At 40.0% G+C, this 72,089-nt stretch overlaps 1 protein-coding gene and 1 pseudogene across 2 annotated transcripts; one reads left to right on the top strand and one right to left on the bottom strand.

Annotated features, from left to right (window-relative positions):
• Positions 1 to 38,186: 38,186 nt before the first annotated feature.
• LOC145115389 (BTB/POZ domain-containing protein At1g55760-like) lies at positions 38,187 to 40,322 on the top strand. Of its 2 annotated transcripts, none has more exons than XM_079051677.1 (4): positions 38,187 to 38,671; positions 38,959 to 39,116; positions 39,236 to 39,351; positions 39,651 to 40,322. In XM_079051677.1, the coding sequence occupies exons 1-4, from the start codon at positions 38,556 to 38,558 to the stop codon at positions 40,269 to 40,271; spliced, it is 1,011 nt and encodes a 336-aa protein (XP_078907803.1). In that variant the 5' UTR covers positions 38,187 to 38,555; the 3' UTR covers positions 40,272 to 40,322. The 2 variants fall into 2 exon arrangements, with proteins under 2 accessions (XP_078907803.1, XP_078907802.1); XM_079051676.1 differs by having other exon boundaries at positions 38,188 to 38,671; positions 39,233 to 39,351.
• A 5,395-nt stretch (positions 40,323 to 45,717) lies between these two features.
• LOC145116613 (uncharacterized) lies at positions 45,718 to 65,220 on the bottom strand (annotated as a pseudogene).
• Positions 65,221 to 72,089: the final 6,869 nt, after the last annotated feature.

The raw sequence follows: 72,089 nt of genomic DNA, 5'->3' as shown, positions 1-72,089 counted from the left end.
TTCAGGCGTTGCAGTGTTATGACGTTTGTCACTCCAGACCTGCCGGTCTAACTGTAGCTAACAGTTTAGGTGCGGGATTGTCAATCCCATATAGATCTATACACAAGTATCACACTCTCCCTACAAGAGATTATGGTTTATAATACAGGACTTGAAATGCGTACTTGAGAGTACGGTAAAGCCGGATGTCTCACAAAACTTAGTATCAATAGATTTACGGAATGAAAAGTCCACATTTCTTGTAAACGAAAGTGTTTCCTTTTTTTCAGTGTTTATGTAAAGAGGTCATGAATAATTCGTAAACTATACCCATTATAGTTTTTCAAAAGTGTGGTCCATTTGGTGATAAAAAAGTCGATGTAATACCAACTTTGCATGTAAAGTGTAACGTTGGTATTAATGCTTGTTTAACATTTATGAACAAAATGTAGGTAAAGTTTTGGAAACCATATGTAACGATGCGTATTTTAACATAAGTTTTATCTCGTGTTTCACTTGTATTTCCCCCCCTAAAACATGAAAAAGATGTGAAAATGTAGGGGTATGAACTTACCTGGAAAGTGTGGTGATTTGAAGAAAACGAGATTTTCTCGGGCAGCACTCCGACCGGAAAGTGGTGAATTTTTCATGATTCTCAGGGCTTCGAACTTCCGTCAGAGCTTGGATATGAAACAGGGATGTCGGGATACTCTCGAGAGAGTAGAAGTATGAAGTTTGGGAGAGAATATGGTAAATGAGCAAGTAAAAGTCGGAAGTCTCGCATGCTATTTATAGGAGGGCTACCAGGCTTCGTACGCTGGGCGTACTCCGAAGTACGCGGGGCGTACCTCGTACGCTGGGCGTACCCTCGTACGCGGGGCGTACGTCAGCGATGACGTCTCCGGTCGCCGGTCTTTGGATGGGACGGTAGTAGAGGGTGTAGGGGCGACGTGGCCGATCAGAGGTCGTGCATTGGGTACGCTGGGTGTACTCCGAAGTACGCGGGGCGTCATCCTTCGGATAAGCCTCGAAGTGTGTGCCCAAATCTTTGAAAATCCGTAACTTTTGCATACGAGCTCCGTTTTCGACGTTCTTTATATCCACCTGTAGGTGAGAACATACTCTACAACTTTCATTTAGACTCCGTCGGCAAATGTTGACTTTTTTTTTAATTATATTTTGTTTAATAGGCCGGGACAGGATAAATCCGTTAAAAATTCATAACTTCTTCATCTGATGTCCGTTTTCGTCTGTCTTTTTACCATTGTACTACTAATGTTGAGATCTTCAATTCTGGTTTAGGTTGCGTCAGCTAAAAATCGTTCGATCTTTATTTCAAATTTTTAGTTGTCTACTACTGTTATGAAACTTAGAAAAATCATAACTTCCTCATACGAAGTCAGATTTGGACGTTATTTTTATGTACGCTCATGGTTTGTTATCATCTACGACTTTCGTTTAGATACTTAAGGCTAAAAATTATTTTATTGAAATTTCACTTTTTACGCTTAACAGTGTCTTACCGGTTGGGTCGCGGATTTTCGTTTGGTCATAACTTCTTCGTTATAACTCGGATTTGGGTGTTCTTTATATTTCTGAAAACCTTGAAACTATATCTAACATTTTATGTATCCCAATTAAGACTTTAGAACACTTCATTTTTTACGCTATTTTTATTGATTCCAAAATAGCTTATAATATTTGACTTTTGAACATTACATTGACTTGAAATATCGGATTGTCACAGTGTCTCAGTGGAGCCCTCCGATCCCATAACTCGGATGGACCCTCCGGTCCTAACTCAGTAAGCTAAGAATAATACACAGCATAAATCACAAAGACATAATGCAGGATATCACAATACTCAATATAAGCACATAAGACCCTCCGGTCACACAAGGGTCACCACTCTAGGTAAGTATAGTGAGAAGACTCACCTCGTAAGCAAGCAAGGAAACTGAATACCCCTCGAACAGTCTAACCCCCGCCTACATGTAATACGCATCTCTAATTAACACTTAAAGATCACAACTCTAAATAAACTCATGATAGTCCCTCTTTAACTCCTAGGATGGGTAAAAGACCATTTTACCCCTCCATGGTCCCCGTAATCCCTGCCTTGACCAAACCCTAAAGTCAACAGAAGTCAACACTCGAGTCAACTGTCCATGTTGACCTTACTCGCTGAGTGCACCTATGTGACTCGCCGAGTCCCCATTGTTCCTCAGAACATCGCGAAAACCCAACTTAACTCGTCGAGTTGTCCCATCAACTCGCCGAGATACCCTTGTCCAGACTCATCAAGGAAAAACCTAGCCGACTCGTCGAGTCAGCTCATTGACTCGGCGAGTCCATTCAGTCTGAATTCCCATTCAGACGTTTTAAGGCATATCCACCACTCCAAACTCTAGATCTAGTCTCCTAAGGCTCGAATCTCATGTAAAGCTTCGATATTTACGTCCATGCATGGCATATTTGCTCCATTGTGCCAATAGAAGCTCCAACAAGGGTTAGATGCACAAGATCTTGTCTCTAGCTCAATAAAGTTCGTGTCTTTGGACTCACAAGACCTCCCACAATCCAGATCTGAGGTTTCAATGTCAAATCATGTTCAAGGGACTCAATGACACAAAAGGATGGGGGAAACTCCTAGAAACTCCCTAAACCAAGATCTCATAAGGAAATGATCAAGTTAGCATCTTTTTACCTCCAACTGAAGCAAAACATTGATGAACCTCTAGATCCATAGCCTCCTCTTGATCCAAGCTTTGATGCTCTCCACTTCTCCTTCAAAAGTGCACTAATAATCACAAGATTAGCTTCTCTCTCACTTTGCAGCTCAAGTGGACGATTAGGGTTTCTCGCAAGGATGTAAGGCGGCTGGTGAGGCGGAAATAAGGGCTTAAGGCCCTTTTAATAGGACACAAACCTGGGGATTTAGGGTTTCCTCACACAGCGCCAACTCGGCGAGTCAGCTCTCAGACTCGTCGAGTTGATCATTAAACCCACGTGACCAAACCAACCCTACTCAACGAGTCGGGCACACAACTCATTGAGTAACTCACTCAATCCCAAAATAAATATATAAATATTATACCTGATAGTCGGGATTTTACACGGAGGTCGATCGATACTGGTATGGTAACTATTGTTGTATGAAAACTCTGCCAATGGGAGGTATGTATCCCAACTACCTCCAAAATCCAACATGCATGCCCGTAGTATATCCTCGAGCGTCTGGATCGTCCTTTCGCTTTGTCCATCTGTTTGGGGGTGGTATGTCGTGCTAAAATGTAATTGAGTACCCAGTTTTTCATGGAACTTCTTCCAGAATCTAGATGTAAATCGAACATCTCTGTCAGAGATTACTGACACTGGTACCCCGTGTCTAGCCACCACCTCTCGTACATAAATATCCGCCAACTTCTCAGCGGAGATGCTCTCGGAGATTGGAATAAAGTGGGCACTCTTCGTCAACCTGTCCACAATCACCCATATGGTATCCACGCCCCTCGATGTCCTCGGTAACTTCGTGATGAGATCCATGGTGATCTCCTCCCACTTCCACAAAGGAATGGGTAACGGCTAAACCTTACCATACGGCCGCTGGTGTTCGGTCTTGACCTTCCGGCAAGTCAAGCACCTCTCCACAAACCAGGCGATATCCCGCTTCATATAGGGCCATCAGTAACTTAGTCTCAAGTCCCTATACATTTTTGTAGCTCCCGTATGTATTGAGAACTTGGACTTGTACGCCTCTTCCAATATCTTCTGTCTCACTCCCCCGGTGACCGGTACCCAGATCCGGTCAGACTGTGTCGATAGCCCCCGACCATCCCGGACAAACAAGGGAAATTTCCCCCGAATACGCTCTATCTTCCATTTTTCTTTCGTCAAACCCTCCACTTGAGCCTTCTTTGTCACACCCCAAAACCAAGAACGGCGGAAACGTTCGGGGGCGGAGGACGTCATGTACAGTATCACAACAATGAATAGTAGTAAGCAAGCAACAACATCATCCATTGCATTAATAATATAATTTTAATACAAGTGTGTTCTAACAAGTTTAATAGACACCCAAATATAAATCAAAATGAAAGATGAGTCTTGAACGAGCTCCATCTTCTCTAAACCCTGCATCGGTACCTGTCTACTGCTGAACTGAGGATACAAGTTATTTTGAAAGAGAGAATCAGCTTAAAGTTGGTGAGATCATAAGTATTTTAGTGTCTGTATTTGTACGAAAGTGCTTGTAAGTATGTGATGTGTAAGTATGTAAAACTTTGTGAATGTTTGAAAAGGGTTGAATCTCCTAGAAAACCCTATGTTTCCTACTAAAAGTAGCCTTCTACCAAGGCATCTAGTGTCTGTGTGTATGTCTCTTGTAAGAGTATGTATTTTCCCAAATCCGACTATCATTTATCAAAAATATAGTTTTTACATTACTGTATATTGTGTGAAGATCACAAGTAAATGAAATGGGAAAATGAAATAGTACTGTAGTATTGTATTAAATAACTACTGCTGTACTAACTACCTTAAACCAATTGTAATTTAAAGTACCATGTGATCGGCCTGTATCCTGCTACCGACTATAATACGCGACAATGTAAGATGTCGGAGAAAATGACGTTTGGCACCCGTAGACTTGCAACTCCCACTGTAGCGAGCAGCAAGGTGTAGGATAGTCAATCCAATATAGATCTATACACAAACTCATACGCTCCCCATTTAAGGATATTCTGGATACATGAATGGTCACGACAGGTAGTGCCATGCCCCATTACATGGCTCACATAACTAAAATCGTATTCTTATATATGTACTGTATGTACTAGCTGTATTGTATGTTTTCTCTCTGTCTAGTATGTGTGTTCTCTTGTAAAATGTACTGTGTGTACTAGCTGTATTGTAATGTATAGTATGTACTAACTGTATTGTAATGTATAGTATGTACTAACTGTATTGTAACGTATAGTATGTACCAACTGTATTGACTCATATATGAACTGACTCATTTGTATGTTTCATTGTTCTAGTAATAGTAATAGTAACTTCCTAAACTACGCCTATTGTAGCTTACTAGTAATGATGTTTAACTGTATGAGCATGTGTGTATACTCTTGCTACCCAAAGGTATTGAACTGAATGAAATAAGGAACCTTTACATCTATATACATATACATAATATATAACTAGGATTCAAACGACCTTCAGACAAATAACCGATACCCTAAGTCCACAACCAAACGAGGAACAGGAGGTAAGGTGAGTTATCAGTTCTAATTCCTTTCAATCCTACTTGTATAACTATATCTATAAAGATATACATTTAACTGGATAAAAGTGTAAAAGAGTTTAAGTAAAAGTATTTGACATGTAAAAGAGTTTGTAAAACAGTTTGAAGTAAAACAGTTTGGTAAAACAGTTTGAAAAGTAAGAAATCCACTTGTTTGGTAGTTATTAATCACATGTGATTGATATAATAACTATAATAGATCAACTTGTATCCCCCCCATAAAAGCATTTAAAAACATTTAAAAGGTTAATTAAGGGGTATGAACTCACCTGTAGTGAGTGGTTTGGATGAACGGAATGTATAGGATGCTAGGTGTCAAGTGAAGACTTGTACACACACAATGATCCTAGTTAACACATAATAACACATATATGTATCCAATTAGTCTTTAAACAACTAATTAACAAAGTTAAGACATCCTAGGACATGTAAAACACCTTATTTAAGTGTTATAACTGCTAAGGATTGCATCTAAGTGTTGTAGGACATTGCTATTGAGTTTAGGGTTCAAGGGTAAACTCCCTTGGAGTTTACGGTTTTGTGACCATAACTCATTGAGTTTACAGTCGTAAACCCATGAGTTTACGGCCATAAACTCATGGTACTTTTACCATGTTGAGTTTTGAAGCTTTACAAGTCCTAAGAAGCATTCCTACTTCAAGTCTAAGCCTTTGGAAGAGATTAGGGCACCATTTCACTCCTTTGTGGAGTTTACGGTCCTTGGACCACTTTTCCTTGGGTTTACGGCCGTAAACCCAAATGGTTTATGGTCTTTTTGATGTTTTCAAGTACTAAGCACATCAAGGAAGGGGTCTAGGCTAGTTTCCTAGGCTTGGTAAGGGACTAGGGCCACTTTGGCCCCTTTGTTAGGGTTTACGGTCCAAGGTGTTCTTGGACCATAAACACCTTTGATCTTGTGTTCCATGGTGTTTTCTAGATGATTATGAAGTGTAACAAGCCTTATAACAAGCCAAGGTAAGAGTACGTACTATGTTGAAGCTTGAAAGGGTGTTAAAAGTCCAAGAACACTAGTGTGTGTTCTTGGTGTTCTTGGTGAAACTTGAAGATCTACACATATGGAATGATTTCACGGATGGAATCATGTAAGGTCACTAGATTAAGGTAGATATCAACTTATTAGGGCTAGAAACACTTACAAAGTTGAAGATCAAGAAGAAAAGTTGGATGATACTTGAGAGGATTTGAGTTTGGATCTTGAAAATGTGAAAAAGTGGTAAATAATGACTAAGTGTCATATTTATACCCCCTTTTTGGGTTTACGGCCGTAAACACCTTTGTTTAGGCCGTAAACTCCAAACTCTTGGAGTTTTGGGACATTATTGTTGCACAATAAACTCTAGGGCGTCCCCTCTCCTATTATCTCCTGAAGTACTAACTTAAAAACACTCAAACTTATTCCAAAAAGCTTGAAAGTTAGCAGAAACTGTTATGGTTTCTATTGAATTGAATGGTTGTACAGAATAGAAATTTCGGGTTGTCACATCATCCCCCCGTTAGAAAGAATTTCGTCCCGAAATTAGAGTTTAAGCAAGTAAGTAGTTAAAAATAACTAAGTAAAAAGACGAGGATATTTCAGTTTCATCTGATCCTCTCGTTCCCAAGTGAATTCCGGTCCTCGCTTAGCGTTCCAGCGAACCTTCACTATCGGGATACGGCTTTGTTTCGTTTGCTTGACCTCCCGGTCCATGATCTCTACAGGTTCTTCCACGAAGTTGAGGCTCTCGTTGATCTCGATCTCGTCGAGTGGGATTACAAGAGTCTCGTCGGACAGACACTTTTTCAAGTTGGAGACGTGGAAAGTAGAATGCACATTACTGAGTTCGCGCGGTAAGTTAAGTTTGTAAGCTACAGGGCCGATTCTGGCAAGAATCTCGAAAGGCCCTATGTACCTTGGATTTAGCTTTCCACGCTTTCCGAAGCGTATCAAGCCCTTCCAGGGTGAGACCTTCAATATAACACGGTCGCCCACCTGGAATTCCAACGGTTTCCTGCGTTTATCAGCGTAGCTTTTCTGTCGGTCTCTAGAGGCTTTCAATCGTTCACGAATCTGAACGATATTCTCTGTCGTTTCCCAAATGATCTCCGGACCCGTGAGAGTGCTTTCAGGAACTCGTCCTTTAGCTAACTGGGTATCACCCACCTCAGCCCAGCACAGAGGGGATCTGCACTTTCGGCCATAGAGGGCCTCGAATGGAGCAGCCTTTATGCTCGTGTGATAACTGTTGTTGTAGGAAAATTCGACAAAGGGTAGATGAGTATCCCATGCTTTTCTAAAGTCGATCACATAGGCTCGCAACATATCTTCCAAGGTTTGGATAGTCCTCTCACTTTGCCCGTGTGTCTGTGGATGGTAGGCTGTACTCATGTCCAGCCTAGTTCCTAGGGAACTTTGTAGCGACTTCCAGAACCTCGAAGTGAATCTACTATCTCTGTCCGAGATAATGGATATCGGAACATCATGCAGTCGTACAATCTCCCTAATGTAAGTTCTTGTAAGCTTCTCCATCTTGTCTGTTTCTTTGATAGGCAGGAAGTGTGCGGACTTGGTCAATCTATCGACGATGACCCATATGGTATCAAGTCCACCCGTTGTCTTGGGCAACTTGGTTATGAAGTCCATAGTGATCCGCTCCCACTTCTATTCCGGTATCTCCGGCTGTTGTAGTAGACCGGAGGGTTTCTGGTATTCGACCTTGACCTTGGCGCTAGTAAGGCATTTACTCACGAAGGTAGCAATCTCTGCTTTCATGTTAGGCCACCAGTATAACTTTTTAAGATCCAGATACATCTTATCTGAACCTGGGTGGACGGAATAACGAGTGTTGTGCGCCTCGTTCATGACCAAGTCTCTGAAACCACCGAGTTTCGGGGTCCAGATCTGATCCATGAGATAATAAGCTCCGCCACCCTTAACCTCCAAGTTCTTATCTATCCCTCTCAGGGATTCACCCGCCACATTTTCAGGTTTCAAAGCGTCGAGCTGAGCCTCCTTAATTTGTGTGGACAAGTGTGAATGGATAGTAATAGTCAATGATTTGACTCTACGACCAGAATATTCTTTCCGACTTAGGGCGTCAGCTACTACGTTGGCTTTACCCGGATGATAACGAATTTCGCATTCGTAATCACTGAGTAGCTCGACCCACCGTCGTTGTCTCATGTTGAGCTCCTTCTGCTCGAATATATGTTGTAGGCTTTTGTGGTCTGTAAAGATAGTGCTTTTTGTTCCATACAAGTAGTGTCTCCAGATCTTCAGAGCAAACACAACTGCTCCTAGTTCAAGATTGTGTGTGGTGTAGTTGACCTCATGTGTCTTCAGCTGTCTCGAGGCGTAGGCGATGACCTTACCTCGCTGCATCAGAACACATCCGAGCCCTTGATTTGACGCATCGCAATAGACAACGAAGTCTTCTATCCCTTTGGGGAGGGATAGTATTGGTGCGGTGCACAAGGCTCGCTTGAGCATTTGGAATGCTCTTTCCTGCTTCTCTTCCCAGTCAAAGGCCACGCCTTTCTGGGTCAGTGTTATAAGAGGTTTTGCAATGCGGGAGAAGTTCTGAATGAACCTGCGATAGTAGCCAGCGAGGCCTAGAAATTGATGAATTTCTGTAGGCGTCTTCGGTTCTGACCAGCTCTCAATAGCTTTAATTTTGGAAAGGTCCACGTGTATTCCCTCTTCGCTAACCACGTGCCCTAAGAATTCGACTCTTCGGGTCCAAAATTCGCATTTCGAGAACTTCGCATAGAGCTTCTCCGAACGCAGTATTTCTAAGACTAGTCGTAGATGTTGACTATGCTCCTCCTTACTACAAGAATAGATAAGTATGTCATCGATGAAGACGATGACGAACTGATCCAGGTAAGGACGACACACCCTATTCATTAAATCCATGAATACTGCGGGCGCTTTTGTTAATCCGAACGGCATCACTATGAATTCATAGTGCCCATAACGAGTTTGGAAGGCTGTCTTCGGAACATCCTTCCCTAGCACTCGTAGTCGGTGATATCCGGATCTTAAGTCGATTTTTGAAAAGAAATTCGCCCCTTGGAGTTGGTCAAATAAATCGTCAATACGAGGCAAAAGATAACGATTTTTGACGGTCAGTTTGTTGAGCTCCCTGTAGTCGATGCACATACGAAACGATCCGTCTTTCTTCTTGACGAACAAGACTGGAGCTCCCCAGGGTGAGAAGCTTGGTCTTATAAAACCCTTGTTGAGCAGTTCGTTAAGTTGACAGGACAGTTCTTGCATCTCTGCAGGTGCTAGACGATAGGGCGATTTTGCTACTGGGGTAGCCCTTGGAACTAAGTCGATTCTGAACTCGACTTGACGTTATGGAGGTAATCCTCGGAGTTCTTCTGGAAAGATGTCGGGAAAGTCGCATACTACTGGAATGTTCTGAATGTCTTTCGTTTCTTGGCTCACATCGACCACATGAGCAAGGAATGCGCGACATTCCTTTCGCAAGAATTTTTGAGCTTGAATGCTCGAGATGATACGAAGGTTCGTGCCGGGTTTGTCGCCATAACATTTCCCTAGAATGGAGGCACCAGCCCCCATATGTATCTTTTTATCTTCTTCCCCTCCGTGTGAACCATGTTGGGACAGAGGGCCACCAGTTCACAGAATCTGGCGGTATAAGAGACTTTGTCGGAGCCCTTCATGGTTAGGCTCCATAGTTCCTCCTCTAGCTTTTGGATCTCGCCCCTCGGGCAGTACTCTTCGATCATTAGATCTCTCAGGGTTTCCCAGCCCATAGCATTAGCCACCACGAGAGATAGTGACTTGACATGGCTATTCCACCATGTCAGGGCTTTTTCCTCAAAAGTGCAAGCAGCGAACTTGACCTTCCTCCCTTCTGGACAGGAGCATATTTCGAAGACCGATTCGGTCTTCTCGAACCATTGCGAAAGGGCAATGACTCCGCCAGGCCCTCTAAAGGACTTGGGCTTGCAGTTGGTGAAGTCCTTGTAGGAGCACTCTCTCAAGCGCACGGGAATTTCACCATGAGTAGATAGGACAGGGGTTCCTCCTCTAGTGGAACCAGAAGAGTGATATTGAGCCATAGTTGTAGCCACAGCCGGAGCTACAGCAGCATTTAGAGCTGCCGTATCGATTTGAGGAGCAGGTGGTGTCGGTGCGGGATGATCGTGTCTTGTTGATTTACGAGGAGGCATCTTTCAACTATAAGTTTACAAAGATGAAGATATTGATAAGAATTTAATAGGAAAATTGATGAGAATGACTCATGGACTAACTCTCCATAGCCCAACAGCACAATTAGATAGCACGATTGAATGAAGATCTAGTACTAGCAGATGATAGCAATTGGATAATAATTTCCATAAGATTAGATATCTGTCAATATTATTGGTATTACAGATGTAACAAGTTCGGGAAAAATGACCTAGAAGTAGGTCTTACATCAACCAAGATGGAAAATTTTGACAGAACTACGACCTAATCAAGACCTAACAGGTCTAAGATTTACAAAGATAGGAAATTAGACTAGAGTTTTTACACAAACTAGGTTATATCCAAAAGAGAAGTCGATGAGACTATCAGCGACGAGAACTACTAGAGTGAGTTCTTGAATCTGACAGAAGACGTTCTATGTCCCTTACGCGCCTATCAGATCTTGCTTGCTGAGCTCGAAGTTCCCTGACTTCAGCTTGGGTTTCAGCAAGTTCCCTCTGCAGAACTGCATTGCGGACCTAAGTCCTTTCATGAGCAGACTCTAGTTGGCGAATACGGACGGTGTTAACGCCAGAGTTGGCGTCAATCTCCACGACTCGGTCGATAGTCGCTCGACCCTGTACTGTGTTCCGAGCAATCCTACGAACCATGATGGGTAGGACCCTGTCAGCTGAACCTCCCTCGGTGAGGTTGTAGAAGCTTCTATCTTCATTGTAGGGAATGGGTTGACCCTGTTCCTGACTCCATCTATTCAAGATTGTGGCCCACAGAGGTGTGGGTCCTTGAAATGCTGGACGAGGGTTCAGGTTTGGGTCTTGAGCAGCTGGGGGTAGGTTGTTGACTTCCGGCTCTGAGTCAGAACCATCAGAAAAGCCTTCAGCTTCGTGATCATCCAATGGTATTGGGTGATCATCTTCTGGCTCTTCTCCAAGCCATCCAGCATTGCCGTGGTTAGGGTGGTACTAGTCTCCGGGAATATGGAATCCAGCCATGATTTCTACGCGAGAAAAGGGATATAAGAATCTAGTACATAAGTAATTTATAGTAACACAAAATACCCTTATAGTATTTTTAGGTTTATGTTATGTTCTATTGTTCTCATTGTGGTATTGTTGGTAAGTTTTTAGACTTGTTGCAACCTCACAACCACACTTAGGCACATGCTAGTCACTCCTCGGATAATATAGTTGATCAGGCTATATCTTCCCAGTTTTGACTATATGTCTCTAAGTCTACTTGTGCTGCCCAACAATCGTAATACTTTTGTTCTGTCCTAGTGACACTGATTTTAGTATGAATGCAGGCACGTATACTTAATTAAATATTTTAGTATTTAAAAGTATAAACTCTTGGTCAGAGTATTTTAATCCCATTGTATTTATAGTCTGTATATCTTTTATGGGTTGATATACTCAATTCACTATAAACAATGCTCTGATACCAATCTGTCACACCCCAAAACCAAGAACGGCGGAAACGTTCGGGGGCGGAGGACGTCATGTACAGTATCACAACAATGAATAGTAGTAAGCAAGCAACAACATCATCCATTGCATTAATAATATAATTTTTATACAAGTGTGTTCTAACAAGTTTAATAGACACCAAAATATAAATCAAAATGAAAGATGAGTCTTGAAAGAGCTCCATCTTCTCTAAACCCTGCATCGGTACCTGTCTACTGGTGACCTGAGGATACAAGTTATTTTGAAAGAGAGTATCAGCTTAAAGCTGGTGAGATCATAAGTATTTTAGTGTCTGTATTTTTATGAAAGTGCTTGTAAGTATGTGTTGTGTGAGTATGTAAAACTTTGTGAATATTTGAAAAGGGTTGAATCTCCTAGAAAACCCTATGTTTCCTACTAAAAGTAGCCTTATACCAAGGAATCTAGTGTATGTGTGTGTGTCTCTTGTAAGAGTATGTATTTTCCCAAATCCGACTATCATTTATCAAAAATATAGTTTTTACATTACTGTATATTGTGTGAAGATCACAAGTAAATGAAATGGGAAAATGAAATAGTACTGTAGTATTGTATTAAGTAACTACTGCTGTACTAACTACCTTAAACCAATTGTAATTTAAAGTACCATGTGATCGGCCTGTATCCTGCTACAGACTATAGTACGCGACAATGTAAGATGTCGGAGAAAATGACGTTTGGCACCCGTAGACTTGCAAGTCCCACTATAGCGAGCAGCAAGGTGTAGGATAGTCAATCCACTATAGATCTACACACAAACTCATATGCTCCCCATTTAAGGAGATTCTGGATACATGAATGGTCATGACAGGTAGTTCCATGCCCCATTACGTGGCTCACATAACTAAAATCGTATTCTTGTATATGTACTGTATGTACTAGCTGTATTGTATGTTCTCTCTCTGTCTAGTATGTGTGTTCTCTTGTAAAATGTATTGTGTGTACTAGCTGTATTGTAATGTATAGTATGTACTAACTGTATTGTAATGTATAGTATATACTAACTGTATTGTAATGTATAGTATGTACCAACTGTATTGACTCATGTATGAACTGACTCATTTGTATGTTTCATTGTTTTAGTAATAGTAATAGTAACTTCCTAAACTACGCCTATTGTAGCTTACTAGTAATGATGTTTAACTGTATGAGCATGTGTGTATACTCTTGCTACCCAAAGGTATTGAACTGAATGAAATAAGGAACCTTTACATCTATATACATATACATAATATATAACTAGTATTCAAACGACCTTCGGACAAATAACCGATACCCTAAGTCCACAACCAAACGAGGAACAGGAGGTAAGGTGAGTTATCAGTTCTAATTCCTTTCAATCCTACTTGTATAACTATATCTATAAAGATATACATTTAACAGGATAAAAGTGTAAAAGAGTTTAAGTAAAAGTATTTGACATGTAAAAGAGTTTGTAAAACAGTTTGAAGTAAAACAGTTTGGTAAAACAGTTTGAAAAGTAAGAAATCCACTTGTTTGGTAGTTATTAATCACATGTGATTGATATAATAACTATAATAGATCAACTTGTATCCCCCCCCATAAAAGCATTTAAAAACATTTAAAAGGTTAATTAAGGGGTATGAACTCACCTGTAGTGAGTGGTTTGGATGAACGGAATGTATAGGATGCTAGGTGTCAAGTGAAGACTTGTACACACACAATGATCCTAGTTAACATATAATAACACATATATGTATCCAATTAGTCTTTAAACAACTAATTAACAAAGTTAAGACATCCTAGGACATGTAAAACACCTTATTTAAGTGTTATAACTGCTAAGGATTGCATCTAAGTGTTGTAGGACATTGCTATTGAGTTTAGGGTTCAAGGGTAAACTCCCTTGGAGTTTATGGTTTTGTGACCATAACTCATTGAGTTTACAGTCGTAAACCCATGAGTTTACGGCCATAAACTCATGGTACTTTTACCATGTTGAGTTTTGAAGCTTTACAAGTCCTAAGAAGCATTCCTACTTCAAGTCTAAGCCTTTGGAAGAGATTAGGGCACCATTTCACTCCTTTGTGGAGTTTACGGTCCTTGGACCACTTTTCCTTGGGTTTACGGCCGTAAACCCAAATGTTTTATGGTCTTTTTGATGTTTTCAAGTGCTAAGCACATCAAGGAAGGGGTCTAGGCTAGTTTCCTAGGCTTGGTAAGGGACTAGGGCCACTTTGGCCCCTTTGTTAGGGTTTACGGTCCAAGGTGTTCTTGGACCGTAAACACCTTTGATCTTGTGTTCCATGGTGTTTTCTAGATGATTATGAAGTGTAACAAGCCTTATAACAAGCCAAGGTAAGAGTACGTACTATGTTGAAGCTTGAAAGGGTGTTAAAAGTCCAAGAATACTAGTGTGTGTTCTTGGTGTTCTTGGTGAAACTTGAAGATCTACACATATGGAATGATTTCACGGATGGAATCATGTAAGGTCACTAGATTAAGGTAGATATCAACTTATTAGGGCTAGAAACACTTACAAAGTTGAAGATCAAGAAGAAAAGTTGGATGATACTTGAGAGGATTTGAGTTTGGATCTTGAAAATGTGAAAAAGTGGTAAATAATGACTAAGTGTCATATTTATACCCCCTTTTTGGGTTTACGGCCGTAAACACCTTTGTTTAGGCCGTAAACTCCAAACTCTTGGAGTTTTGGGACATTATTGTTGCACAATAAACTCTAGGGCGTCCCCTCTCCTGTTATCTCCTGAAGTACTAACTTAAAAACACTCAAACTTATTCCAAAAAGCTTGGAAGTTAGCAGAAACTGTTCTGGCTTCTATTGAATTGAATGGTTGTACAGAATAGAAATTTCGGGTTGTCACATTCTTGATCATATCTAGCAGTGGAGAGACCACCGTCATCCTCAGAAAAATGTTCCCGATCGAAGAACCCGACGTCTTGCGGCTCAAAGCATCGGCCTCCACGTTGGCCTTCCCCGGATGGTATAAGATCTCGCAGTCATAATCATTTAGCACATCCAACCACCTCCTATGACGCATGTTAAGGTTCTACTGGTCCATCAAATACTTTAAACTCTTATGATTAGTATAAATAGTGCACCGTACTCCATACAAGTAGTGCCTCCTAATCTTGAGGGCAAACACTACTGCCCCTAACTCCAGGTCATGAGTGGGGTAGTTCACCTCATGAGGCTTCAACTGCCTCGAGGCATCACAGTACACTACCAAATCATCCAACCCCTCAGGTAGTACTAGAATCGGAGCCTCGCATAACCTCTGTCTCAGGGTCTCAAAAGCCAACTGCTAATCTGTGCCCCATCAAAATCTCACATTCTTCTTGGTCAAGTGGGTCAAAGGCACGACAATCTTAGAAAAATCCTGGATGAATCTCCGATAGTACCCCACTAAACCCAAGAAGCTACGAATCTCTGATGTGCTCTTCGGTATTTCCCACCGCATTACCGCCTCAACCTTGGCCGAATCAACCAAAATGCCCTCCTGGTTGATGATGTTCCCCAAAAACTGCACCTCACGCAGCCAAAAATCACACTTTGAGAACATGGCATAAAGCCTTTCCGTCATCAGTGTCTCCAACACCTCCTTCCGATGCTGCTCATGTTGCTCCTTGGTCTTAGAATAGACCATGATATCATCAATGAAAACGATCACCGACCGATCCAACATCGGTCTACACACTCTGTTCATGAGGTCCATAAATGCTGCTAGGGCATTGGTGAGACCAAACAGCATCACCAAAAACTCATAGCGCCCATACCGAGTCCTGAAGGCTGTCTTCGGTATATCCTCATCCCGTATCCTCATCTGATGGTACCCCGACCGAAGATCAATCTTGGAAAACCAAGATGCACCCTGCAGCTGATCGAACAAATCATCGATCCTTGGTAGCGGATAACGGTTTTTCACCGTTAGTTTGTTCAGCTCCCGGTAATCAATGCACATCCTGTGGGACTCGTCCTTCTTTTTCACTAACAGGATCGGAGCTCCCCACGGGGAACTGCTCGTACAGATAAACCCTCGGTCTAGCAGCTCTTGAAGCTGCGTAGATAGCTCATGCATCTCTGACGGAGCTAGCCGGTACAGTGCCTTGGCTATCGGAGTGGCTCCCGGTACCAAATCAATGCGAAACTCCTCCTACCTCTCCGGAGGCACTCCAGGTAACTCCTCGAGAAAGACATCCTGAAACTCCTTTACAACCGATACACTGTCCAAATCCCTCAGGGTCTCCACCCTCGTATCCATGATATAAGCCAAAAATCCTGTACAACCCTGCTGCAGAAATCTTCTGGCCCTCTCATCTGAACATAGGGTTGGCCCCCGTGAGGCCCTCTCTCCATGAATAACCAGTTCTCCCCCACTTGGGGTTTAAACCCTCACCAACTAACGCTCGCAATCTATCATTGCCCCGTTGGTTCCCAACCATTCCATCCCGACGAACACCTTCAGCCCTCGCGATGGTATTGGGACTAGACCAACACGAAAACACTACCCAAGCACATTCAGGAGATAGTCCCGGTATACCCTCGCAGAACTCACAGTGCGGTCATCCGCAATCTCGACCTCAAGCGTGGAATCCAGAGTCCCTGACGCATCCCGAAACTTCTTGCTAAGCACAAGAGATACAAACGATCGAGTAGCTCCCGAATCGAACAAAACGTGGGTAGACATACCATTGACCAAAACGGTCCCTATACATAAGCACAATATACACATAAGAAATGCAATAAGTATAGAATAGGAAGATAAAATATGTACCAGCCACAACGTCTGGCGTTGCCCGAGCCTCCACGTTGGTCAACTAAAATGCACGGCTCTTCACCATTGGAGTATCCACCTTAGCAGGGCAGCCCTCGGTGATCCTCATCGTGACGGGTGCAGACGCCGCCACTGCTCCTTCCCCTCCCTGCAACCTTGGACAATCGGCCCGTTTGTGACCGGTCTGGTTGCAGTGAAAACAAATCAAGCCCTTCTTGAGCAATCCCTACTCAGGGCACCCGACTGGCAACATTCATCCCGAGCCCGCTATTCGACAAGCCCCACTGTGCGATTTTCCGCACTTGGCACACTGACCACTGCCATGCTGGCCCCTACTAGAAGAATCTGAGGCCTTAGGATTTTTAGCATGACCTACTGCTGTTTGTGCCTGCTCCGGCTTCCTCTTTGTGCGGAAGTCCAACTCCATCTCCCGCTCACGGGCCTTCTCCACCATCTCATTTAGGGTTTTGAACCCTGTAAAACTCACAAACTCGTGGATATCATCCCTCAGCATGGAATGATACCTAGTCCTCCTCATGTCCTTATTGGTAGAATACTGTGGAATCAACAATGCCCATTCCCGAAACTTGGCGGTGATCTCCGCCACAGTCTCGGTCGTCTGTTAGAGCTCATGAAACTCCCTCACCAGTCATTGCACCTCGATAGGTGGTGCAAACTCCAAGTGAAATCGCCTAACAAACTCGGCCCATGTCATCTCAGCCACACCGGCTGCTCCCACTTGACTCGTCACCTCTCCTCACCAATCCCGGGCCTGATCCCTCAGCGTACCTGAAGCGAACCCCACCTTCTCCGCATCAGCGCATGAACCCGCGCGCTGGGCGTTCTCTATGTCCGCCACCCAGCGCCGGCTAACAACGGGGTCCCTGAACCCAAAAAACTTCGGCGCCCCGCACGCCTTGAACTCCCAAAACAAAGGAGTTCGGGCCCCAACCTGGCCCGCAGTAATCTCAGCTCTGAATGCCCTGAGCCTCTCCTCCGTCATCTCCATCATACCCTCCTTGACCGTACCAAAGATAACCGAGGTAGTGTCAAGGATGCCCCTCGTAATCTCAGCTGCAATAAGCTCACGCAGCCTCTCGTCAATGGGCTCGGTACCATCGCCCGACCCAGATCCAGATCCTGATCCTAATCCCCCTGCTCCAAATCGTGTCTCTACCATACAGCTCTGCAATACAATAAAACATAATGATCAGGATGTCTATAGAGGGGATCCTCCCCCACCGGTCCTCCTTAGAGCTTCCAAGTCTAACATTGGTTCGGGTACAGGTCCTTTGCTTTCAGTAGTACAGGCCCAATACTACCTTCCACACCTACCTATACCTTCCCCAAGGTCCTACCTGATAACTCTAATTAGACCCAAACAAATCATATCTCACAACTACCGCATAGCTCAAATCCTAGGCTAACCTAAGATTCCCTCCATCCATAGCAAAGCAGAACTCAATCATAACATGCTGCCTTATGCATGCAAATTATACACAGAACAGGATCAAATAGACTTTTGAATAATAGACTCTACCCTAAGACCACAACCAGACAAGGAATAGGAAATAAGGCCAAATCAATCATTTTGAGGCTATAAGACCCTAATCGTATACAATTTTGAAAGCATACACATAGCAAGACTCATTCGATTATCATAACTCACATATCAGTATAACATGGCTAACATATTGGGGAACTACTTACTTGGTGCGGCCGATCACGCGCATTGCACTCTCCTCTTTTACAGTTTAAGAAGTTTTTAACTTTTATTTTTGAAAACAATTTTACCATTTCGTTAGTTTGAGTCGTGACACACCCGAGAGTGTGCCTGAATCCCTCAAACCATGGCTCTGATACCAACTTGTAATCCAAAATTTTCAAATAAAATTTTCATTTTTAATTAGCCAAACATTCCCATAAAACATGAAGTAACATTAACCATTGTTTTTAAAATTCATAACATTAACATTTTATTTAAAACATCAGAGTGTCCCATCAAAACAAATGACAGAGAGTACGTGCACGCCACATCATCAAGCCTTGCCCTTGCCATTAGGCTAATAGTACTTGAAACAAATCAACAAACTGTAAGCTAATGCTTAGTGAGTTCCCCAGAGCATACCCCACACACAATCCACATAAACACATATCATATTAGCTACAACAGCTACATATACCACATAAGCCATGCATACAAACATATAAGGATGACATGGGCTCCTCCCAAGGACTTACTCCAGGATGACATGGGCTCCCCCACATGGTCTTACACCTAAGTGCCATGGGCTCCCCCTATGGTCTTTAGCTAGAAAGCCATGGGCTCCCCCACATGGTCTTACATCCAAGTGCCATGAGCTCCTCCCATGGTCTTTACTTGAAAAGCCATGGGCTCCCCCACATGGTCTTAGATCCAAGTGCCATAGGCTCCGCCATGGTCTTCCCTGCAAGTATCACATACATAGCTAGCATAACACAAAGCATAACTAACTATCATACCACATATCTCTACAAGAATGAGTGTACCACATATCATAAAATGGGACGGCCTTGGTACCTTAGACCCATTTGTATGGTGAGGAGACTCACCTCTCGTGAATGTTGAACTGACATGCTAAGATCAGATAAATCCCACGTGTTGCTCCAACTCAACAGCCTATAATCATCATGTAATTGACTTGTCACAATCCCGAATTACCATAATTATCCTCAAAGCCAACCCTAGTCAACCCTGGTCAAATTCAAGGTCAACAGTCAATGTTTTACTCAACTCGTCGAGTGCCTCCAGCAACTCGTCGAGTTACCCGAGTAACTCTTCAACTCGCCGAGTTACCTATGTAACTCGTCGAGTTCCTCAATGTCCAGAAGACCTAACACGCATGCAGACCGAAAACCCCAATCCTTCACACAAATCACTCGGAATCTCAACAACGGGTAAACCCTACTCGACTCGTCGAGTTGTCTAAGTGACTCAACGAGTTCCTTCAGTCCTTTTGTGTTCAGTCCTTTCCAGTGAGATCCAAGGTCCCAAACTTTAGATCCAACTTCTCCTATTGTAGTTACTACGTAAAGTTGCAAACTTTACGTGCATGCAAGGCCTCACAAGGCTAAAACACCAAAACTAAGGTTCCTACAAGGTCTTAATGCATGGAAAGGGCCAAACCTGAATAAAGTGAGCAACTTTATGTCATTGAAGACCAAGAGGGGTCTAGATCTGGAACCATATCCTTCTGATAAGTCCAGATCCGAAGATGAAACCCTTTTGGCACCAAAAGTGACCATTTACATCAAAGAAAAGAGATCTAAGCAACTAAATATCAAGATACTGACTTTATACCTCAATATGGTCACCAATACAGGGTGGATGTCGGATCTACTGCTTCCCTCTTTGCTCCTTCTTCTTCAAGCTCCAAAAATCTTCACAATCTCACCAAAAATCACTCTCAAAAGCTCTCTTTCTATCTCAAGAAGGTGCAAGAGCTCAAACTAGGGTTTCTCTGGCTGTAGGAACGATGGAAGAGTCTGTAAATTAGCCATAAGTTCTTTAAATAGGGTACAAACCCCTAAAAATTAGGGTTTCTCGTTACAGTGCCTACTCGTCGAGCCGGGGCCTTCTGACTCGTCGAGTAGGATCTGAATCCTGCGTCCTCATAAATGACTCTACTGGACGAGTTGGAACTCCACAACTCGTCGAGTCCAAGCACAAAAACCTAGAAATTCGATAAATTAAATGAGACCTGGAATAGGTGTTACATATAGGTCCAGCAAGGTTGCTTCATTGCTGGAACATTATGAGTAAAAAGCTTCTATCTTGCTCATTGATTTCTTAGATCTTGTTATTGGCCATTTTAGGTCCTTTGAGCTTGTGTTTGGGAGTTGAGGGAACTCCAATACATTTTGAGTTATATGTAACACTCTTGGGACTTATTGGACATGGAAAGTTTTGCTTTAGTGCATGTTCATCAAGTTATGATGTAATGATCTATTAGAGTGGCATAATTGTATGATTACCTATATTTGCTGATTATGGTTTATATGTTGCATATGTCGACATATTGGTGGTTGGGTTGAGGCGAGAGGCCAACAAACCCTGTATAGGTGTGTTGAGGTTGTACTACTTTGTGTGGTGGAACAAAAAACCCAGGATGGTTGAGTTGAGGCTGTAAGCCAAGAAATTCTGGATGGTTGAGATGAGGTTGTAAACAATCAAACTCTGGACGGTTTGGTTGAGGCCAAGGGCCAACAAACCCTATTTTCATGTATTGTACTTGTTAGTATTGTGTGGGGTATTTTGGGGGAACTCACTAAGCTTCATGCTTAAAATTTTATTTCATGGTTTCAGGTACATCAGATAATCGGGGCAAGGCGAAGGCATGATCGTACACATCCTCTTGTTGACATTTGTTCTTGAGTCATTTTGATACTCTGATTTTTATGGCTATGATTCAGGAACAGTGTTTTGTATAACTTATTGTTTATGAAAATGGTTGTGAAAAATGAAAATTTTTGCTATAATTTTTGGGCAGTACAAGTTGGTATCAGAGTCCTGGTTTGAGAGAACTGGATGAACACTTGTGTGATTTCAGACGCAAACTAAGAATCTGAAAAATATTTTTCATATTTAACTTTAAAATAACTAAAGGAGAGGATGCGATGTGTACAATCAGTTGGATCCAAGGAAAGTATTCCCCAAGATACCCACACTTGTTCAGTGTATTAATGGTATGATAGATATGCATGTTAGAATTTAGAATAAGGATCTACTTAGGGTTGCATGCTAGAATGCCTGCTTAGGAGAGATGCCTTTTATGCATGATCTATGAACTAGTAGATATATTTGATAGTGAGTAGGCTGAGGATTTTCAGGAGTTGTATGTGAGGATTGCTTGATCTTTATGATGCTTTATTGCAAGGTTGTAAAAATTGTTCGACGGTAGCTCGACGGTCGACAGGTGTTAAGGGATTAATCGGTATTGGCGGGGACTAATCGTGGATTAATCGGGAAGAATAGATTATTAATAAAATATTAAAATTAATCAAATATTAATATATCTTAAGAAAAACAAGTACTTCAAAATTAGAAAATAAGAAATTTTTTTAATTTGAAAATTTGAAAGTATGAAAATATGAACATTTTGGTATAATATTTGAAATTTTGAATATTTGAAAATTTTGGAGTAAAAAAAAGTTGATTTTTTGAATTTATTTGTTAAATTTTTTTTTGACTTTTTTGACTTTTTTTGACTTTTTAGACTTTTGTTGACTTTTGTTGACCAATTAATCCCGCCAAGGCCGATTAATCCCGCCAAACCCGATTAATCCAAAATTTCCGATTAATTCCCTAATCCTCGATGGTTGGAGAACGCCAAGCGATTAATCCACGATTAATCGCCGATTAATCCCGATTTTTGCAACCATGCTTTATTGCATATAGAGTTCTACTGTTCGAATGCGGTTGCTTTGTGCTTTGTAGGACTCATATTGATGTGAGTTAAATATTAAATGAATACATTAAGTTACATGCTGCAAAGGTTAAATAATCTTAGACTGAAGGATTTGGTCCTATTGTGTAGCTCTTGTCTGATTCCAACCGTTATCGGGTTGAGTCTTTTGATCTAAGATTATTTAATTTTGTTGCATGTGATTGTATTCATGAAGTAGTTAGCTGACATTAACAGGGGTATTTCAGCAGCTAATGGCAGGGTAAGGTGGGGATCCTAGGAGAGGCTAGGAAGTGTTGTAGTGCACATGGCGCGTTGTTTAGCAGGTTTTAGGAGTATCATTCTGAGGAGGTGAATTAGAGGACTCGAGATGATTCTTGAGGAAAGTATGGATAGGTGTGGAAGGTGATATTGGGCTCGTACTACTGAAAGCACAAGATTCGTACTTGAATCGAGGAAAGTCACAAGGATTCTAAGAAGTCAGTATAGGATAGATGTACAAATTTATGTATAGTGGGTGAAGTGTGATGGATTAATGATGTCATTTTGGTTATGAGATGACAGTTTGGTCTTGTTTAATAGGATGTCAATGTTTGGGCGAGAAGCAGAGTCCTTCGAGACTTATGAAGACGACATAGGGTTACACAGTTGGATTACCACTAAGGTTTCACAGATATTATTGGAAGAGTTGCCTGGTATCGTTAGTCGAATCAATGACATACTGATTGCCAAGTTCGAGGAGCGAACTGCAGCCATTCGGACTATGGGAGAGACTGTTGAGGCGACTAGGAGGAGAGATCTTGATATGGTAATATGACACAGAAAGAGAAAGAGGGCTCATGATTCAGCATTTTCAGTGATGGACTAAGAGTTCGAGGTTGCTAACCTGGGTACTGGAAGTCAGGGGGACTTTAATATCTGCGGTAAGTGTGGTGGAACCCACGGGTTTGCTTGCCAAATGTTCAAATGCTACAAGTATGGAGAGAAAGGGCATGTCATCCGCGATTTCAAGAAGGATCGGACATGTTTTCACTACCATCGGTCGGGTCATCTCAAACCCGACTGTCCTACATGGGTAGCGTAGGGAGTACAAGCCCCAACACCCATCATCCGGCAGGAGGTCAAGGTTAGATTGCAAGAAATCACAAGTATGAATTTTGATCTTCAGTTTTATCTACAATGGATATGTACCTTATTAGTGTGGTGCCAACAAATGGATAGGCATTCGTATAGTTAGCATGTTAGAGCTATTATGTTAGCATCTATAGGTTTTAATGGCTCAGGGATTCAGCCTTCGGGGTGCTTTATAAATCAAAAGGTATGAGGATCGTTCGTGAAGGGTTGGAGGCTGTAATGTTGGGAAAATTTCTAACGTCTCCATATAAGGTTCGGGATTTCTTTGCGATTGTTGGTTATTATTCAATAATTGTCATATGCCATTTTGTATACCAAGAGTCGTGTTTAGAGGGTATTTAGATGAATCGGTTTTAGGATTCGACATGGAAGACGTCGGCCAATGAGGGAGTAAGCCCTGAGTGGGGGAGGACTGAGTGTTTTTCTTGAAGGATCAGTAGCCAGATTGATTTTGATGGTTCCAGTACAATAGGTTGGAGGAAGTTGTAGTGTAGGTTCATTGGATTTCTGGTATTCGAGATTGTTGAGATCTTTTATGGTGGAGAGGATTACAGGATTGATCGGAAGCGGGTGCGGAGTGAGTTGCTGTCAGATTCAGGCATTTAGAGTTTTGCACGTGGTCCTTGCGTCGGAAGCTTCTAGACAAGATCTCGTTGTAGCCGATTGTCTCTTCTAGTATAACGAAATAGAGTTAAGAGGAGTGTGTCGCTCAAGTAGAATATCAGTTGAAGGGTCGGTAAGCTCGTTGAACCAATCACCATCATTAGTAAGGGTAGAGTTATTTTTGATTTATTAACCTACTTCAGGGTGTGGTGAATGCACTTTTGCATGGTTTTTGTTCAATGGATGAGATTATTCTAGAATTGTCGAGTAGTATCAGCTGACGGTGCTATGTGTGCATCAATCTTTCTTCAAGTGTAGAGCAATGGATATTTTTGGACCCATGATTAGAGTATCAGAGGAATGTTGACCAGTTTCTAGAAGGACTTTGGATGTACGCAGAACCCAATTTCAGCGAGTCGTTCTAGTAAGGTTGGAAATGAGTCAATCTGATCTCGGTTTCGAAAACATTTAGGTTAATTATGGAGTATCCTTCAAACAGGAAGTTTGATTCAATCAATTGAGCAATTGTAGGATCTGTTCGATTATTTAATTTGTAAAATTTCTTTAAGAAGGTTTTATGGTTGAATTATTTATTGATATGGATGGTGATCACAAGCTAGAAATCTTGGGGTCTGGACACTATGGATCGTAGACGTATAGTGGAATTCTTGAAGTCGTTAGGGAGTAGCTGATTCCAAGTGGGGGAGAACCGCCTGGGAGTATCGTAAATATTTTCAAGTGCGTATTAGCTTAGAGTTTGTATCTGAGAACAATAGGATAGTTGGTTTCTGGTAGTAATCAGGGAATTAGAGATTAAGGATTTGGGTTATCAAGTTCATGGACGTGAAGCAGAGGTAGGGACACATTTTAGATCCATGGATAGGTTTAGGATGGGGGTTGTGTTAGGACCTCTTTGCATGTTCTTGTCGAATGAAGGCTATGGGGTTCGAAGCATGACCCGAACACCTGATAGATACCCGGGCGGTCCAGTTCATACTGTAGGCCTAAGGGAGTAATCCAGCTAGTAGTTGAAGGCTCGGTGGTGATCCAACCTTGTGTTGTAGGCCATTTTGGTTTACTTTTGTAGGTGGTTGGAAAGACCATGGGCTGGCAGTTGTGGAAGTGTTGTAAGATTTTTGGGTAGCCGTAGCATTCACTAGGTGGGTAGACGGATATGGAAGGACTGTGTATTGAAGTGTGGTATGGATCTTGTGGTTTTGGTAAGTGCTAAGTGGGACGTTGATTGGATTCTTGCAGGTCGGTGGGATGATGACTGTATGTCTATAAGCCCACCAGATGCTGGTCGGGAATCCTTATTGCTGAGATTGTGTAATGGCAAGAACAATGATGAACCGTGAGCTTCTCATCTTAATGTTTGGATGATGCCACTACGGCCGTGGACCCTTGTGGATTTCACTCATGTGTTGGGCCGATTGTTATGTTGTGGAGATCCGCATGGTGTAATTCGTTTGATCTTTGGCAGAATTAGGTATTTTGAGTAGCATAGGAATATAGTTGATGGCTCAGTAGCCGACTTGTTGGAAAAGTCATCCTTGTTTATCGGTAGTTCCTCGTGGAGTTCTTTAGTGGGTACTTATTTGTTGTTGCAAGATCGGTTTCAAGTAAGTCGAGTTACCAGTGGTAGAGTTAGTTGTAGGAAACCTTGGATGAATTGTTAGTTAAATTATACCCCTGAGTGCAAGGGGTATGTATGTTGCCCAAGATTTTCTTCCGGATTGACCATTGATATGCTCGTGAGAGCGGTGGGATGGTGATAACTTGGCAGGAAGTCAAGTGTCTATCTAAGAAATTTTAGGTGGGTTCTAAGTTTGGGTTGAAATTCTTGAACGAGATATTATGAGTATTGTTATACTCAGTTTGGTAGTGTTGCAGGTCAGATACTTGGGATAAGTAGAGTGGATGATCATCAGCTAGTTAGGGAGAGAAAGAAAGTTGCTGCGGTTGAGTATTTTCAAGTTATTAGGTTGTTGATAGAAAACGTAGGTTACAAAATCTATATGCACTAAGCGGAAAAGAATCAAACAATTTAAATGATTAGGGCACATGCAACCTATTGAGGATCTATGTCTTCCACATATAGACAACATACTATGAATTATCATCCTACAAAACTTTTCTAATGAAAAACAAATTCAATAGGATAAGAAACTTACTTTGAAGATTGTTATTGTAAACAACCTTGAATCCTTCTTCAAATCTTTTGGTAGCTAGCACCACAAGCGTCGAGCCTCTGATGGTTCACACCCAAGACTAGAAACTAAGGATTATGGAGAAGGAGAGGGAGAATTTCGGCCAGATCACTTCTAAGGTTATGAGTTCCGAAATTCATAGCCCTAAGGGCCTATTTATAGTGCAGTCAGGAAACCTTAGATAAGCCCAAACCCAATATAATAACATTATCTTGAACCGGGTAATTATCGAGCTTCCTAATTATCCACCAAGGATAATTATAGAAACCCTAAGGCTCCTTAAAACTGTCCATAGCCTCATGGAGGGTTCTAGAATGCCTCTTGCTCAACTATTGAACAATTACATTTTAGTCCATGCACTTTCAATTAATTCTTTTAATCGCCAAATTATTTCTAATTAATTTCTAATTAAATATTAATTAAATAATACTATTTATAATTAATATATTATTTCCATAATATATTAGCAATTTATTTTATTCCAATTTATTAATCAAATAATAAATCATTCTCTTTCTCCAAAATAATCCTGTCTAATTGCTAGGTTTGAGGTCAACTGAAAAGGACTATGCTGCCATCAAATCTAGTTTATACCAATTATAGTTATGGGCTTAGTCACCTAATCCAACAGTCTCCCACTTGGATAAGTCTGTAACTATAAATGCTAGTATAACTTCCAAATTGATCAGCAAATTGTAGCTACCAAAAGCTGTTGTCGAACTCTGACCCAGTCAGTTACGCATCCTAAGATAAGTGATCATATAATCCTCCGTTCTGCAAGATATCATTTGTAATGACATAGAACTTCTAATCGAACAGATCAATCAAGTCCTAGCCGGGCCTGACACTATAAGTCAACACCAAATCACCGAGTGGCCTAAAGATATCACTTTTCCCATTAAGGAAAAAGGAACAGATAAACTTTGACTTATATGCTTGCACCATTTACTTATTAAATCATGAACAACAATACGTTTTATAGCACCAAGTTACTGATGCGTTGTCGTATCATCAACACACAACTGATTCGTAAACTACAACTCTATATCTCCATTTAGAGATTATAAGATATTATAATCTCAAAATTACTCGTGATAAATTCCATGAAGTAATTCTTTGAGCGTGGTTTAATAAAATACTTAAATCTCCATTTCAAAGTACTCATGAACATTGCAGCCATACCATTGCTATGTCTAAAACCTTTTAAACAATCGACAATTCAATTGATGATAGTCTTAATTCATTACTTACTTCCAAAAATATGATCGACTGGGGAGTTTTGAATAACAGAATTATTCGGGAAGTAAAGCATGTAAAATGAAACACAATAATAAATACCTAACAAAAGGTAGTTATCAAACTCATAAATAATTCTCTATTATTTAATCACCAAAAGTCAATTAGATTTACTTTGTTACAAGTTTCAAAATAACTATCTAACTACTAAAACTAATATCATCTTTCAGACCAATGCTCCTAGCATATTGAACATGTTTAACCCTACTCAGACCCTTTGTGAGGGGATCTGCAAGATTCTCTTCTGATGATACCTTCTTCACGATGATGTAACCTTCTTCTACCCTATTTCTGATGAAATGGTATTTTCTATCGGTATGTCTTAGTCTGCCATGATCTATTGGTTCCTTTGTTCAGGATACCGCTCCTTCGTTATCAGAGAAAATCTTCATTGGCTCTTTGATGGCTGGAACAACTCCAAGGTCTCCGATGAAGTTCTTCAACCAAATCGCCTCTTTTGATTATTCGCCCACCGCTATGTACTATAATTCACAGGTAGAATCAGCCACCTTCTCCTATCTTTTCCAGGTTACTGCTCCTCTATTTAGGGTAAACACCCAGCAAGACTGAGAAAGGAAGTTGTCTCTGTCTGTTTTAAAGTTGGCACCACTATACCCGGTTACTCTCAACGTATCACTGCCACCAAGCACAAGGACCCAGTCATTAGTTCTTCGAAGATACTTGAGAATATTCTTAACTGCTATCCAATGAGCTCTACCTGGATTTCCCTGATAATGACTGACCATGATCAAAGCATAAGCCACCTCAGGATGAGTACATGTCATAAAATACATGATAGATCCAACAACAGAAGCATATGGAACTCTACTCATTTATGCTATCTCTGCATCAGTACTCGAGCTCTGAGTCTTACTCAGCTTGGTATTACTTTATATAGGCATTTCTCCTTTCTTGGAATTTTCCATACTAAAACATTTTAGTACCTTTTCCAAGTATGTACTTTGACTAAGTCCGATTAGCCTTTTACACCTGTATCTCAAAATCCGTATCCAAAGAATATAACCAGCCTCTCCCAGATCCTTCATAGCGAAACACTTTCCAAAGCAAGATTTAACCTCTTGCAAAGTTGGAATGCCGTTTCATCTTCACTTCTAAAGAAGCCAAACTCTTTGACCTTTTTGTCAAAGCAAAGATTCAATCTACGAGAAGCTTGTTTCAATCCATAGATTGATTTCTCAAGATTACACACTCTATTTGGATACATTGCATCCACAAAACCCTCTGGCTAACACATGTAAACATCCTCAGCCGACTTCCCATTAAGGAAATCGGTTTTGACATCCATCTACCAAATTTCATAGTCATGAAATGCAGCTATGGCGAGCATCATCCTAATAGATTTAATCTTAGCTACTGGTGAGAAGGTCTCATTATAGTCAACCCTTGGGGTTTGAGTAAAGCCCTTCGCAACCATTCGAGCCTTGAAAGTGTGTACCTTTCCAGCCATGTCGATCTTCTTCTTGAAGATCCGTTTTCACCCAACTATCTTACGACCCGGTACATTATCAACCAAATTCCAAACTTGGTTGTCATACATGGGCTTCATCTCGCTGTCCATTGCCTCTTGCCATTTGGAAGCCTCAAGGCCTGCCATTGATTCCTTGTAGTTAGAAGGTTCATCCAAATTTACCAGTATACTATCACTGATAAACATATCACCATCTATAGTAATATGGAAACCATAGAATCAGGTGGCATTCTAACTCTATTGGAATGCCTAAGAGGTAATGACTCGTCAACTGGTTCAATTGGAACTTCTTCCTCAGGTTGAGCCCTAGCGACTTCAGAGGTTCCTTCGTTTCATTCCTGAATCTCTTCAAGATCAATTGTTCTCCCACTGTACTCTTTTCATATGATCTCTCTCTTTCGAAAGAACCCCTTCGTTCTACAAAGACCACGTCTCACTAGGTCTGTAGAATAAATATCCAAATGACTTTTGTGGATAGCCGATGAAAATACATCTCTCACTTCGAGGCTCAAGCTTGTCGTGAATCTCTTGTCTAACGAAAGCTTCACAAACCCAAACCTTGATATGTGCTAACGAGGGAACCTTCCATGTCCACATATCATGAGGTGTTTTTGCAACCTTCTTAGTTGGGAAAATACAAATAATGTGGGCAGCAGTCTCTAAGGCATACCCCTAGAATGAAATTGGAAGAAAAGCTTGACTCATCATGGAACGTACCATGTCCAACAAGGTTCGATTGCACCTCTCAGCCACACCATTAATTTGTGGTGTCCTAGGATGTGTCAGTTGTGAAACTATTCCACATTCCTTGAGGTAGTCGTGGAACTTGATACTAAGATACTCACCGCCTCTATCGGATCTAAGAATCTTTATCTTCCTGCCCAATTGATTCTCGACTTTTTGTTTAAACTCTTTGAACTTTTCAAAAGTTTCTGACTTATGCCTGATTAAGTAGATATAGCCATATTTGCTATAATCACCAGTAAAAGTCACATAGAACCGGTTTGCATCCCTTGTGGTGGATCTGAAAATCCAAACACATCTGTGTGTATGAGATCCAACAATCCTTCACCTCTTTCACAAGAACCAGTGAAAAGTGATTTTTTCATCTTATCCAATAGACAAGATTTGCATGTATCATATGACCTTAAGTCAAATGATTCCAACAATCCATCCTTTTAGAGTTGGGCGATGTGTTTTTTGTTAACGTGTCCAAGACAACAATGCCACAAGCATGTTTTGTCTATACCATTAGACGAATCAATTTGAAAAACACTATTGCCTAAATTGTCTACAACCATCATAGTTTGATACACACCATCACAACATAACGCTTCAAAATAAAAAAATAAAACACCATTTTTATAAGCAGAAATAGAACCATTCTCATCATCAAAAGAATATCTAAAACCTTGTTTAAACAATGCATGAAAAGAAATAATGTTTCATGTCATTTCTGATGAGTAGCAACAATTTTTTAAATCTAATCCTAACCCACTACTAAGCACTAAGCCACAAACCCCAATCTTGGCGATAGGTAAAGATCGCCTATTCCCCATGATTAAGTTCATCCTTCCATGCTCCACATCCTCACTTCTTTTTAGACCCTAAAAATCAGAACAAATGTAAAATTCACATCCTGTATTAAGGACCCAAGAACAAGAATATGATGAGTTTTTAGATAAGATAGTGTAAATACCTGTCGCGGTTGGCTTCACCTTTCCATGCTTGATATCTTGCAAGTATTTTAGGCAGCTTCGTTTCCAATGCCCCTTGTCATTGTAGTAGAAAGAAGTGGTCTCTTTGGGATCAGAGATAGGGGGAGCATCAGAACTGGATTTTCCTTTGGGTCTATTTCTTGACGAACCAGCTTGGGACTTTCCCTTCCAGTTCTTCTTGGGATGACCTTTCCTCTTTTTCCCTTTCCCTTGATGAATAGCTAAAATGGGAGCACTAGCAGGAGTGGAGGCAACACTTTTACCCTTCATTCCTGCTTCGGTTGTTCACAGGTGGTTGTACAATTGATACAAAGTAGTTTCATTATTGTTCAAATGATAGGTCAGTATGAACTGATCATAACAACTTGGCAAAGAGTTCAACATTATGTCGATTGCCAACTCGTCATCGAAAATCACATTTAGCTTGATAAGCATGTCCACGTATCGTTGCATTCTCTGAACGTGGCTGCTAACAGACTCTCCCTCCTTCATCTTGCTAGCAATGAGGGACTTTACCACATCGTACTTTTCCTGAAGAGCTTGCTTATGGTATTTCTCCATATGGTCCTTGTTCATCTCGTACGCCCAGTAATCCTCATAGTGTTTCTGCAATTCTGGAGTCATTGTGGCGACCATGATGCAAGCAACTTTTGTGCATCATTATAGTGTTTCTTGTAGGCGACCATTTCTTCAGGAGTGGCCTTTTATTCGTCAATCTTATCCAATGGTTTCTCAAGGACATACTCTTTGTCCTCAAAACGAAGGGCTACTTTTATGTTGCACATCCAGTCATTGTAGTTGGTTCCATCCAATTGCACCTTAGATCAGATGTTCAACAAGGAGAAATTGTTATTGTTGGAGGAAGAGGAGGAACCAGAAGCATCAGTTGGAGTAGACATTTATAAAAGAAAGATAGTTTTAGTTAGATAAGAATAATCCTCAATACAACACCCAAAATGAAATATCAATGCTAGGATCCAACTAAATAATTCACAACTTTGAAAAGGGATGTCGTACTCTAATTACAAATTATATAAAGGTAGGTAAATGACGATTTACCAATTTCACCACAAGAAAACGAAATTTGAACGAATTAGGTTTTTAATGAAATTCCTATATCTTTTGAGATTCATTGAAACTCTTTAATGGCATGTTTAATCTCGATTATGCTCTTCCATTTGTGACTGGGATTCCGAGGATCACAAACAAGATGTGAATAACCATGCAAATTAGTTGGGTACTCTCGATCTCATTTATCATCTCATTTTAATGTGTCGGTTAACCACACGCGCTCCATTAATCAATGATAATTTTCGAGACAACCATTTCCACTCTTTATTAGTCCATATTAGTGTGCCAGTTAACCACACACGCTCCACTAACGACTTATAAAGTGCAATGTGCAATTTCATGGGTTAGCATACAAATCATTTTTCCTAAAGTAACTAAGATTTGGAATTTAATAAAAGATTTAGTTACTTTTTAATTCATTATACTTATTAACGATAATTAATTTGTCCTATCAAACTCGTTCAGCTAACGACCCTCCACCAATCAAGGAAGCGGTGGGTGAGAGTGGACACCCATTCAACCGCCATTTTATAGGCAGTTTCCTTATACCCCCCCTTATAGATCGGCTTCGTGAATGAGGCGTACTAGCGGTTCGACTAACTTAGTCTTATACATATAGTAATAATTAAACATTTAATTCTACATATAGTATAAGGTGTAATTTTAAAACTTTTCAAAAATACTAGTTTATATTTTAAATTTCGAAAATTAAACATTTAATTTAAATTTAAAAATAAACTCAAATAGTATATGACATTAATTATGAAGTTCAATTCATATCCAAATTAATTATTTAAACAAATTAAAAATCAATCATATTAATCAACAAATAATTAATCAAGTTAAATACTTATCTCCTAACTTCTAGTCTTCCATATTATCATGTTATATTCAGTAAAATCGGATTTGGCAAGTAAATATAACAGATAATTATACATGAAATCAGATTAGGCAGATACGCATCAAATTTTTCGGATCTGACCGAACTCAGGTCGTGAGCACCAATGCTCATGTCGTGAGCAGTGAATTTTCAAAAAAAAATGTTTCTTTTGTTAGATCAATTCACCAATGTGCAAATACATGAAAGATGGCCATAAGGCTCTGATACCACTAATGGAAAACGTAGGTTACAAAATCTATGCACTAAGCGGAAAACATTCAAACAATTCAAATGATTAGGGCAAATACAACCTATTGAGGATCTATGTCTTCCACATATAGGCAACATACTATGAACTATCATCCTACAAAAATTTTCTAATGAAAAACGAATTCAATAGGATAAGAAAATTACTTTGAAGATTGTTATTGTAAACAACCTTGAATCCTTCTTCAAATCTTTTGGTAGCTAGCACCACAAGCGTCGTGACTCTGATGGTACACACCCAAGACTAGCAACTAAGGATTACGGAGAGGGAGAGGGAGAATTCCGGCCAGATCTCTTCTAAGGTTATGAGTGCTGAAATTCATAGCCCTAGGGGCCTATTTATAGTGCAGTCAGGAAACCCTAGATAAGCCCAAACCCAATATAATAACATTATCTTGAACCGGGTAATTATCCAGCTTCTTAATTATCCACCAAGGATAATTCTAGAAACCCTAAGGCTCTTTAAAACCGTTTATAGCCTCATGGAGGGTTCTAGAATGCCTCTTTCTCAACTATTGAACAATTGCATTTAGTCCCTACACTTTCAACTAATTCTTTTAATCACCAAATTAATTCTAATTAATTTCAGATTAAATATTAATTAAATAATACTATTTCTAATTAATATATTTTCTCCACAATATATTAACAAATTATTTATTCCAATTTATTAATCAAATAATAAATCATTCTCTCTCTCTAAAATAATCATATCCAATTACTAGGTTTGAGGCCAACCGAAAAGGACTGTGCTACCATCAATTCAAGTTTATACCAATTATAGTTATGGGCCTAGACACCTAATCCAACAATTGTTTTTTGGCAGTTGTGGGTTTCTGAGTAGTCTCTCGATTTTTCTTTATAATATGCCTTGATTTCAAAATGTTTAGAGGGAGCATATGGAATATGTTGGCGTTGTTTCAGAGATTATAACCAAGACGGATTTCAATGACGAAATCCAGTATAAGTGGAAGAGAGTTATAACATCATGTTCCAAGAAGTTTCTTATTTCGGGATTATGGAAAATAAATTGATCAAGTAAAGGCTTTGGGCTTCAAGGGAATATGGTTTAGACCCTATTGGATGTGGATAATATTGCTTATGTGATCCAAGCTCTTGGTTTGTGTTTTGGAGCCAAAGGGTAAAATTGGAAAGGTGATATCTCGGGTTTCTTGCATGAATTAAGGATTTTAGTTCAATACGTTTTTATTCCAAAGTAACTAGATAAGATTTTGGGGCTCTTCAATACCTTTTTGTACATATAAAGAACGCCAGAAATGGAGTTGAAATGGAGAAGTTATGGTTGTTTGAAGTTGTAGTGGAAGTTGGGGGATTTTGGATTACGCAGGGCGTAACTTGCTGATTTTGGTCGCGTTTTTAATGAGTTACGCAGGGCGTATTCTGGGCAGATCAAAACCCTAGTTCTTCGGTTTTGAGCCCTATTTAAGGGCTCTAACTTGTGGGAAACCCTCTCATTACCAGCCTCCATCATCTAAGATCATTCCTTGAGAAACCCTATCCTCCTCTTACTTGTTTTTGAGCCTTCATACCATTTATGAGCTTATTTCTCCATTAAAGGTGGAATCTTGAAGAACAAGGTTGTGCCAAAGTGTATAGAAGAAGGGTTCAAGTATGGATCCAACATGGTTGCTTTATTTCTGGACCATTGTGAGTAAAAAGCTTCTATCTTGCTCATTGATTTCTTAGATCTTGTTATTGACCATTTTTGCCACTTTTTGGTCCTTTGAGCTTCTGTTTGGGAGTTAAGTCAACTCCAACACCTTTTGAGTTATATGGAACACTCTTTGTACTTATTGGACTTGGAAAGTTATGCTTTGGTACTTGTTCATTCAGTCATGCAAGTTAAGTTAGCATTTTTGGTCATTTTAGTGCATAAAGTTTAGATATTATAAGTTTTTTACCTTGTTATGGATAAAGTTGGAAACTTTATCCTTCTAAACATCATATTGATTTAGATCTGAATGATTGAAGACTTGGACTTAATGGATTAAGTTGAGAAAGATGCATTTTTGGTTCCTTTGAGACTTAAAGATTAGATCTTGGTTGTTTGGACCATCCTAATGGATAAAGTTGGAAACTTTATCTCTTATGGAGCTATTAGGAACTAGATATGAGAATTGGACGGTTAACTTTCTGTATTAAGAATTTAATGGAATGTTTGGCTTCAGCGTGAGTACGCAAGGCGTACATATGGGTACGCAACGCATAGCTATGTGTTGTCCCATAAAAGCCAATAAATACTCTACACAGAGCGTACTCGGTCTGATGTTGGCCTTTGACTTTTGACTGTTGACCGTTGACTTTGACCAAGTTTGACTTTAGGTCATTTGGGGTAATTGTAATAGTAGATTGAGACAGGGTCCCTGTTTATTGCATATGTGACTTGTAGAGACAATGTTTGGAGTAGAGATCAGTTCAACTATCTTTCATACTGTAAGGTGAGTCTTCCTTACTGTACTTGTGGGTCGAAGGCACCAATATCATCCCACTAGATTTTGTTATGTATCCTAGTATATAGGATGTGTTATGATGTAGTGATCTGTTAGAGTGGCAGAATTGTATGATTATCTGTATTTGTTAATTATGGTTTATCTGTTGCATATGTCGACATATTGGTGGCTGGGTTGAGGCGAGAGGCCAACAAACCTTGGATGTGTGTGTCGAGGTGGTAATGCTTTGTGTGGTGGACCAACAAACCCAGGATGGTTGAGTTGGGGCTGTAAGCCAATAAACTCTGGATGGTTGAATTGAGGCTGTAAGCCAACAAACTCTGGACGGTTTGGTTGAGGCCATGGGCCAACAAACTCTATTTGCATGTATTCTACTTGTTAGTATCGCGTAGGGTATTTTGGCAGAACTCACTAAGCTTCGTGTTTACAGTTTGATTTCATGATTTCAGGTACATCAGATAATCGGGACAAGGCGAAGGCGTGATCGTACATATCCTCTTCTTGATATTTGTTCTTGAGAGATTTTGATACTTTGATTTTTATGGCTATGATTTTGGAACAATGTTTTGTATAACTTATGGTTTATGAGAATGGTTTTGAAAAATGAAATTTTTTATTATGATTTTTGGGACGTTACAGTCTCGCATGGTATGTACACTGCAAAAAAAGAAACCAACCAATGTGGTGTTACCACACCTACCGTAGTGTGCCTAGTGGGCGTACGGTAGAGTGCAGTGATGATACATCCACCGGTCTTAGATATCATGAGTTGGAAGGAATAAATATAAACATATAATTTAATATCTATGTGATGCTTGTAAGGAACATATTAATTATGATCAAATAAAAGATATTTTTTTATTATAAAATAACTACATTAATTCTTTCTTTTATTTTCAAATAATTCTTTCTTTTATTTTCAAAATTAGAAGAAAACATTTAAGGGAAAAACAATGATTTTTTTTCCGTTCCTCTCTTTTTCATCCATCACAAAACTAAAAGAACATGTATTTATTCATCTCCTTTCTTAAAAGAAACTAAAAAAATGTCTGTTTTCTATAAATTTGACTAGTGTTGGTAAGAACAAAGAGAGTGATCAAAATGTCAAGCTTTTATAAATTGAAGGACTAAATACGTACCAATGAAAACTAAACGACTTAAAATAGGAATTACAAAATAGTGAGCTAAATCAAGTTTGCAGTTATATTTTTCTTCACCCCTCAATATTCAAACACTTCTCAGTCAAGGCCCCAACACTTCTCTATTTCACGATTTTAATTTAGTATTAACATGGTCTGATTGAGATGATCAAGACCACCAAATAAGTGGAAATGGTGGCTTCAACATTATCATTTCTTATCTAAACTCAAAAAAACTATCTAGTCCGATTAATATAGTTTTTAATAATAATAATAAAAAAATCATAATCTTTTTATGTGCTTAATTGCATAACATAAGAGTTATTCCGAATTCTCTCGTGGGTGAAGGAGATACATTTTCGATACTGGTGGTTTTTGGAAACATATGAATAATCATATTATATTTCTGAACCTTCATTAGAAAAAAAAAACATTTTTAAGATAATTGTAATCAAATTTCTATAGGCAGTCTATTTGCTTGCTTTCTTGTTGGTGTATGTCAGCCAATAATATTTATGTAGGATACTGGCAGCATCACGATGACTTTTTTTAAAGAAAAAAAAAACGTATAAATTTTATTTATTTATTTATTTATTTTAATGTGGAAGTGTTATTATTCGAATTGGAAAATTATACCTCCCTGCTCAAGATTTATAATCCCCACCCCCACACTTTTATAACTTTGTTCATCTCTTTTAGACTGCTCAAGATTTATAATCCTCACCATTTTGTTAGACTCTTTTATACCGATGGATGTTATACCATATCTTATCATATTTTGAAAGTCATATTATTTTCTCCTCGTCTCTCTCACCACCAAAAAACTAATAGGAATGTCACCTTTCACCCCTCACTTTTTTAATATATATATATATATATATATATATATATATATATATATATATATATATATATATATATATATATGGAAAATATATATACTTGATGATATACATTTGATCTCATAAGCAGAAAATACATGTTATAACTGATTCAGCAGAACTGAATCCAAAAATTCATATTACAACTTAATAAAAATATACATTTTACAATCTCACCTAAGCTTAGGTAGTAAACCTCATTAAAATACGTTGTTTTACTATATAAAGATTGCGGTTAGGGGACTTACGATTAACACTTGAAGATGTAGATTCAAGATCGACGCAATAGTTTGATAAAGAAGCAAGAATATTGATTATCTTCAACCTTTGTGACAATGAAAAAAGTAATGTTCACTAGGGTGAAGTAATAAACAATAATGAAGAAAAGAAAATACAGATGGTAAACGATAATGGAGGAAAAAAATGTTATTGAGGATAGTATATTTAACAAGTGAAAACCAAATCAGGTATATTTACTAAGTTAAAACGACATATTTTAGAGGTTTATTATCTAAGTTTAGGTGGGCTGTAATGTATATTCCATATATATATATATATATATATATATATATATATATATATATATATATATATATATATATATATTAATGTTATATTTTATTTGAATGACGGATTGGGGTTCTCACCCATTACTTCGACAATTAACCATTTTGTGTGAATTTTTAAAATGTTTTATCCTCCTCATATGGAAAAGCTTTCATCGAAAGAGTTTGCCATATTCATTTGTGTTGACTTTAAATAGACATCGCTATCTATTTTTTAACATAAAATAAAAATATTGTATACTTTAACACAAAACATATATATTTTTAATCTAAAATCTGTTAAAATTTTGGAATGCTTTAAAATGAGAAGATTGGAAGAAGATTAAACCCAAACGCAAGACTACAACCTGAAGTGCAAAGAAATATTTACCATCATCTTCATGGTAAGGTTATTAAGGCAAGAATGAATGGCGTAAAAGTTTAATCAAGACTTTTGCGTGCTCGAAGCCCGCAAGGAAGTCGACCCATAATCCTCTGAAGCCTGTAAATTTATTAAATTCTTGGAGCAAGCACAGCCTGCGGTGTGGGTGAAAGTGTGTGTGTGTGTTTTAGATCAGAAGCAATCCTGGGAAAGCACGGAGAGTTGGTGTTGGATGGAATTTTCGATTGCTTCCATGAAATCGCGGTGGCGCTTGCTTTCGGTAGGATGACGGACTCTGCTTACCGGGTCGTTACCACGTCCCGTCTCGCTCAATGGCGTATCGACGATTTCAGCTCTTCTTACCGAAAATCCGATCCTTTCAAGATCGGCAACTGGAACTGGTAAGTTTCGTTATTTACCCAAATAATACTGCCTTCTTTGATTTTTTGTTCTTTTGTTATGAATAAGCGATCTTTAATTAGCAAACAAAACAGAGTACTGAAAATTATAGAATGCATTCGTTCCAAGAAGTATCACAACCAATTCCGTTTGTTGTTGGACGAAATGCATAATATATCCTATCATGACTGAAGGCAGAAAATGCAGCCAGGGAATCATAAATGCAGTTTTAATATTTGAAAAGATGAGATTAATGATTCTTGTTTATTGTTACTTTGTAAAATGAAAGGCATTTAGTTGTGGAAAAGAATCGAAAAATATGGTTGATTAAACTCTTCCCAGAGATACCAAAGTTAGCTGGAGACAGTCCTCCTCCTCATCCGGTTGCTTCCTTCGACATTCGTATAATATCCTTTTTGGGAGGCCGCAAGACTTTGGTTCATCCAGGTAATTTTACTATTTACGCACTTTATTTGATAATTAATAATATTTAAAGTAAAGGAATCCTTTCTAGTATCCACATGAATATCATGATCTTTATTTTTAATTTTTTATGTGTGTAGAAGTTAGGGATAAGCCGCTGCATAGTGGTGAGGATTTTATCTGGGCGCTTGAGGTTCCATTGACCGGGAAATTCATCATTGATGTTGAGTTTCTTGATCTCAAGACTGCATCTCCAGACGTAAAATTTCATTCATCTTTCCTTTTTCAGCTTTTTAACACCCTTTACACTATATTAATTCAATTTACTGTTTCTGAAAATGATCTTGTAGCCGTAGGTAGCTAAATTCAACTATTAGTTAATCGGTGGGGTGTGTGTGTGTGAATTAATTTATAGCTAGGTTAGTTGACGTGTGCAGTAAAACTACTTCACTCGAAGTCGAATCAAAGTTTGTACCATATGAAAAGTGAAAACTAACTATTTAAATTGGTAGAATAAGTAACATTTTATATTTGTTTATGTAATAAACAAACAAACAGGGAGGCGAGGAAGTATTTTCGATTTGGGTTGCGAGTGAAGGGTTCCCACACCCACAGAAACAGAACACAAGAGCAGTTTCTTCTGTTTCTCTTGGGCGAATGTTATCAGAAAGTATCCACACAGATATCATCATTCGTGCTTCGGATGGAAGCATTGGGGCCCACAGGGCGGTTCTTGCAGCCCGTTCACCGGTCTTTCGAAGCATGTTCTCCCACGACTTGAAAGAGAAAGAGATGTCTGCCATAAACATCTCTGACATGTCCATTCAAGCTTGCCAAGCTTTTCTCAGCTACATATACGCTAACATACAGTACCAAGATTTTCTCACTCACAGACTCCATCTTCTCAGAGCTGCTGACAAGTATGATGTTTCAGATCTCAAAGATGCATGCCAAGAAAGCCTGTTACAAGATATTCACGCCAACAATGTTCTTGACAGGCTCCAGAGCGCTTCTCTATATCGTTTGCCAATGCTCAAGCTCGGATGCCTTGAGTATCTTGTCAAGTTTGGTAAGATTTTTGACATTATAGACGAATTCAATGCATTTATACAATCTGCTGATAGGGAACTCATAGCTGAAGTTGTAAATGAAATTCTTTCTGTCTGGAAAGGTTTCTGAAACTCTGATCCATTATTAATTTGTTTATCTATTGATTCATGCATTACCACATGTGCTTTATTTGTTTGGATTAAAATGCAAATCATTTGTTTTGTGTGCGTGTGTGTGTACAAAATAGTTCTTTTTCCAAGCAAATATAAAGGAACCACGCTGGACAGCTGGTTATGGTTATAAGTTTGTATTAACCAACTTTGATGCAGCTATCAGACGTGCTTACATTAGGACATTATCAATGTTGTTTCATCATTCTTGATCCTATGTGATACATTCCATGAATCTTTGTGTTGTTCGCATGTTTGTAGTTGCTTCTAAGCTTCGCTTTATGGTTTATTTTTGTTGTTTTGTCACAAGAGCCTTAAATTCCATTAGCTAATAACCGTGTAATTACGAAAAAAAATTTAGACATTGGTGAGAAAAAAGTGTTTGTGTGATAATCAAAAACTGGATCCTGTCAGTTGACTTCCATTAATTTGTATATTCATCATATGTTTGGGTATCATAAATTGTGACACATGACAATCCAAATTTTAAATGATAAATTGAAGAGGTGACACTTTGAGTCTTAGGCACAAGAATGAGAAGAACAAAAATTACTTTTGTGTATGGTATAAATCAAATCACAAGAGAGCCAAAAACATGGTATTTTGACCCAAAAGAGTTTTTGACACTGTAGCACATCAGTGTTTGGTCAATTTGCACATTTAGTCACTAACGTTTTTTTTGTGCTCAATTGATCCTTAATGTTAGTAAATACCGGCTAATTAAAGGAATGGGAGAAAATGTTACTGGTTTAGGGGTCATTGATGATGTGTATTGGCTTATGTGGACAACCATTTGACCATGTCATCTTATAAAGTGGAAACCTTCCTTAAATGAACCCTCATTCGAACCATCGACGATACATTGTTACCCCAAATTAGGTCAGTGCCTCCCTCCCGATACTCTACATTCAATCGATATAACCAGAGCAATGTCTGCCTCCTCCGGTCGATCGATCAACCTCCTGCATGTCGGAAACCTTCGTAATGATGAACCCTGCCCACCTTATGATTGTAAAGACGCAATAAGCGTGGAAAGGACTACCTGGACTGACGATAATATAGCTCGAAGGTTTTGGAACTGCAAAAACTCTTTGGTGAGTATTCCTTTTGTTTACTTACACCGTATTTGTTATTTTGAGCTGGAAATGTACACATTTTTGTTAATCGTAACCCTAACCCTAATTTAGGTATTCCTTTTTAATCAGTCAGCTGAAGGTCCAAAATGCAAGTTTTTTTGTGCAAAGACAAAGAAATGGAGCAGGGTTACTACAAAGACCAGCTTCGCAAGATGAGGTTTGAGCTGAAAAGGAAAGAAGACTTCAGTGAAGTTTTGAACGTTCAAAAGAAGTTGGTTAAGCTGCAGCAAACTATGGAAGCAGATAAGCAAATGTTTGAGACAAAGCTGACGGAGTTGATGAAGCAAAACAGTCTGTTGAAAGTGTGGGATCTTTGTTATGGTCATTGTAGTCACTGCCATGTGGTTGAAGTGCCCTTGAAAAGTGCAGCTGATCAAATAGGTATTTATGGTTAATGGTATATAATTTCAACCAGTTTTTTGGAAAGTGTATGGGTGGATGTAGAAAGTTGTTTGCTTTTTTGGGAAGTGTATGGATGTATGGGTACATGGTCATGGTTAGATCCTAGTTGTAATGTCTAGTCAGGTTTTTGGTTGAATGCTTGTTTGATCAGTATGTGTATAGGATGGCAGTAGATGGGAACAATTGTAATGAATTTTTGTAGATTCAATGAATGGTATGAAAGATCCTACTAGTTATATACCTTGCTAAGTTTAATGATATGCATGTGCTCCTTTTAAAAATTGAAGTGTGGGTACCACATTGTCGGCCATCAGGACCTCACTTGGTCCATTTAAAAGTGAATTGTGTTTTGTGTTCTGTGTAGGGGTCTTTTTTGTGCAAAAATAAGGGCATATGGACCATACGTGGTATATAAGGACATAATCAATGACAATTTAAAATTAGCTATATATGGAAAAATATTCCTTTGCCATGCAGTTTAATCGCACAAGTCCTTGCCATGCATGCAACTTCAAAATAACACACACTACTATAAAAACAACCTTTTACGACGCACAATGCGTGTCGTAAAACACTCAGATGACGCGCAAATGCGCATCAAGGAAGACCCTGTCATAACGAGAGACGACACGCTTTTGCGTGTCGTAACCTTACGACGCGCATTTACGACGCACGTTTACGACGCACAATGTGTGTCAAGGAAGGCCCTGTCATAAAGAAGATGACACACATTCGCGTGTCGTAAAACGATCCACATTTACGACTTGCATTGCGTATCATTAAAGGACATGTCATAAAGAAAGACGACACACATTTTTGCGTGTCATAAAGTTTAAATGTTTTAAAATATATATATATATATATATATATATATATATATATATATATATATATATATATATATATATATATATATATATTTTGTAAATTTACTTATTTTCAAATTACATCACACATTTAATATCTCATAACATAAAATAAAATTTCATACACAAAAAATAAAATAAATTGCACAAATTATAATGTCATACAAATAATCATTCAAATGTTAAATAAAAACAATACATTGCTAACATCGGTTATACATTCCTATAAAACTAACAACCCTCGTTGACCTTCATCTAGATCAAGTTCGACTTGGATCGATGGCGACGATTGGATTTTAGATACACAACATGATTACTGACCTAAGACCTTGTGCAACAAGTGCATCCCATGCCCTATTTCCAGCAACCACCACACGTTTTAGTGTCTCAAGGGATAATATACTTCCTCCCTGCCATCCAATAGCTTTCATTAACAATGAAACCACCTGAAATTTATTAAAAAAAACAAGGTCAAAACTGAAAACTAAGTATGCCCTTGCTCCTTTTTTTCCCCTTCACATAGGCAAATAATGATGTCTATCTGGATAAAGCTTGTTCCTTTTCTAGACTGTAAGAGGATTTTGATTGAGTCATTAAGTCCATTAAGTCAAAATGAAACATATACTAAGTATGCCCTTTAATATGAGCCATCCTTTCATATAATATTTTTATAACAAATCAATAGAAGCTTTTTTATAACAAATCAACCAACCACATCAGTCATATATAAATTATTATAATAAAAACAAACAAACAAATTTACACGATACAATGAGTTAAGAATATCAAATCTGCTTACCAGATGTTCTAGAATCCCACATTAAACTACAAGAAATATGTAAAACAAAATGATGAGGGTGAGAAGGGCAATTAAGTCTTTCACAATCAGCTTCATTTCTGTTTAGGCTAAAAGAGAATACCTGTTCTTTTACTAAGCCTTGTTCAACCATATTGTACCTGTAAATTGTAATTAGAAGAAGACTATAAGTCACAACAAAAAGAGAGGAAAATAGTTGATCCAAATTCAGATGAGTTATTACCTGACTGTGGTTAACCAGAATGTGAAAACAGACTTTTCTTAAAATTATGTAGTGGCCAAAAGAGTAACTATATCAAAGCATAAAACAAAACTTATAATAACAAAATCAAAATCCAAAAAGAAGTGTGCTTTGAAATTTGACAGGAAAAGAAAATGAGAGACATGGTTAACATAATCATTCTCCTCAATAGCATCCAAGATAGTTCGACACAACAACGATGACCACACCTGCAATCACAAAGACCAAATTAAAAACAGACACTTTTATTTACTTTTTGGGATAAATAATGGAGTAATAAAGATTTGAAATTTAAATATGAACATATCGGCCATCGGCTATCTTTGTCAAGCTTGGAAGCTCCTTCTTCGGCTTGGTTGAAGTAAAACCTAGCCCGGTTAATCTGCCATTTCATGAATTCTCTCCAATTATCAGTCACTCTTCTTGAGTAAACATCGTCATCACATAGCCCATATTGGGCTAGCTCATCTTGAGGAAGATACACTCTACCTCTTAATGCACTGAAACAAAATGAAATGTAATTATGAACAATATAAAAGGTAGACTCTAATATGTGTAGAGGCTCTATTATGTCATGAAGTTTACAACAAAAAGAAAAAGTATTTGTCATAAATTAACATGATTAGACTGAGGGCATACTTTAGCTAATAACCTTGAACCCATAACATATGTAGGAGTAGAAAGAAACAGACATCAGTTACTTCATTGTTGTATGTAATGCAAAAGAAAATAAAGGGCATACATGTAAATTCACTTAGGAGCAGTAAGAAGCTTTAATTTTAAGATAAGGTTAAGCTTTAAGGTTAAGCTTGCATAAAGAGACACTAAATGGCTTCTTTTTTACTTAATAGAGTTAATGGGTAAAGCACTTAATCTACACAACTTTATGGGGTTGTTTCTTTTTCATGTAATTTCTTTTTCATGTTTGTACCGTAAACATTAGGTTACTCCTCTTCAATTCAATTGGTTTCTTGTAGGCAAAAAGAATGGTATTAATTTGTTTGTTTAATTTTAATAGCAGAAAGTGAAAGATGGAAGAGTTTGGGAGGTTAAAAAGGGATTATTTGATAAAGGGTCCCCTGAACAAAAATCATGGCAGACATTTCCTGAGGAGAATCCCACAAACAACTCCAAATCTGTTAGAACAAGAAACAATGGGCACCAGAACAAGCAAGCGGCTGAAGGCGGCACCACCAGTTGGGGTTTTGAAAAAAAGACAAAAACATTAATGAATAGATTTGGCAACACCAAGACTTTTTTTCTTCCAAATTTTCCCTCATGGGAAAAAGAAAGAAACAGGGTCTATGTCTTACCAGGTCTCTGAGAAGACTTCACTTCACTACCAGGTTTATTTGTACTACTGTCTTTGCTGCAATGAAACCGAAGAAGAAATATATTTTTTCTGAGTAAATGTCCTAAATACCCTCAGAATCGTAAATCATAATAACAAGTAACAGACCTTGTAGGAGTCAATGCAGAGGTCTGGCCAGATGGCCTAGCATGATAAGCACCATCCATTGTGATATAAGGTGAATAATATGTTGCCCCTAAAGCTCCTGCAGCACCTAAAGCCCCAGCAGCACCAGCCAAAACAGGTAGCCTACAACAAAATTTCACAATTTTATCCATTTATTCACCAAACTATTATTATCTTAAATATTTATTTATTTATATATATTTAAAGTACCATGTCATTTCTGAATTCCCCATTCCATTGGGGTGAGTAACATAGCCAGGGAATGCCATGTCAACAGCAGGAACTCCAAGGCCACCAGGATGCTGCCCCGCAAATTGCATAACTGGAAATTTAATAACATATTAGACACCATAAAAATTTAACATTTTTTAATGACCAAATAGCCCTTGGGTTTACCTTGCAAAAACGTTGGAGCAGCAGGGAAATTCTGATCACCATGATAAGAAAATGAGCTCATACCCGTTGTCTAAAGACTGCCTTTTCCTTTTCCATTTCCATTTCCAACCAATGTTGTTTTAGAATTATCATTAGATTCTGTAAGAGATTCCATTTCTGCGGATTCTTTAGGTGGTGGGGAAGAACGGGACCCACTAGCAGAACGCTGTCTGAATTGCTGACCGGGATTTTGCAGATTGGGGTTAAGCTGGTTAAGGGCAGGAGCTCGTTGGAAAGAATGAACTTGATTTAATAGAATCCTCTTGTATACTATAAATTAAATTCTTAATTAAGAACATAGCATCATATATGAAGAAAAACTTTAACCTTGCCTTCATCAATCGAGACAGGGATGGAACCACATTGATAGGTGGGTAAATCTATAGATTTTCATCATACAAGTTACAAACAAGTAAATTTTAATCTTAAAAAGCAAGTGCAGGAACAAAAAGTTAAGTTTAGAATCTGTAACATCGTAAATTCCAAAACAATTTTTCACTTTTAAAAAAAATAAAATTTCATTCATAAATATTATCAATCTCCATGTATCACATATCAATCCATAAAATTCACCCCAAGATCACAATACATAAAAACTCCACAAGTGTGTACTGATCATGCCGGCGCCTTCCCGCGATCCTCACTGGTACCTGAAACACATAACACAAAACACTGTAAACATAAATGCTTAGTGAGTTCCCCAAAATACCACATATAACACATATTAGCCACTCGAGGCTATAACTCTGTGGGCCCACTGGCCCTAACTCTATGGACCCTCTGGTCCTAACTCTGTGGACCTTCCGGTCCTAACTCTGTAAACTCTGGAATAAACACAGCATAAATCACATAGAAATAATGCAGTGCAACACATCACATACATAGCATACAAGATACTCTGTCACATAACTCTACTTACCACTCAAGGTAAAGTATAGTGAGAAGACTCACCTCGGGTAACTCGGTAAATCTCGAACTCGGAAATACTGATCTAGCCTCCGCCTAATCACATAAAATAATTACTCTAATTAATACGACTCTCAAAGGCTAGATTATTCCCTCTCTAAGTTCTCTCAAGAGGGTAAAAGACCATTTTACCCCTCCAATGGCTCAATAGTCCAAACATTGACTAGGCTCTAAAAGTCAACGAAAGTCAACGGTCAACTTTGACCAGACTCGTCGAGTGCACATAGGTGACTCGGCGAGTCCAAGCGTGTCCTCTGGGTCTTTCTAAACCTCACTCGACTCGTCGAGCGAACCTTCCACTCGACGAGTTACCACTGGTCATGAGTCGCGGGGTAACCCGACTCGACTCGTCGAGTCCCCTTATGGACTCGGCGAGTCCCTTCCATGTCAACACTCAAACGACCTTCTGAGGTCAGATCTGCTTCTCCAACTAGTAGATCTAACCTTCTAGCACTCAAAAGTCACGTAAAGGTTCAAACTTTACGTTCATGCAACACATACAAAGCCATGAATGGAGAAATATCCCTTAAAATGATAACCTACTCTCAAAACTCTCATGAAACAGCATAAAGCTGGAAGGTTGGGACTTTTTGGACCTCTCACGGTCCAGATCTAACATCTACACCACTTTGGGACATCACATGCTTCAAGATCCAACTCAAAAAGATGCAAGGAACCCTAGATTCAAGAAATATATCAAATACATGAAATGGGAAAGGATTTGTACCTCTAGAAGCGAGTCTTAGTCTGAACAACACAGATCTAAGCTCCACAATCGATCTAGCTTGGACTTTCCCACTACTTCTTGCAAGATTACACCAAAAGGATGAAGAATTAGCCTTTCCCTTGCTCTCTAAGCTCTCTTCGCTCTCTAGGGTTTCTCAGGGGAGTAAGTGGCAGCAAATGAAGGCCATAAGGACCTTTAAAAAGGGCACAGGCCCAAAGATTTAGGGTTTTTGTCACTAGCACAGACTCGTCGAGTCACCTAGCCGACTCGTCGAGTCCATTTATTAATCCAGTCAGCGAATCGCGACCCTACTCGACGAGTCTAGGCGTCAACTCGTCGAGTCCCTCCCTTTAACTCAAAATCAATGATTAAAATAAAATACCTGGGAATCCGGATGTTACAATTCTCCCTCACTAGAATCAGACTTCGCCCTCGAAGTCTTACTCTGCAAACAACTCTGGATGCTGCTCCTGCATCTCCAACTCCGGCTCCCAAGTCAGCTCGGACCCTCTCCGATGTTGCCACTGGACCTGAACCAGGGGCACCTCCTTGTTCCTCAGAACCTTGACCTTTCGATCCCGGATCGCGATCGGTCTCTCAACATAATTCAGGCTCGCATCCACCTGAATATCCTCCAGCGGCACCACCGCCGACTCATCGGCTATACACTTCCTCAACTGAGACACGTGGAAGGTATCATGTATCTGGCTCAACTCCACAGGTAGCTCCAAACGATACGCTACACTGCCCACCCTCGCGGTCACCCAGAACGGACCAATGTACCGGGGTCCTAGCTTGCCCCTCTTCCTGAATCGGATCACTCCTTTCCAAGGAGATACCTTCAGGAGAACGAAGTCTCCCACCTGGAACTCGAGCTCAGATTGTCACCTATCCGCATAACTCTTCTGGCGACTCTGAGCTGTCAACAATCTCTGTCTGACCTGCTGCAGCTACTCTGTCGTCTGAAGCACTATCTCGGTGCTACCCATCACTCGCTGCCCTACCTCTCCCCAACAAATGGGAGTCCGACATCTCCTCCCATACAACAACTCGAAGGGAGGCATACCGATACTCGAATGGTGGCTGTTGTTATAGGAAAACTCAGCCAACGGGAAGTACGTGTCCCAACTTCCTCCGAAGTCTAACACACATGCTCGAAGCATATCCTCGAGTGTCTGAATCGTCCGCTCACTCTGCCCGTCTGTCTGTGGGTGGTATGCGGTACTGAAATGCAGCCTCGTACCCAACTCCTCATGGAACTTCTTCCAGAACCTGGAAGTGAAACGTACATCTCGATCTGACACAATCGAGATCGGTACTCCATGATGCGACACCACCTCTCTCACATACAACTCGGCCAGCCTGTCTGCGGAAGAGATCTCACTGATAGCAAGGAAGTGAGCGCTCTTCGTCAGCCGGTCAACGATCACCCAAATTGCATCAACGCCCCTCGCGGTCCTCGGCAATTTGGTGATAAAATCCATAGAAATCTGTTCCCACATCCACTGGGGAATCTCAAGTGGCTGTAACTTTCCATGCGGACGCTGGCGCTCGGCCTTAACCTTGCCACATGTCAAGCACCTCTCCACAAACCACGCGACATCCCTCTTCATACAGGGCCACCAATACTCGCTCTTCAGGTCCAAATACATCTTAGTGGCCCCGGGATGGATCGAGAACCTCGATCTGTGCGCCTCTTCCATCAGAATAGTACGTGCCCCGCCTGTATACGGCACCCAAATCCGACCTTGAAAGGTCATCAACCCTCGGCCATCGGTAACGAACTCAGACACCTGCCCGATCACTTGCTCCCTCTTGCGGTTCTCTAGTATCACGGCCTCTGCCTGGGCCTCCCGAATGGTGTCCAACACCGGAGTCATCACCATCAATCGCATACAAATATCTCGAATCGGGGCACTCTCTGCCCTACGGCTTAGAGCGTCAGCTACAACATTAGCTTTGTCCAGGTGGTACAGGATCTCACAATCGTAATCCTTTACCACATCTAACCATCTCCTCTGGCGCATATTCATGTTGGGCTGATCCATAAAATACTTCAAACTCTTGTGGTCCGTGTATATGGTACACCGAACCCCATACAGATAGTGACACCAGATCTTGAGGGCGAACACCACTGCCCCCAACTCCAGATCGTGGGTGGGATACCTCGTCTCATGAGGCTTCAGCTGCCTCGATGCATACGCTATCACATGCCCCTTCTGCATAAGTACCGCACCTAACCCCGATATCGATGCGTCGCAGTACACCACAAAATCCTCCATTCCCTCTAGAAGGGATAACACCGGGGCTTCGCACAACCTCTGGCGAAGAGTCTCGAACGAGGTCTGCTGCTCCGGACCCCATGAAAAAGCAACGCCCTTCCGGGTCAACTTGGTGAGAGGCACGACAATCTTGGAGAAATCCTTGATAATTCTCCGATAACAGCCGGCCAACCCCAGAAAACTCCTGATCTATGAAGGGGATCTCAGCACCTCCCAACTCATCACAGCCTCAATCTTGGCCGGATCGACCAATATCCCATTCTGGTTGACGAGGTGTCCTAGGAACTGGACCTCTTGTAACCAGAAATCACACTTGGAGAATTTGGCGTAAAGCCTCTCCGATCTCAGAACTCTGAGGATCTCCCTCAAATGCTCCTCATGCTGCTCTCTGGATCTCGAATACACCAATATATCATCAATGAACACGATCACCGAACGATCCAACATCGGCCTGCACACCCTGTTCATGAGATCCATGAACGCCGCCGGTGCATTGGTGAGCCCGAAAGGCATCACCACGAACTCGTAATGCCCATAACGAGTCCTGAACGCTGTCTTCTGGATATCCTCATCACGCACTCTCATCTGATGATATCCAGACCTCAGATCAATCTTGGAGAACCAAGACGCTCCCTGCAACTGATCGAACAAATTGTCGATCCTCGGTAAGGGGTAACGGTTCTTGACCGTTAGCTTGTTCAACTCCCGGTAATCAATGCACATCCGGTGTGAACCATCCTTTTTCTTGACAAAAAGGATCGGCGCTCCCCACGGCGAGCTACTCAGCCGAATAAACCCCTTCCCCAGAAGCTCCTGCAGCTGTGAGGATAACTCCTGCATCTCTTGTGGCGCAAGGCGATAAGGCGCCTTGGCGATAGGCGCTGCCCCCGGAACCAAATCGATACAGAACTCTACCTGCCTCTCGGGAGGCACACCCGACAACTCCTCGGGGAAAATATCCGGGATCTCACGCACTATCGGAACCTCATCGACCGATCTCGGCCTCTCCGCATCAAACCTCGTATCCATCACATAAGCCACAAACCCACTACAGCCCTGCTGTAGGCTCTACCTCGCTCTAGCGGCCGAACAAAATGCTGACCCAGAACGGGTACCCTCGCCGTACACCGTAAGAACTCCCCCACTAGGGTCTCGTATGGTCACCAACTGTCGTTCGCAGTCGATAACCGCTCCAAATCTGCTCAACCAGTCCATGCCCACGATGACACAGACATCTCTCATCGCAATCGGGACCAAATCAATCGGAAACTCAATGCCGAAGATCTCGAGTACACATCCTCGAATCACATCAGTGGCATACACCGCTCTCTCGTCAGCTATGGAAACTCGCAGAGGTCGACTCAACGCCTCTCGACGGATACTGATGTGCTGACTAAAGGCTAATGATACAAAAGATCGACTTGCACCCGAGTCAAATAACACCAAGGCAGGTACAGAACTCACAAGAAAAGTACCTACGCATATCATAATATAAGCACAATATCTCAAACTCAAAATAAATACATGAAAGAATACATACCAGCCACGTCATCGGGCGCTGCGCGGACCTCCTCCGCTGTCAACTGGAAGGCTCTCCCTCGTGCCTTCGGTGCCTCGGCCTTCACCCGCTGACTCTCGGTAGCTCGTACAGTAGTAGGGGCAGATCCCTGCGATGCTCCCTGTGCTGACCCCTGCAGTTGCGGACACTCGGCCTTCCGGTGTCCGGTCTGGTTGCAGTGGAAACAGACTGCAAACCCCTTGGGGCAATCCTTGGCCATGTGCCCCTCCTTGCCATACTTGTAGCAAGACCCTGCTCTACAGATCCCCTCATGACCCTTGCCGCACTTGCCACAAGTGCGGCCCTTCTGGTTCCCTGATCTCGAATCGGCGGGCTTGGCCCGCTTGGCTGCCGGCTGGGACTATGCCGGTCGCCGATCCCTCCCCTGAGACTCCGCCTCCTCCCTAGCCTGAGTCTCAAGCTCTATCTCCCTCTTCCGAGCATTCGCCTGAAGCTCGGCAAATGTCCGGTACGACGAGTTCGCCATGAACTCGCGGATGTCTCTCCTCAAAATGCTCAGATACCGACTCATGCGTGCCTGCTCGGAAGACACGTGCTCAGGGCAGAACATCGCCCTCTCATGGAACATCCTGGTGATCACAGTAACAGACTCAGTACCCTGCTTGAGGGTCAAGAACTCCTGGGCCAACCGTTCCCTTTCCACCAGGGGAACGTACTCATCACGGAACATAGCGGTGAACCTCTCCCAGGTCACCACGGCAAGCTCTGCAGAAGAATAGTGTGCTGTCACAAACTTCCACCAGTCCTTCGCTCCCAAGCGAAGCTGGTTCAGCGCGAACCGAACTCTCAGATGCTCCAGACATGAACACGTATAGAAGCATCCCTCAATGTCAGAAACCCATCTCATCGCAGCAATCGGATCTTGCGTCCCATCAAACTCTGGTGGCTTCGTGTTACTGAACTCCCGGAACAGCAACGAATCACCACCCTGAGGTCTAGCAGCAGCAACAGCTGCGGTAGCTGCAGTGGCTGCAGCCTCAGTAACCGCTGCGTATCTCTCATCAAAGGTCTCAATCAACGTGGTCTTAATAGACCCAAACATCTCTGGGATCTCTGCGCGGATAGCCGCAGCCACCTCCTCGTGGATCATCTGACGAAGCTCCTCGTCACTTACACTGTTGGTCTCTGGTCTGTGGCGTGTCCCAACCATGATGTCTCTCTGAAATACAACATAAAAATATCAGAGACCCGCTCGAGCATACTCGCACTCGATAACTCAACCCTACTTGCTCTTCAGTACCCTAAGGATTCCTACTTGGACTGCGCACTGATCTGATGTCTTCAGTAGTACGGGCCCAATACTACCCTCCACACCGCATCAGTATTCACCCCAAGTCCTCCTCCAAGGATCCCAAATCCCAAGTACTCTACTCTCACTATGCATAGGCTTCTCTCTAGCAGACCTCTCATAAGCTCCTCGCTGCTATCTACTCACTCTCAAGCATCTCCCAGCAGCAAAACCCCTAGGCTAAGGCATCACGAATCAGGCCACTCTAGTCCTAATAAGAATACCTAGCCTACTCTAGCATGCATAGCATATCATGTCATATCTCATAACACATAATATAAGAGTATTTTGGGAAATCACCGTTCGGGCGCTGGCTGATCGTACACACTGCTCTGCTCTGATCTTTTTCAAAACCTTTTATTCCTTTAGAAAAATTTTGTTTTATTTCGAAAAGTTTCTCAAATCCTTAGTTTGAGTTCAAATGCGCCCGAAGGTGCATCCGAATCCCTCAAACCAAGGCTCTGATACCAACTTGTAACATCGTAATTTCCAAAACAATTTTTCACTTTTAAAAAAAATAAAATTTCATTCATAAATATTATCAATCTCCATGTATCACATATCAATCCATAAAATTCACCCCAAGATCACAATACATAAAAACTCCACAAGTGTGTACTGATCATGCCGACGCCTTCCCGTGATCCTCACTGGTACCTGAAACACATAACACAAAACACTGTAAGCATAAATGCTTAGTGAGTTCCCCAAAATACCACATATAACACATATTAGCCACTCGAGGCTATAACTCTGTGGGCCCACTGGCCCTAACTCTGTGGACCCTCTGGTCCTAACTATGTGGACCTTCCGGTCCTAACTCTGTAAACTCTAGAATAAACACATCATAAATCACATAGAAATAATGCAGTTCAACACATCACATACATAGCATACAAGATACTCTGTCACATAACTCTACTTACCACTCAAGGTAAAGTATAGTGAGAAGACTCACCTCGGGTAACTCGGTAAATCTCGAACTCGGAAATACCGATCTAGCCTCCGCCTAATCACATAAAATAATTACTCTAATTAATACGACTCTCAAAAGCTAGATTATTCCCTCTCTAAGTTCTCTCAAGAGGGTAAAAGACCATTTTACCCCTCCAATGGCTCAATAGTCCAAACATTGACTAGGCTCTAAAAGTCAACGAAAGTCAACGGTCAACTTTGACCAGACTCGTCGAGTGCACATAGGTGACTCGGCGAGTCCAAGCGTGTCCTCTGGGTCTTTCTAAACCTCACTCGACTCGTCGAGCGAACCTTCCACTCGACGAGTTACCACTGGTCATGAGTCGCGGGGTAACCCGACTCGACTCGTCGAGTCCCCTTATGGACTCAGCGAGTCCCTTCCATGTCAACACTCAAACGACCTTCTGAGATCAGATCTGCTTCTCCAACTAGTAGATCTAACCTTCTAGTACTCAAAAGTCACGTAAAGGTTCAAACTTTATGTTCATGCAACACATACAAAGCCATGAATGGAGAAATATCCCTTAAAATGATAACCTACTCTCAAAACTCTCATGAAACAGCATAAAGCTGGAAGGTTGGGGCTTTTTGGACCTCTCACGGTCCAGATCTAACATCTACACCACTTTCGGACATCACATGCTTCAAGATCCAACTCAAAAAGATGCAAGGAACCCTAGATTCAAGAAATATATCAAATACACGAAATGGGAAAGGATTTGTACCTCCAGAAGCGAGTCTTAGTCTGAACAACACAGATCCAATCTCCACAATCGATCTAGCTTGGACTTTCCCACTCCTTCTTGCAAGATTACACCAAAAGGATGATGAATTAGCCTTTCCCTTGCTCTCTAAGCTCTCTTCGCTCTCTAGGGTTTCTCAGGGGAGTAAGTAGCCGCAAATGAAGGCCATAAGGACCTTTAAATAGAGGCACATGCCCAAAGATTTAGGGTTTTTGTCACCAGCACAGACTCGTCGAGTCACCTAGCCGACTCGTCGAGTCACCTAGCCGACTCGTCGAGTCACCTAGCCGACTCGTCGAGTCTATTCATTAATCCAGTCAGCGAATCACGACCCTACTCAACGAGTCTAGGCGTCAACTCGTCGAGTCCCTCCCTTTAACTCAAAATCAATGATTAAAATAAAATACCTGGGAATCTCGATGTTACAAAATCTGACCTGTCTATTATGGAGCTGTCGGTCAATGTATATCTGTCCCTCAGTAATGTAACCTGTAAGATCCGGGGTGGGATGTGTAATATCTAATGATGACCAAAAAGTTTAAAGATGTTGGATAAGGTGTCTAAGTCCATAACTATTTCTGGTATGTACTTGACCCGACCCGGCATGGTCCATTTGGGTTGCATGGCACCATGCAATTAGATAAACTAAAATGAGAGAAATAACACTTATGGTTTATTAATATATTATAAGTTCTAATATATTAATAATATTATTTAATTAGTTTGATCAAGAATTAATTTAGAATTAATTAAGTGATCAAAAGATAACTAATTAAATATATGGGTAGATTATGTAAATCTTCCATATCTTATATAGTGGGCTAAGAGGCTCCATGGATTATCAAGTTGGGTTCCACCCATAGGATGCTCCATGGATGCTCCATGGGAGTTACAAACCCATGGGTCATGGAAATGAAGAGTCATGACACATTAGGAGTTACATGGTGTAACCCTAGATGTGTCAACACTATATAAGAAACCCATTCTCCACCAAAATTGGCGACACATAAGAAACAAGAGGGCTAGAGCCGATTTTGCAAGTGTAAGATTCTCTCAAAGTTTACTCCTTTGCATTTGGTGTTGTGTGAAGCATTTGAGGCATCACACTTGGGGTGCTAGGCTCACAAGGTTTCAAGGATCATAATCAACAACAAGGTAAGTTATTCTATCTTTCATTCAAGTTAAAAATGTTCCCCATGTATGCTAGATAGGAATATAACCTTGGAATTCAACTTTGCATGATTATTAGACAAACATAGATCCAAGGTTATTAGGGTTGTATGTACACTTAGGAAGTGTTAGAATGCTCAAAACCCATCAGTGGTATCAGAGCCTAGGTTTGTTTGTTGTTTTTTTTTTGTGTGCAAACAGCTTGGAAAAAAATCGTTTTTCTGTTTTCTGCTCGTATGAAAGTTTGCACATTTGTTGCTGGAAATGGACTAGAAACATTACCCTAAACTGTTTTGATGTTTTAAAGCTTGTTTTAGATGGTGTAATGTTTATGCTAATCCATTTACAATGGCAATTATTAAAATTACAACTTTTTTTAAGTGTAATTTTTTTATTCTTGAAAGTGTTCATATTCATGGTCTTGAACTTATGAAGATTAGATGATCATAGGAATTGTTTGTAACCTTCATGGTAGTTTAATTCATGATCATAATGTGTTTTAATGGAGTCCATAACTTGTCCTCAAGTTATGGAAAACCAAAAGTCTCACTTTTATTAAAGCCATTAAAAGAACACAAGAGTTATAAAAATGAAGAGTCTTCATTTTTATTACTCAATTAATTCATAAGTTATAAGAAATGAAAAGTTTTGGAAGTTTATAAAACTTGCCCTCAAGTTTTGGAACATGTAAAGTCTTGATTAAAACTTTAGTTCCAACCCTTAGAATTTTAAAAGTTAAAATTCAACCCTTATACTTTATAATATTATAAGTTACTAATATATATATGTATAACGTCAAGTCGTCTTACCGCTAGTACGCCTCATTCACGAAGCCGGTCTATAAGGGGGGTATAAGGTTGTTGCCTATAAAATGGCAACTTAATGGGTGTCCACTCTCATCCACCGCTTCCTTGATCGGTGGAGGGTCGTTAGCCGAACGGGTAAGACAAGGACTTATAAATTCTCATTAAAAGTATGATGAATATTATAAAGTAACTAAATGCTTTTATTAAATTCCCAATCTTAGTTACTTTAGGAAAATGTGAATAAGGTGCTAATCCATGAAATTACACTTTACACTTTGTTTAAGTCATTGGTGGAGCGTGTGTGGTTAACCGGCACACTAACTTGGACTTAACAAGGTAGGTAAAGGGTGACTTAAGGTTTACCATAGCATCGGTGGAGCGTGTGTGGTTTACCGGCACATCGATTGAGTGATAAACCTTGAGGGTACCAAGTGATTTGCATGGTTACTTCACACCTCGTTTTGTGATCCTCGGTATCCCAGTCACAAAACTTGGAGGGCACACTCGAGATTGAAACATGCCTTTGAAAAGTTCATTGAATCTCAAAAGAATCTAGGAATTTCTAAGAACCAATTAAAAACCTAATACTTATATTTCGTTTTTCATGGTGGAAATTGGTGAATCGTCATTCACCTACCTTTCAAATATGTTATAGCTTGGATTACGGCATACCTCTTCTAAGTTATAATATATTGTGATTGGATTCTATCCTTAATATTACATTTGGGTGTTTTATTAAGGACTCTCTTAATATCTAAACTAATCTTGTTCTCTTCTTTCAGATGTCTTCAAAAAATGCTGCTTCTGGCTCTAATCCTAATGGCTCCTTTACCCTTATGAACTTGTGTGGGAAAGTCACTTTTGATGGATCCAACTTCAATGAATGGATCAGAAACATCAGGATGATTACCCGCTACGAGGACAAAGAATATGTCCTTGACAAGGAGCTTAAGGAGATTGATGAGACCACTGCAACTCCCCAGGAGATCGTTGACTTCCGGGCACATGAAAGGGATGCTACAAAAGTGGCATGCATCATGTTGGCCACCATGACAGCGGAACTCCAAAAGTCCTATGAGGACTTCTACCCTTTTGAAATGCACCAAGATCTGATGGAAAGATACCATCAAAGTGCACGACAAGAGAGGTATGAAATCATATGCTCTATCATAACAACCATGATAAAGGACGGGGAATCCGTCACGAGCCACATGCAGAAAATGCAAAGGTATGTGGATCGCTTGAAGAAACTAATGTTGACTTTCCTGAGGAGTTAGCAATAGATATCATTTTGCACTCCTTACCTTCATGTTATGATCAATTTAGAATGACATACCACATGAATAAGGAAGAAGTTACACTTAGTAAACTTCAAGGACTCTTAAAGACTGCAGAAAGTAGTCTTAAGGGTAAGTCGGGTGTTACTACTCCTCCTACTCCTACTGCGGCTAATGTCTTGGCAATCGGGCATGGCAAAGGTAAGAAGAGAAAGAACCCTTCTAAGGGTACCAAGGGTAAAACCCTTGAAGGCTCCTCTTCAAGCAAAACCAAGAAAGGTTTTGTCACTCCTTCTGCTAACCCTAATGAGGCCGAATGTTTCTATTGCCATGAAAAGTCGCATTGGAAGCGAAACTGCCCTAAATACCAGCAAGATCTTAAGGATGGGAAAGTAAAACCCAACCATGCAGGTATATACACTATATTGCCTAATAACTCACCTCATTCTAAGTCTTGGGTCCTTGATACAGGTTGTGGAATTCACATATGTTCTGATCTGCAGGGACTAAGAAGAAGTGAGGATTTGGAGCATGGAAAGATAAACCTCATCATGGCGAATAGGAAAGTTTCACCTGTCACCAAGATTGGAGTTTATTCCTTGTTACTAGATAGTGGGTTTACATTAGACTTGAATAAATGTTGTTATTCGCCAGAAATGGCAAGAAATGTTATTTCCTTTCATGCATTGTATAAACAAGGTTTCACCTTTTCATTTGATAACGAAGTTGGTTCGATTAATGCTTTCTTTAATAATGTTCTTTATTTTAAAGCATTACCTTGTGATGGTGTGTATGAAACTGTATCTGTGGTTGATAACTTAGGAAATAATGTATTGTGTATTGATTCTGTTAATGATAATAACTTGGATAAAGCATCATTATGGCATTGTCGTCTTGGACATATAAGCAAGAAACGCATAGGCCAACTCCAAAAGGATGGAGTATTGGAGTCATTTGACCTAAAGTCAGATGATAGTTGCGAATCATGCTTACTTGGAAAAATGACAAAGTCACCCTTCATAGGTTCTTGTGAGAGGGGTGAAGGTTTGTTGGATCTTATACACACGGATGTGTGTGGGCCCTTCAAACATGCCACAAGGGATGCTAATCGTTATTATTTGACTTTTACTGATGATTACAGTAGATATGGATATGTCTACTTAATCAAGCATAAGTCAGAGACTTTTGAGAGGTTTAAAGAGTTTAAATAGGAAGTCGAGAATCAATTGGGCAGGAACATTAAGATGCTTCGATCCGATCGAGGTGGTGAGTATCTTAGTTCAGAGTTCCTTGACTATCTTAAGGAATGTGGGATAGTCTCACAATTGACACCTCCCAGAACACCACAGTTGAATGGTGTAGCTGAGAGGCGCAATCGAACCTTGTTGGACATGGTTCGTTCCATGATGAGTCGAGTTTCGCTACCAATCTCATTTTGGGGGTATGCCTTAGAGACTGCCGCCCATATCCTTAATCTAGTCCCTACAAATAAGGTTGCCAAAACACCTCACGAGATGTGGACTGGAAAAGTTCCAAATCTAGACCACATCAAGGTTTGGGGTTGTGAGGCTTTCGTGAGACGCGAGACTCACGACAAGCTCGAACCTCGAAGTGAGAGGTGTATTTTCATCGGCTACCCACATAAATCTTTTGGTTATATCTTCTACAGACCCAGTGACAATGTGATCTTTGTAGCAAGAAGAGGAGTCTTTCGAGAGAGAGAACTCATAAGCCAAGGAGACAGTGGGAGGCAAGTTGACCTTGAAGAAATTCAAGAGTCAAGCGGTGAAGGAACCTCAAACCCTAGCCCTCAACCTGAGGAGGAAACTCCTGTTGAGCCGACTGAAGAGTCCATACCTCTGAGGCGTTCCACCAGAGTTAGGAATACACCTGAACATTATTATGGTTTCCATATTACTACAGAAGGTGATACCCTTATCAGTGATAATACACTGATAAATCTGGAAGAGCCGAACAGCTACACGGAAGCCATGTCAGGCCCTAAGTCTGCTAAATGGAAAGAGGCTATGGATAGCAAGATACAATCCATGTATGACAATCACGTTTGGAACTTGGTTGACAATGTACCAGGTCGTAAGACAGTAGGGTGCAAATGGATCTTCAAGAAGAAGACCGACATGGATGGTAATGTACACACTTATAAGGCACGACTGGTTGCAAAGGGTTATTCTCAAACTCCGGGAGTTGATTATGATGAGACCTTTGCACCAGTGGCCAAGATTAAGTCTATTAGGGTTCTATTAGCCATTGCTGCATTTCATGATTATGAAATATGGCAATTGGATGTCAAAACCGCTTTCCTTAATGGAAAGTTGGTTGAGGATGTTTACATGGTTCAGCCAGAGGGTTTTGTAAGTACAAAATACCCTAATAGAGTGTGTAAGCTTGAAAATCCATATATGGATTGAAACAAGCACCTCGCAGATGGAATCTTTGCTTCGATGAGAAAGTCAAAGAATTTGGCTTTTCTAGGAGTGAAGATGAATCTTGTGTATATGTCAAGGCTAGTGGGAGTATAGTTAGCTTTTGGTATTGTATGTGGATGACATACTACTCATAGGAAATGACATCCCAACTCTGCAGGAAGTTAAGTCCTGGCTTGGGAAGTGTTTCTCTATGAAGGACCTAGGAGAAGCTGCCTATATTCTAGGGATAAGGATCTTGAGAGACCGGAGTAAAAGACTAATTGGACTTAGTCAGAGTACCTACTTGGATAAGGTGCTGAAGAGATTCGGCATGCAGGACTCCAAGAAAGGAGAGTTACCCATCCAGAGTAACGCCAGATTGAGTAAGACACAAAGCCCTAGTACTGAGGCTGAGATAGCAAAAATGAGTCGAATACCTTATGCTTCGGCTGTAGGATCGATCATGTATGCTATGACGTGTACTCGACCTGATGTATCCTTTTCTTTGAGCATGGTTAGCAGGTATCAGGGGAACCCTGGCAAGGCACACTGGACTGCGGTAAAGAATATCCTCAAGTACCTACGGGGGACTAAGGACTGGGTCCTTACCCTCGGTGGGAGTGAAGACTTGAGAGTTGTAGGGTATAGTGATGCTAGCTTTCAGACTGATAAGGATAATTTCCGCTCTCAGTCAGGCTGGGTCTTTACCTTAAATGGAGGAGCAATTTCTTGGAAGAGTTCCAAGCAAGAGACAGTGGCTGATTCAACTTGCGAATCAGAGTATATAGCAGCTAGTGAGGCAGCAAAGGAGGCGATATGGCTGAAGAACTTCATTGGAGACCTTGGAGTTGTACCAGCTATTAAAGAGCCAATGGAAATTTTATGTGATAGTGAAAGTTCAGTTGCCTTAGCCAAGGAACCAAGGGATCACGGGAGATCCAGACACATCGACAGAAAATACCATTTCATCAGACATCGAATAGAAGAAGGACTCCTCGTGGCAAAGAGGGTATCATCGGATGAGAATCCAGCAGATCCCCTCACGAAGGGACTGACTCGGGTTAAGCATCTCCAGCATGCTCGGAGCATAGGGCTGAAGGATGATATTAGATTTAGTAGTTAGATAACCTTGAAATTTGTAAAGTGTAATTGACATTAGATGATGAATAAAAGGTGTTTTATTTATGAGTAAAGTGTTGCTATCTCTTATCGATCGTTTACTATATTTCTTTTGCATGTTTTGACTTCCAGAATAATTATGTTTGGTATATCATATTATTCGAACCTCCACAGTCGGTCATATGTCGGAAGTAGGTATGAATCAAGACTGTCATGATTGGTTGCAGAGGTCTAAGTTGTTGGACATGGCTACAACACTCATGAGTGCTCATAAGTTCTGAGCATTGGACTCAACCCACACTCACTGGAATCACTTCATGGAATTTATCTCGAGTGATCGTGAGACGGTAATATAATATAAGTCTTCAAACCTAGAGATATGATTTGTTACTTATGAGTTGGTTATGCATTGATTGTACGTTAACGCATTGGTAACTCGATGTTATAAAACGTGCTTTTGTGTATAATTCAATGAGTGGTAGAACAAACACATGAGTCGAACTTTATCTGTTCCTTCTTGGATTAGAAGCTGATATCTGGGCCCCTCAATGATTTTGTTTTGACCTATGTACCGGGCCCGGTCAGAACTAAGTTGATGTGTTCAATTAAGTTCTTTGTCAAACAAATCGGAAATCGGGAAACAAACTGCTGGACAATAAGTAAGACATTGTTCCATGTATTTGTCCGGCTGATATCTAGAACAGAGGATTATATGATCACTTATCTTAAATTGCGTATCATCATCTTCTCAGTTCCGAGAGACCTTGAAAGAGCTACGATTGCCGATCGGTTCCTGAAGTATTGCAGTTATAGTTATTAGACTTATCCAAGTGGGAGACTGTTGGATAAGGTGTCTAAGTCCATAACTATTTCTGGTATGTACTTGACCCGACCCGGCATGGTCCATTTGGGTTGCATGGCACCATGCAATTGGATAAACTAAAATGAGAGAAATAACACTTATTGTTTATTAATATATTATAAGTTCTAATATATTAATAATATTATTTAATTAGTTTGATCAAGAATTAATTTAGAATTAATTAAGTGATCAAAAGATAACTAATTAAATATATGGGTAGATTATGTAAATCTTCCATATCTTATATAGTGGGCTAAGAGGCTCCATGGATTATCAAGTTGGGTTCCACCCATAGGATGCTCCGTGGATGCTCCATGGGAGTTACAAACCCATGGGTCATGGAAATGAAGAGTCATGACACATTAGGGTTTACATGGTGTAACCCTAGATGTGTCAACACTATATAAGAAACCCATTCTCCACCAAAATTGGCGACACATAAGAAACAAGAGGGCTAGAGCCGATTTTGCAAGTGTAAGATTCTCTCAAAGTTTACTCCTTTGCATTTGGTGTTGTGTGAAGCATTTGAGGCATCACACTTGGGGTGCTAGGCTCACAAGGTTTCAAGGATCATAATCAACAACAAGGTAAGTTATTCTATCTTTCATTCAAGTTAAAAATGTTCCCCGTGTATGCTAGATAGGAATATAACCTTGGAATTCAACTTTGCATGATTATTAGACAAACATAGATCCAAGGTTATTAGGGTTGTATGTACACTTAGGAAGTGTTAGAATGCTCAAAACCCATCAAAAGAAAGCAGTGAGAAGTGAAAAACAAACAAAGAAACAAGGCTATAAAGGTCAAAATAATAAGGAATTAGGAATTAGGACCATCATTGGCAACAAAAATAGCAAAATTTAGGAATTGCTCCACCCCACACACCTTTTCTCACCGGAATGGCAACAGAAATAGCAAAATTTTAAGTACTCTCTTCACCATTCAGCATAATTGTATCATCACCATCAAGCTGAACATCAGAATCACTAACAACATTTGGTTTTCTTTCCGGAACCGGAAACGGGATATCAACTTTAACAGAACTGATGGAAAGAGCTCCAACCTACCTTTAGATTCCTGTAAAAGATTCTCCACCCTTTCAATCTGAATCAATTGAGACTGTTCAGATGCCCATTCAAGAACAGTAAGCACTTCAGCCTGTGCTAAATCTTCACTATCAGGAACATGAAAAGCAATGTAACAAAGAAGAACTAATGCAGGAATTTGAACCATTTGTTCACCAAAATACACCAATTGAATCAAATGTCGTGTTTCTCCAGTTGTAATAATTGCTTTTGAATGATCAAGATGAAGGTAGTTTTCTTTACAGGTGAATTTAGCAAGTGCGATCGTAGCTTCTTTTGAAATTTCAGCTTCACGTTCTTCAAGAAGTTGAACTAAGGGTTGGATAATGCGTGATTCGGTTGCACGAAATGCTCTTGCTAAGTTACCGATTGATTGGATGCATGGAAGAAGTAGTTTTGAATTTGAATCTGCTTTTTCGATGATTTGAAGGAGTTGTTCGATTACAGCTTTGCAAGCGGGTGCGTTTGGTTTGAAAGAAACTCATCTTAAATCGGAATCTTCTTCTGTTACACCTGTGATTTCCATGAGTGCCATGGCGGAATTGTATCTGACTTCTTCTGGGCCTTTTTCTAGTAAGACTGCGAAGCAGAGTAGAGCTCTTGATTCAGTTATGCTTCTGCAAATGGTGGAGTTTTCTTTGGCGAGATGCCAGAGTGCTTTCGCAGCCATTGATTTCATGTAAGCTTTTGTTGCTGGGTCTTCTGATTCTCTCCCTTTGTGTAAACTAAGGGAAAGGCTCGAGTTATGATGGATGTTTTGCTTCTTGATTGTAATGTTTTCAGTTTTTTGATTATGATTCGGGTTTAGGTTGCTAGGTTTTTGGCCATCTTTCATTCCCATCGTGGTTGCAACTACACTGTGCATTTTGAAAGGTTGATTGTTGTTACCAGAAGGATGTGGAACTCGAATCTTGTCTTCGTCTTCGTTTGTAGATTTGTTGGAAGGATTGTGATGAAGAACGCCATTGGAGTTGTTGTTGTTGCTGCTGCCGTTTGTATTGTTGCTAGCTAAAATAACAGCGTGAATTGAGGTGGGTTTGTTGCTAGTGATTGCGTACTTACTGTGTTCTTCAACTGTTTCAAATGCGACATGTCCAACGAGTAATCAAACGATGTTGTGTTGTGCGAAGAGATCTTGACATTTTGGATAATGAGCTACGAGCTCCGATACAGCCCAGGCGACAACTGCTTGCATTTTCATGGGACCTTCTTTGAGAATTTTAACAAACACCGAGCATACACCGGCGTGAATCATATGTTCAATGCTCTCAGGATCACGATCTAGCAATCCGATTGCAAACGCAGCTTTCTCCTGACCTCCTGGTTTCCCTTCTTTCACCAATTTCAGCAACGGATTGACTCCGCCTTCTTCAATTATCAGCTTCCCATACCGATCGTTGTCTCTCGCAAGCGAGACAAGCGACGCCGCCACGTCGGACCTGTCATCTAGGCTTCCGGTGTACAAAATCACAATTTGCTCCCAAATTAAACACAAGAATAGGTTCATTAGCAGCGATCGGAAAGACATGATCCGAGGTCAGAGGTGAGTTGAGGTAGATTCGGTAGTAGTGGAGGCGGATTAGGGTTACAGAGAAAAGGAGAAGGAGAGAGTGAAGGTTGTCGGATGGTGGCGTGCTTGCCTTGATCGATGTCGACGACCGGGAATGGCAAGTAACGATGGTCGAAGTGCGATGGAAGAAGTAGGTGGCAGTCAATGTCTAATGTCGGGAGGGGGAAGGAAGGAGCGTTGATAATTAGGGCAAGAGGGAAAGGAAGAAAAAGGAAGGCAGGGTTTTTAATTTTTTAGGATTTCATTTCCCCCCCAGCTATTAAAGGATGGAACGCACGTTTCCATTAAAATTTATAAAGCGACATCAGACGACACACATTTTATTATAGGCGCCCTCCGTGTTTTTTTTTGTTTAGACACTAATTTAAGGGAACGCAAAAATGCGCGTCCTAAATCCTTAAAATTTATAGAGAGATGACATTATTTTTAGGTCACACACTTTTGCGTATCATAAATCGATGCGTATCATAAATTGTGCGTCGTACAAGGCTGTTTTTCTAGTAGTGACAACAAAAAGCTCAAAATAACAACCAACTTAGTTAATACAAAATACACATCACGTAAACGAACATAGTTTCATACAAACAACCATAGTTGATAGTAGTTTCATAAAAACAACAACAGTATACCAAAACACATAATTTCACACTACATACCATGTTAATATCACATAAACCAACACTTATACTTATTCTAGAGTAAGAGGTTTAGCTTCTAAATTCCCAGGTGCATCTACATCACCAACTATCTTGCCCAACTTCAACTTGATAATCCTTTCAGATTTTTTCCTCTTTATTTTCTTCAAGAGGGTTGCAATTGGTGTTTCTATAGCCTCCTGTTGTTGCACATGAACCTGACTAGGTTCTCCATTTCCTGATGCATCAAACTCTAAAGGAGTGAGTTCCACCTCATCATAGTGTTGTTGCACATGCATCTCATTGACTGCTTCTCCACCATCATTTACTGCTCCTCCATCATCATTGACTGCTTGATCACCCTCATTCACTTCATCACCTTCATTCACTGCATTACCTTGATTACCTTCATTCACTTCATCACCGTCATTGACTGCTTGAGCACCACCCTAATTGACCCATATGAAACAATATTAGATATTAAGAAAGAAATTGTAAAGATTTAACCATCTAAATACTTATTTACCTATTTTTGTTTTCCTTCTAGCTTTGATTTTAGGAGGCCCTGTCAGAGTACAAGCTCTTTTGTTGTGTCCTTTAATCCTACAAAGACTACATTTTTGTTTTTTCCCAGCCTTGGATACATTTACCTGCTGTTTACCTTTGTTTTATGTTTGGGTACTCTTCTTTGATTTTTTACTTGACTGGTTTTCTGTTGCATCCCTTTTCCTTTTAGTTGTAGGTCTCCAAGGCATAGTTCTACGAACTAGAGGTAAAGGTGGGGTATAATCAGTTGCAGGCCACAAGTTACATCCATTCATAGGTGCTAACCTAAACTTGTATGCCTTCATGTAAGTGATGCTACTAAACATTTTGTCCACATATGACTCTACATCCCTATTCATATAACTAATAGCTACAACAGAATGGACATAACCCATTCCATTAAGCTTCCAAATCCTGCACGAGCAAGTTCTTTCTTCAAGATCCGCCTCATAAGCATTTGTAGTTCCTTTTACTTCAAACTAATTTAGTCCACTAGGTAACACCTGGTAATATCTTTGAGATTTCTTAATCTCATTCACTAATTCTCTAATTGTTGGACAAATTTGGTTGCCCCATCCTTGACCCTTGGATTTCTTCTTGAACACCCTCTCTATCATATACATCCTCAACTCCTCTAGCATGGTGAGAATTGGCTTCTTCCTAGCATCAACAATCACAACATTAAAACTTTCTGACATTCCATTCTCCACAACATCACATCATCTTCCTGGTTCGAAGTAGGCCCTTGACCATGTTTTGGGGTCTTTGTCCATCAGATACTGATGAGCACTTGGGTCTAGCTGTAACACCCGGAATCTTAAGGAACAATTGTTGGGAAGAAATCCCCTTTTGAGGATTGGATACGGCGTGTTGGAGGAACCAAAACAGTGTGTCTAGATAAGAAGACGTACAGTTTTCATTAAGGTCAGCACGACGTGTTGCCTCTTGGAACATGACGTGTTGACTGCTGGAATGAAAACCCTAATCTTCTTGGTTTTTTCTCCCTATTTAAAGGAATAAGAAGGCTAGGGTTTGTCCATCCTCAGCTCCTCAAGCCTTGAAAGAAACCCTAATCATCTTCCTCCATTTTTAGAGCTATTTTGGTGCATTTTGAAGCTAAGAAGGAAGGAGGAGGAGAAAGGAAGCAAAGATCAAGCAAGCAAGTCCCCATTCTCCACCTTAGCACACTTCTGGACCTTTGTAAGTGTAAAAGAATCGATTTTTATCATTCCAAGTTGTTAGATCTTGAGTTTTGTTCCTTTTGCTTCTTATTCTTGAGTGGTGGAATGGCTAGACGTCATAAAGTTGGCAACTTTATGAATCTCCAGGTCAATAGGAGTTACTAGTGTTTTGGATCTGGATTATAATCAAGTTTTGATGTCATGCATAGAAATTAGGTCATGAATCCCCATTTTGACCTAATACGGCTTCAATACATGCATTAGACATGTATGTTTATAAAGCACTAACCTTTGGGATGGTTTTGGTGTTTGAATCACTTCTGGAAAGGATGGACTTTGGACTTTGAGGATTAAGTGCTTGTTGGTTAAGCTCTTGCATTATTAAGCTTTATGGATTGAGTTTTGAACCTTTTTGGGTAGTCCCAATGGTTAAAGTTGGAAACTTTATCCTTCTGCACCTCAGTATGGACTAGATCTGAGCTTTGGAGCTCTTGGAATCGGAGAAAACAACTTAATGTATTAAGTTGTTGAATCTAGGGCAAGCACGGCGTGGTGGGGCCTGTTAAAATCAGTGAGCGGGGCCCGCTATACGAGTTAGGGTGGGGCCTGTTATACTCATTGGGCGGGGCCTGTTATCTGTATGATATGTATGGTATGTGGTATCTTGGGGAACTGACTAAGCTTTGTGCTTACGGTTTTCAGTTTATGTTTTAGGTACTTCGGTTTTCAAGTGGAAGAGCTCGGGATGATTGCAGAGCACACACCACATGTTTCCGCATTCTGTCATTTTCTATGATAACGATGATGTATTAATAAAGCTTTGATTACCATGGTTTATGAAAATGAGATGATGTACTATTTTAGTAATTTAAAAATGCAAAGTTTTTAGGTATTATTTGTGCGACGTTTCAAGTTGTATCAGATCATTGGTTTGAGGGATTCGGACATACTCTCGAGTGTGTCTGAACTCAAACTGAGGTTTTGGTAAAGTTTTCAAAGAAGAAAAGTATTTTTAAGAAAAGAGTTTTCTAAGATAAGAAATGTTGTGGTGCGTGCAATCAACCGAGCTCAAGTAAGTTTCTCCCAAAATACCCATACATGATATCTGCTATGATTTGATTTATGAATCTATGAATTGCATGCTAGTTAGGGCTAAGGATCTGCTCGGCTTTTGTTGAATTAGATGTCTAAGCCCATAAATATTATTGGTATGTACTCGACCCGAGAGTAGCATGGTCCATTTGGGTTGCATAACATCAGGACAATTTGTTAGGATGGACTTTTGAAAAGAGGTTATATATGATTTATTAATATATTATAAGTTCTAATATATTAATATGAAATCATATGATTTAATTAGTATTGATCAAGAATTAGTTTGGAATTAATTTAATGATCAAAAAAGACTAATTAAATCTATGGGGACTAAATATGGTAATTGGTTATATTTATATGTGTTGGGCTTATGATCCATATTGGACTAAGTTTATGTATGGATACATAAAGAGTTGGGCCACATGAACCATGGATCATAAAACCCATTGGTATGGATTTGGGTTATACCCATGACTCTTGGAATCCTACATATAAATATAAGCTCCATAACCTAAAAACGCCACTTCTAGTTCTTGGAGTTCATGAAGGCGTTTTTGGTGCATGGAAATTCTCTCTCAAGAGTCACCTTTGTCCTAGGTGAGTTGTGATTCCATTTGAGATGCAACACTTGGGGCACTAAGTTCTTAAAGGCCAAAGTCTTTCTAGCAACATCAACAACATCAAGAGGTATGTCTAAAATTTGTCTTATTATATATATGTTATTTGTATGCTAGTTGTAGGCTTAAAGGTTTGGAAACCATATGCATGTATAATTAGAGATAACATAGATCCAAAATATTTAGGGTTGTATGTGCACCATAGGATGTTGTAGTATACAAAATCCAAAAGTGGTATCAGAGCCATGGGTTGTTTTCTATTATATTTGATGCTTGGTTATTTTTTCAAAGCTAAAAAATCATTTTTTTTGGACTCTGCTTGATCACCACGAGGTGGTAAAAATTACCACGAGGTGGTGACGGGTCTGGCAGATTTTTGGATTTCTTGGCTTAATTTGGATTTGGATAATTACTATAAAATGTTTTCTTGATAAAAATTCGATTTTATGTTGTGAAAATAATTATCCTCATCCAAATAAAAGATAATTGTCATAGTTTCAAGATTTTATTAGTTTATGTAATAGACTAATTTCTTGTAAATAGTTGATATGAATTATCTTGTTATTATGAGTTTAGTCTAGATCATGGAAAATTTATTTGAGTATTGTGTTAATTGGAGTATTTGTTCTTAATGGTTTTTATGAACTCCATAACTTGTCCTCAAGTTATGGAAAATGAAGAGTTTTTCTTTTAAAAGTTCATTAAGATTCATAGGTTATGAAAAAAAATGAAAAGTCTTATTTTAATGTCATCATAAAATAGTTTTATGTCTTCCATAACTTGTCCTCAAGTTATGGAACTTGAAAAGTCTTCCATAAAAACCTTATTAAACTCATAAGTTATGGAAACCAAGAGTTTAAAATTCAACCCTTATACTATTATAATATTATAGGTTTAATATTTATATATGTATAAGAGTGGGTCAGTCTTACTGTTAGTAGGCCTCATTCACGAAGCCGGTCTATAAGGAGGGTATAAGGTTACTGCCTATAAAATGGCAGTTTAATGGGTGTCCACTCTCACCCACCGCTTCCTTGACTGATGGAGGGTCGTTAGCCGAACGGGTAGGACATGACATTAATTCTCCCTTCATTAAAAGTATAATGATAAATATAAAGTAACTAAACTTTATTAAATTCTCAATCTTAGTTACTTTAGGAAAATGTGAATTTGGTGCTAACCCATGAAATTGCACTTTGCACCTTGTTAAGTCGTTAGTGGAGCGTGTGTGGTTAACCAGCACACTAATCTGGGACTGATAATGTGTGGCAAAGGGTAGCTTGATGTTAATCATAGATCAATGGAGTGTGTGTGGTTAACCGGCACATTGATTAGGTGGTTGTAACATTAAGTGTACCAAGTTAATTTGCATGGTTATTCACTCCTTGTTTGTGATCCTCGGCATCCCAGTCACAAACTTGAAGGGCACAATCGAGATTTAAACATGCCATTGAATAGTTCAATTAATCTCAAAAGATCTAGGAGTTTCAATTCATTTAAAACCTAATGTTAAATTTCGTTTTTCATGGTGGAAATTGGTAAATCGTCATTTACCTACCTTCAAATATTTTGTAGCTTGGATTACGACATCCCTCTTCCAAGTTATAAAATATTGTGTTGGGTCCTAGCCTTAATATTTCATATTGGGTGTTATATTAAGGACTTAAATCAACTAAACTTGAATTTCTCCCTCATAGATGTCTAGTTATGACAACTATGGTCTTCCTTATCCTTTTGGATAAAGCTATCCTAATGAAGATGATATCCCAAATGGCGATCAAGGTGAAAGATTAATCCCTTTGTTGTGCATTAATGGGACTAGAAATCATACTTCACTTCCTCCACCTCCTCCAATTATTCTCCCTAACCCACAAGTTCTTGAAAAGTGCAAGGTTACTCAATCCCTATTGGCAAGCAGTGTCTATATGTGCTCACATCTTGGAGATGAAGTCACATATTGACAAGTTGGGAGAGTTGGGTGTCGAAGTCTCAAGGAAGTTGGCTGTTGACTGGGTTCTTCAATCACTTCCTAAGTCATATAGCGGGTTCTTTAAAGGACTACTATGTGACAGATCATGACATGACCCTTATCGATCTTACCTATTTGCTTGTTGTTGCTGACTCAACAATTATTTGGAGCACTGGTAAAGCAAATTTGATTTGAAGATCTACTTCCCAAACTTACATGGACATTGATAATGGAAACATTGGAAGTCTATAAAAGTCTTCTCTTCCCAATGGAAAGGGATTGGCCATAGTCAACCCGGTTGACCAAATGGTAAAGAGAAAGGCTAAGTCTGAGATAGTCCCATGTACCATTACCAAAGAGTCCATATATTTCTATTGCCAAAGGAAGTGGCATTGGTTGTGAAGCTGCCTTATTTACCTGAAAGTTCACTAGGATGGTAAAAGTCAAAATTTTGACTATGCTTCAGGTAAAGTTCACTATCTAACTCTCTTAAGTTCCTATTTGGAGATTCTTATTACATGATGTGACAAGGTCGCATTTTGATGTTTTGTAGAATCGAAAAAGGAGAGGAAGCTTAGAAGAAGAGTATGTTGAATCTGATCGCGAAGATGGATTTCGATCGCATGATTCAAAGATCAGAATTTTGAGCTGCTGCTTAAGAGTTATGATAGATTGCTTAGAAATAGATAACAACATAGTTTTCATATGTATTTTAATTGTAAGGATAAGTTTTTCCGCAATTTTAAAATAAAAGGAAATTTTTTGATTTTATTTATGTTAAGTATCCTTACAATGGCATTTGTGAAAATTATTGTTTACATCTTTCCATTGATAGCAATATTGGAAAATAGATTTGATTCTTTCGTTTGTGGTAGTGTCATAATTTACCAAATAAGGAAAGATTCTCATCAACCAAGTTTCAGTTGGATAGAAACTTGGGATCATGCAACTTGTATTGTATGATGAATGAGAATTTTCATATTTGGGAAATTAAGACTAATTCCTTGTTTGCATGTATATATAAGTCAAGTGCAGGACTAGGAGATCGGGTACACTTGGTCGTGCGCTGATCAGGTCCACCACAAAGAACGATAAGGCTATTCGTCATGATTTACTAAAGTTTAGTAAATATGGTTGTGCTTACAAGTTTAAGTATAACTCTATTAAGGAGATAGAAATTGTGATATTTGCATTGTCAAATTCAATTATGATTACGGCATCCCTTTTCATAATTCGAATTGTGAGCAATGGCAAAGGTCTAAACATTTGAGACTATGATTACGGCATCCCTTTTCATTGTTCTAAAATTGCTTAGACACACCTGTGAGCTATCTAAGGAAAGGTGTATGATTTTGGGAAGCTTAGATAAAGTCTTATCGAAGCATCTCGTATCAGAAACCTGAACTTTGGTAAAGAAAGTCAATAAAGTATTGATTTCTAGAAGTCCAGTTGATTTCTGGTTACATGTCAAAGCTAGTGGGAACA

This window comes from Lactuca virosa, chromosome 5 (genome assembly GCF_052849685.1).
Source record: "Lactuca virosa cultivar CGN04683 chromosome 5, Lactuca_virosa_CGN04683_v6, whole genome shotgun sequence".
In the NCBI taxonomy this organism is placed as follows: domain Eukaryota; kingdom Viridiplantae; phylum Streptophyta; class Magnoliopsida; order Asterales; family Asteraceae; genus Lactuca; species Lactuca virosa.
This window is presented reverse-complemented; position numbering and strand designations above follow the sequence as displayed.

Coding starts and splice junctions, on each gene's coding strand:
- LOC145115389 (XM_079051676.1), top strand. CDS start 38,556: ATGACGGACTCTGCTTACCGGGTCGTTACCACGTCCCGTCTCGCTCAA. Junction 38,672..38,958: donor AAGATCGGCAACTGGAACTG/GTAAGTTTCGTT, acceptor GTAAAATGAAAG/GCATTTAGTTGTGGAAAAGA. Junction 39,117..39,232: donor CAAGACTTTGGTTCATCCAG/GTAATTTTACTA, acceptor TTATGTGTGTAG/AAGTTAGGGATAAGCCGCTG.